A 72,089-nucleotide genomic window follows, 5' to 3' on the forward strand; every position below is an offset into this window, starting at 1 on the left:
TTTTGTGCTTCATTAAGTTCTCTCTCCAGGCTAGATAACTTCTTTAAACTCTGCTGGTACTGCAGAAGGACAGCTTCCTTTTCAGCTTGAATCTCGGCAAGAGTTTTTTGCAAGAATTGTACTTCAGTTTCAGCTTTACATGCAGGCTCAGACTCAGAAAGAATGCGGGTCTTCAGACTTTGGTTCTCATCTGATAACTGAGAAAACCCACCTTGCTCACTTTCCTCTGCTTCACCACCATTTCCCTTCTTCATCCTTCCTTCTGCAATGTTGGAATTTGGAGGCACTATTCCTAACCCAAACATCTCATTCGACTGCTTTAAACCCCTTTTGTTTATTCCAGAGTCTGATTCCTCGGAATTTCCAGCACTCTTTTTTATAGCATGAAAAGTTGAAGACAGTCCCACTGCACCCTTTTGCAAGTCATCTGGATCAAAGAATGCACAGATTGGGTGTGGCATTTCTGGTGTTTGAGGCTCAACCCCAGGGCCTGAAGAGCCCGCGGGTGATTCACCAGCCAGTACAAAAGGTACCTGGTTGGGAAAGGCTTCTGCCATGGTTCGATGGGCTTGGCGAAGCTCCACAGTTGCATGATCATACCTCTCTGCTAATGCACGGTAAGCTCTATAGAACTCCTCAACCAATTTCATGAGCTCCGGCCGTTTTTTATAGTACATTTCTGCTCTTCTTGCAAAAGAATCAGCATCTTCTTCAATCAGTTTGATCATTGCTTTAATTTTAGTATCCATATCTGTTGAAAAATAATAGTTCAAGTTGAGGAGATGCACCAAAATACAACAGTAAATTACAAAAAAAAAAAAAAAATTACGCCAACAGCTGCGAAGTCTGTTGGTAGATCGCTGGACTCTTAGTTCTAGTAATCAGGATTCACATCCTGGCAACCTCAAGAATAAAAGAAAGTAAAAAGAAAATGATGCATAGGTAAGCAAAGCAATCCTATTATGTCTTACAATAAGATTTAAGAGCAAAGACGTATGCAATTTAGATCATGCACAAAACAGTTGTGTTATTAATAGGATTATCCATTTTTTATGGTTCAGATTCAGAAATGTTCTGGCTGGGTTTTTCTGCATAGAAAATAAAACCAGTTATACCCCATAATTTCTGCAAAAATAGTACCAAATTGGGTTTTATCATGCATGAAGACTGCACAACAGTAATTCAAACAGGAAAAGCTTTTGTATTAATTAACAAAAACTAGTTTCTAATATTCCATACAGTGAACCAATTATAGATGCAAGTTACTTTTAACATTTCACTCAGTAAGTTCTCAACCATTTAGCAACTTCCCACTGGCATTCATACTGTATTACCTAAGTTTCATGCTAAACTTTTGATACATAACAACATGAAAATATATCATATCCTACTTATCCAAAAAAGTGTATCATATCTTTTCTATAATACAATGATGGAGCACTGAATTTAGAAAGAAAATTTATACCTGTAAGATTTTCCTGAAGCCATTTTGAATTCTTTGGGCTAATGTGGCTGTCCCACCACCAGGAATACAAGCGTCTAGACTCAGAATGTGACAAAGTTGCCATGATTCCAGCAAAGAACAATAGTGCAACCGGTTTGGACTTTGCAAAAGCCTGGTCCTTATATAACAGTGATAAAAACTCGGGCAACGGATCCAGGCCAGAATAAGAATTTAATCTATTCCTCTACTCTATATCTTTCCAAAATGAGCCCTTAGAGATCTATATGCCACACTCCTTGCACCTATACAACCGGATAATCAAGTCAAGCAACTTTAATTGAATTCAAAATTACAAAATTTGCACCAGCTTCTTTAATATGTTGGAAAGAAACACATCATGTATACAGTGCATATAACACGATCAGTCAAGATCACTGCAATGATTTGCAATAACGATTCTATTCCAGCTTTCAAAGTGAACAAGCACTAATCAGGTGAAAAGAAAAGCATGATGTCAAATCTTCAACTTTGTAAATAAAGGATCTAGGAAAAATATGGTCAGCACTCGGCAACCATAATTCTTCATGATTAATCAAAAAAAAAAAAAATAGAAATGCCAAGAATTTAGAACAATTCCCAAAAGGCAGGATAAGGCAGACGGCATTTGTACTTGCAATGAAAGTGATTCAACAAGAAAGAAACCATATTAGAAGGAAAAAAGTTAATTGGACCCAGTGGTCCAATTACAAAAGGAATTCATTATTCATCATCTAAATCTACTATTCAAAGAAGCACATGATCTTGATATATTTTTTTTGGAAGGAAGGATTTTGATCTTTAAGCAAACTGATCTTAAAAAAAGAAGAGAAACCAAAACATATGAACACGACTAGACAAAACTGAGAAACAATTAAATTCTTTATAAAAAGCAACATCAAAGACTTACAAAAGAAACAAAATCTGGTACTGAATTCTGATCACCAAGCAAAAGCTACTATTCAAGCATCAACTTTTGAGCAAATGGTCATCAACCAAAACTGCAAAAAAGAAAAAAAATTATCTTCACAACAAAAATTTTAACTTTAAGTAAATGGGTAATCAACAAAAACAGCAAAACTGGAGAAGAAGAAATATTTTTATAGAAAAAAACGTGAACTTTAAACAAATGGGAACTAAAAAAAACTGCAAAAAATGAAGTCTAAGGATAAAAAAAATACCAAAAACACCGAAACAAAACTAGGAAATGGGAATTTGATGATCAACAGCTGTGATAGCAAACCTCCAGCTGCATCTTCTCCAAAGTTACCCCATTGTTCTCTTTGTCTCTTACACACTCTCTCTGCACTTCACTTTCTCTCTCAACTAACTTCTTTGCATTACACACTTAGATTTGGCACACACACGCACACACACACACACAGAGTAAAAAAGATAATTTTGGGTTTAAGGAAATGGTCAATTTTTTTTTGCTGTCTTTTCTAAGTTTTTCCGTCAATTTTCACTGTGCCTTTAGGAGCTATATCTACTTGAAAATTGAAATGGAAATAGAAATGGAAACTAAATGACTACTCTACCCTTGCTTAGGATATCAATAATGTTCTTTTTTGGGTTTCCAAAACAACTTGGGTAGCGTTTGTGATTTGTTAAAATTTTTGCCTAAGAATTGATGTCCACAAATAAATAAGAATGTACTTCTTATGCTTCTTAATTGGTAAATTGAGATAAACAAGAATGTTCAATATGATAAATTTAAATATACCATTATTTATCACAATTGATATTTTTTAATTTTTTTTGTAATACGTAAAATCATAAATTTCATGATATAATTATAAATCTTTGAAGTGTAAATACGAGTTTTGATCCATAGACACAGTTTAGTAGGAGTTATCACTGTACCTTAATGTGATTTAATCACATTCATAAAATTTAAATTTGAAATAAAATTTATTAATAAAATATTAAATTTATCCTATTGAAATATTAAAAAAAATTTTATATTTATTATGAGTTAAAATTTTAAAATTATAGTTAAGCCACATCAAAATTTTGTGATAATATTTATGTAATCGGCTTCAAACTCATCATTTATATAAAATCTTACATATATATTCTTAGGAGAGTCCTACTGATATTTTCTTTTTTTTCCTTTTTTATATTTCATAAATATATTTTTAAATTATAAAAAAATATTTTTAAAGATTTTTTTTGCCAAATAAAAAGATTATAATTTTTTTGTGTTTAGGGCTTACTTATTAACTTTTTTTACCAATTATACTTTTTTATTTTTATCAAAATATTTAGTAAATATTTTTTAAAATTTTAAATTTTTTTGTGGGACTCCCTTTTTACCAATTGTTTGTTACAATTTTTTTCCTTTTTTAATTTTTTACATATTTAATAAATAATTTTTTAAATTTCGATTTTTTAGACTATTTTATATTAAGGGTATACCACTTGTCAAGTTGTTGGTTTTTTTTCACTTTTTTATTTTTTATTTACTTTTTTGTTTTTCATTTTTTATATTTAATAAATATTTTTAAATATTTTAAATTTTTTAATATAGGTTCATTTGATGTTATTAAAAATATTTTTTGGTTATTTTTTATTTGATAATTTTTAAAAATAGAATATTAGCGAAAGGGTTGACATCTCATTTTAATTTGATTTTTTTTATCTTTCTTTTTTATAATTTTTTGGTTTTTAAAAATTTATGATATAAAATTTTCAATTGATATAAGAATAACAAAATAAATCAAATCCCATGTGTTTCTATTCAGCTTGATCTAATATGTGCGTATTTTTTTAAAAATTCATATTAAATCAAAGGATTTTCTTTTCTAAAATCAAGGCTAGGTCAAAAAAGGGTTTAGGTTCTTCCATCTTACCTTAAGTATATATATAATTATATTTTAATTATTTATTTTATTTTATATTTATATACTATATTAATAAAATTATTATTTAATATTTAATTTAATAAAAATACTATATATATAATTAAGATTGAATCCATCTATGCATCCATTATATAAATTTTATTTATTTTGTCTTTTATTTTATATTTGTTTAGTATGTCGATGTGGCACTTTTTTTTTTTTTTTTACTTTTTCTTTCTTAATTTTTTGTTTTTAATTTAGATAAATTTATTAAAAAATCAATGGAAGTATCCATGAGGCAACCAAATTTATTTTGTTCCTTTTGATTTTTTATTATTTTAATTATATACATTTTGCAACAAAAGAAGCCTATGAATACGGATAACAAAATAATTTGTTTCTAATAAGCTTCAATCTCACTCAATCCAATATAGCAATTTTTTTTCTTTTTTTCTTTTATTTTCTTATTAGATAATCTTGTAAGAAAATAGGTCAATGGAGATATTAATGTGTTACCCTATTTGGCTCTTTTCTCTTTCACCTTTTTTAGTAATTTTTTAATTACATAAATTTTGCAATAAAAGGTGTCGATTGATAAAGATGCCTAAACAATCCATAGTTAACAGGTTTTGATTTATTCCGATTCGATAAAAAGTAATTTTTTAAAATCGGGATCAAATTGAAATTTATCGAGTTTTTTTTTTTTACAATAAAATATGAGTTTAGAGTGAAAGTGCATTTAAAGTGTTTTGTCTAATTTATTTCAAAGTATATATAAAAGTATATATTTTATTATTAATTTAATTTTATATTTATATATATGTAATATATTAATAAAATTATTTAATATTTTAATTTAAAAAATTAATATTTTAGACTCAATGAGATATCCATATTATACCCTTTATCTGTAATTTTTTTTTCATTTTTACTTTTTTTGTTTTTATTTTGTTTTTACTTTTTTGTCCTTCAATATTTTGTTTTAAATTTTTTTTATTAGATATATTTTGTAAGAATAAAAAGTCAATTTAAGTATCCATATGTCACCTTTATTTGTTTTTTTACATTTCGTCTTTTTTTTTTTTTAAACTTGAAAAATTCATTGCTCAAGCATAGTTACAATCCTTTTTGACAATTGGTGTAATAAATTTTAGGCATTCTTTCATTCAATATCTAGTCTTTTTACTTCTTATCGCAAGTTTTGCTAAGGGGTAAGCGGCTTGCTTCTCTTATTACATATGAGCATGTCGATCCATAAAATTCCCTTAGCATGAACTTTAACTCCTCAATCAAAAAACCAATAGAAGATATGTCTATTTCTATTTGTTATATCTTTCTAATGATCCATAAAGCATTTCCCTAAAGAATAATTTTATTAAAGCCCATGTCAGTTGCAAATTCAATCGTCTTTGCAGTAACCATCTCCTCAATAAGCATAGGATCCATAACATTTGACACTAGCATGGACATTGTATCAAGAACAACTTTTGCATTGTCTTTGATTAAAGCTCCAATACCTTCTTCCTATATGCATTTTTTATTACACCATCAAAATTTACTTTTACTATCTCACTTATGGGCGCATTTTATCTCTCAACCCTATTGACATATCTTTCTTGGTGCATTTCTTTTGCTAGATGATATTCTTTAAGGTATTATTTTACAAAAGTAGCTATATTTTGATGGATTCTATGAATATTATTTTTTATTACATCATTTTTACTATTTCATATAGCCTAGTGTCATGAGTTGAGACTCAAGTTTCAGACTCACACAGCTTCAGGACATGAGGATAAACTTTTTCATATCCCAGATTAGCCTAACAAAAGAAACGATGGCTCACATTAATTTGTGAGGTATTATTTACTTTATCCCATTAGATCTTACGGTTTTATCCCACAAAAGGCGCCTTATAAGTTGAAGGTGGTGTGAACACTTATATCCCAATATCAACTCTAGTACACAGTCAATGTGAGATTCATGGCTCTTCACAAAGACCATGATATCTTCTTCCACTCCAATAAAGGCTCACTGTCCTCAATGACACATTGCAAGTATCCCCAGAGCTAGCTTTGATATCATTTTTTATGGGGAGACTCAAGCTCTAGACACATACGGCTTCAAAACACAGGGATGGACTCTTTTGTGTCCCAGATTAGCCAAACACAAAAAATGGTGGTTCACATCAATTTGTGAGGTATTATCCGCTTCAACCTATTGGACCTCATGATTTTATCTCACAAAAGGTGCCTCAAAAGTTAAAGGTGATGTGAACACTTATATCTCAAGATCAATTTTAGTACACAATTAATGTGGGATTCATGACTCCTCATTAGGACCGTGACATTAGCACATTGTTAGCCTATGTTAAAAAATAATCCTTTCTATGTTACAAGCTATTAAGCTTATCTATGTCATTTTGTATTGAGGATTATCCTCTTGCTAGTCCCCAATTAGGTTTACACTTTTCCATACCTCTATTGCATATGAACAATATTTTATAACATGCAAAATAGTTTTCTTATGTTGTTTGCACTGTGGACAAATTAACTGCTCCATAATCTTACTTTTTCTCATATTTGTATAAACAAGTAACAATAAATGGCAAAGTCTTCATCTAAAAGCTTTTATTTTATTGAGGGTATTGGCCTACCATAATTTACTCAAAAAATTTATTTTGCTATAACTTTCATCTTTTTTATTCCTTATTGTTCATTTGCAAACATATGAATCCTACTATTAATAAATGATATCCACTTTTAACATTGTAACAATTATTTTTTTATGAAATGCCAAATCATTATGTCTGGAAAGCCATATCTATTTCTTTAGCTACTTCACTTGAGAATAACAATTTTACTTTTTCCACATCCCACTTTTGTGTTTACTTGTTAATTAACTTATGAACCAAAATATCTATTTCAGCAATATTATCTTGAAGGATAAGTACAAAGTTCTCTATGGTTGGGATCCATTTGTTTCTTCATACTTTGATATTTTACCCATTCCCTACTCGTCATCAAATCCCTCACTGTAATACCTCTTTGCTTATATATACTTTGCTAGGAATAAGATGGTAAAGGTCCTAATTTAGTTTTGAAAAAATAGGTCATTGGAAAGTATTTTTCTTTCAAAACTTTGTACATCAAAGATATATTATGCATTAACCTCCAGCCTTGTTTTGCAACCAAAGCTTTATTGAATAGCTTCATAATCCCACAGCTTGTTCATATATTTTTTTTCCCTTTCATGCCATACCTCATTTTATTTTCCAATCCCTTAATGAGATTATTTCTTCTACGTTGTGACGCTTATGAATGTAAGAATGTTATGTTCTTGTTTCTTTCTCTTAGCTAATTTATTCTTGATCACTACATGCAAAAAGTTTCTTCTTTTTCCAATAGGTCATTCATCTTCTACTTTAGTTTGTTTTCTTTGTAAATACCTTTATCATCCAAGCTTTTTGATCGAACTTCTTACAATTCCTTACTTAAAGCTTTATTTCTTTATGCAAACCTTGAAACTTTCTTTTGCTCTATATAATCAGCTTTCTTAACACTTTTTTTAATTTGGGTCTCACATTATTAGCCCCTTCTTCTTGCCATGACTCATCAACAAGTTGGATACATTCTGCTTCTTTAGTCCACATAGCCTCAAAAGAATTTTTAAAGTTTCAATATCTTTGGTTAGATAAACATTTTTAAAATTTTAAAGTTTCAAAGTATCTGTTTGGAAAAAGCATTTCAGTTTCAAAATTCTAGTCTAAAGTTTCTATTGAGAATGAAACTTTTAAATTTTTCTTGCTGATGTATCTTAACCCGAACAAAATGAATGTTTTATCTCTTTGTACAATTTTTGTTTCATAAAAAATGTGTAAAGATGTGTAATTATAGATATTCCATTTTATTCAAGAATTTTTTTCAATATTACTAGGCTTTGAATAGAGGTGATAAAGTTGATCCGAGCCAAAAAAATCCACATGAATTGATTTGTGATTGAAACCAAATCAATCTGAATTGATAGAAAAAGTCAAAGACTAAAACCCAGAGAAATTTGATTTAAAAAAATCCAAATCCGAAAAAGCTCGAAACTTATATAATATGAATCCATCATAACTCGAATTTACAATGATCTGAACTCAAGATCAATCAAATATAAAACCCGTAAAAAATCAAATTATAACCCGAGAAAATCGGTATTTGATTTTTTTAATAAATAAAAAATAAATATTTTTCTTGACTAAAAATTTTAAATTTAAAAAATGTTATTATTGATAATTATTAAATAATTATATCAATAATAATCAACAAAATTAATGTTAAAATTTGAATTTTGATTATAAAATAAATTTAATTTAAAATACACTAAATATTAATTTCTTATGATTTTTAATATTATCATCTCATTATATTTACAATAATTATCAATATAAAACAAAAAAATCATTAATTTAAATTTTAATTTCATTATAAAATAATAATTTACAATATATTATTGATTCATTATACTTATTACATATAATTAAATTTTAATTTTAATATATTGATAATTCAAATATAAAAAAATTATGTCATAATTTTAATATTTGATTTAATTTTATGTTTTGAGAAAAACATTAATACTATTATTAAGAAAAAATTATCTTTAAATTATAGTTTTTTAATATTTCAAATGTATTATATTAAAATATTAATTTTACTTGAAAATAAAAAAATTATCTTATAAATTAAAATATATTATGTTACAATTGAAATATAAAGACGAAAAAGGTTAAATAATTAAATTAAACAATGCAATATCCAAACAAATATATTAAAATAAAAGATGTTCTTCGATTTCTAAAATCAAATAACCAAAATTTTCAAATTCCTAAGAATAAAGCATCATCATCAAGATCAAGTCACCTGAATATTCAAAATTTGACCTTGCCAATTACAATAAAAGCAACACAATTATTCTTAATAAAAAGTTCTCAACTTTTTTGCCAACAAAAAAAAAATTATTACAAACTAAAATATCAACAGCATTGTAATCAGAAACTTTTAATCGTCTTCCACAAGATAACTAATTCAACAATGCTCAGTCCTCCCTAATTCCAATCTTTCATCTTCTTCTTTGTCTAACAACATATATAAAAATAATTATATAATCTTGAAAAAAAAAACCTTAATAAAAATATAGTCAACAAAAATAAAATCTTACCATCTTAATTTATTATCACATTGTATCCATACAACCAATTACAAGTGTTAATCAATACTTCTACATTATGGGGTTTAAGACAACTTTTCCATTTATTGATAACTCTATCACTCGTACTCAATGCTGATTTAGAAGCAACTGTGATAATTGGAATACTTAGTATATCCTTGATCATTAGTGAAAAGATAGGATATCAAAAATCATTTTTCTTCAAATAATCAAAAACATTAAGTTACTTCTTACAATCTTCTCTTACTTCATCCAAGTAGACATCCAACTTTGATCTATGTGAAATAGACTTAGTGTTATAACTTTTAAATTCATATAATAATAAAATAAAGTTAGTCCATATATCAAATTATAATAACAGATGTACAATTAAACTATAAGTAAAAAAAGAAAAAACTAAATTACTTATTATCTACTAAATAAGTAATAATCTTATAACTAAAGCAATTTATATTAAAATTTAATTTAATTGATTTATTAGTAACTATTAAAATTAAAATTAAAGTGAGAATAGAATTAATTATTACAAATAGTAATTTAAAGAATAACTTAAAAGTATACTATACTAGTAATAATTTTAATACAATTAATTTTTATACTTTATTGATATTAAGGTTAATTATATTTAAGTAATTATATTTGTTAACTTTAGGTTATTAGTATTATATTAATTAATTTAATAATATCTACTATTCAATATTCTAATTGAACATTTAGTCAATTGGTATATATCTAATATTATTATAATTATGTAAATGTTTGTCAAAATAATATTCTTTTTAATAATGTCTATTATTCAACTATGAGAAATTTGAATATTTTAGCTTTTATTTGAATGTGCACGATGGACTAAAAAATAATGGATAAAATTGAAAAAAATTAATAAAAAATATTTTTATATAAATATATTACTTTTAAAATTTTAACATTAACATTTTTGTAATATTTTTATTTAATTATATAAAAATGAAACTAATCTTTATGCATAATTACAAGAATATGTTTATAACTTATAAAATTTAGAAAAATTTTCAAACTTATCTAAACACTAAGCCTGCCTAACTCGAATCGAGTCAAATCTAAAATAATTCGATTTCAAAATAGCCCAAACTCAAAATTATTTAAATCCGAAATTATCCAAATTTAAAAAAACTTGAATATGTTGATATCCAAATCCAAAAAAATCTGAATATGAGACAATTCAAACCCAAAATGAACCCTAACCCCAAATATTCAAATCCAAAGAGAGCTCATTCCGAATATGTCTGAACCAGCCTGTTGCCACCTCTAGCCTCGAATTTTAATTTGTAATTAGGTTTAAATTTATATTTAGATTTTAAACCCAAAATTAAAAACCCAAAAGTATTTTTATTTATTTTATTTTCATTTCTATTCTTATTTTATTTTTCTTTTTTCTTTTTTTTTATTTGATCAAAAGTCGAAGAAAAAAGAGATAAACTGAAAATGAAGGGAAAACAGAATTGAAAAAATGTGGCAAAAAATGGAAAGTTTTGATTTGTAATTTTTTTTAAATTCAAGCTCTCTTGCAAAGATTGAAATTGGGAGCACTTGGGCATCAATCCATTGAAGAAAGTAAAAGATTTTTTTTAAGTGTTTCAAATTGAATCTTCATAGATTCGCTTGATTGAATTTTTTTTCTATTAAATTTAGGATTTGATTCCTATATAAACCAAACACAATTAGCACACAAAAAGGGGATTCACAATAATCATAAGCAATAGATAGCAATTTCCAAAAAAAAAAAACACAACAATTAGTAAAGCAATCTAAGCAAATGTAGAGCAACTAGGGAACGATTTTTGTTTTGAGATTGATTTGATATTATAGGTTTCTAGAAAGTAGGTTTCGAAATTTTGAGGCATAAAATTGTTTTGGGATTTGTTTTTTGAGTTTGAAATTTAAATCGTTTAAGGTGTTTTTTAAAAAATTAAATAGTATAGGAGAGGGTAGGTTTTTTATCTGAAAAGTAAGAGTTTATGGAAATTTTTGGTTGGTTATGGGATTTTTTTTGGAATTTTTGAGTTTTGGGTTTTTTATTGAATTTTACAATGAAAACACAATAGTCAGAGGAATTCATGGTAACTGAAATCTAGAATTTACGATGGTTTCTAGGGAAGTTTCAGTTTTTTGACGATTGGTTAAATTTCTCAATGTTAGAATCTAGAATTTTGGCCAACCTTTGGGATTTTTGAGATTTTCGGTTGAACTTTTAGAGAGCAGTAAGCAGAAAAGAGAGGAAGAAAGAAAGAGAAAAAATAATCTAAAAAGAGAAATTTTTTTTTTTTGTCTTTTGTAATATAAGCCGAATGATGCCATTTCTGGGATAAGAGCCTAGCATTTGATCCACCCAACCCAAAGATTTACACACTCGCTTCTGAGTTGACCCACGAGTTGACTCATTGTTTGATCGTAGGTTTGTTTTAATTTATTTTCTTTTTTTCTTTTTAATTTTTTTAAAATTATGTTTTTCTTTAATTTATTCTTATTCTTTCTTTTAATTTTAATTTTGGTTTAAATTGGAAAATGATAATGAAAAAGAAAAAGAAAATTTGAAGATGTGAAATTTAAAAATTATAAGCATTATGTATAATATGTTTGTGTAATCATGTTATATAATTATTTTGAAATTAATTTGTAAAGAAATAAAAAGTATGTACATTGATTGTTTTTTCATAAAATGTTTAATAAATTTGATGATAGAGTCTCTTTAAGTTAACGATATGTTTTTGTCACAGGTCGAGACTTAAGTTCCGAACCCGCGCAGCTCCGGGACCCGGGCATTCACCCCTCCGACGTCCCAGATTAGCCTTCCGTCACGGTTCACATCCTTGTGAGGTATTGTCCGGTCTGACCCCCCTGATCTCACAGTTTTGTCCTACAAAAGGCGTCTCACAAGGTGGAGATGGTGTGAATCCTTTTATACCCCAGTGACCCTCCTATTATGTTCGATGTGGGATTCAGGACTCCCCCTTAGGTCCGTGACATTCTCCCGCACCCAATCTCGTGATGTCCTCACGGAGGCCGGCCACCCTACCTACCTCCCTCGAGGTGCTCGGCGTGGATCGAACGGTTTAGGGCTGGCTCTGATACCATTTGTCACGGGTCGAGACTTAAGCTTTGAACCCGCGCGGCTCCGGGACCCGAGCATTCACCCCTCCGACGTCCCAGATCAACCTTCCACCACGGTTCACACCCTTGTGAGGTATTGTCCGCTCTGGCCCCCCTGACCTCACGGTTTTGTTCTACAAAAGGCGCCTCACAAGGCGGAGATGATGTGAACCCTTTTATACCCCAGTGACCCTCCTATTATGTTCGATGTGGGATTCAGGACTCTCCCTTAGGTCCGTGACACTTTTACTTAAATACATTATGTAAGGGAAATTTTTTTTTTTGTGAAAGTCTAAAGATTTTTTTTTAATATTTAAATATCAAAATAAGAATAAAAAGCAATTGGAGAAAGGCTTAGATAAGAAAGCATATAATTAACTTTATACTAATTTATGGATATTGTGAGGTACTAAAATTTTCTTTACATATAATTGACTTTCGAATCTAATTCTAAATATATAAATTAAAATTTATTTTTTTTAATGATTTTTAGTCAAATTTAAGATAATTTTAAAAAAATAAATTTATTTAGATAACCAATCTCGTCTAATTGAAAAATATTGGTGGCAATTTCATATTTTATGTATAATAATCAACTTCTCAAACTTAAATGATGTGACAAATAAAACTATTAATTCCACACACTTGAATCATTTTGCTTATAAGAAGACAGCCATATGAAAAGACTAGAAATTTCTTCAAGATTATTGATCCATCATAGATTAAAAGTCAAATTAAAAAACAAAAGCTCTAAACAATTATGACATTTTGATCATTTTCAAACTAGACAAAGGAAAGGATTATAAATCGTTCATCAGTCATAGCTGTTGATATTCTTTTGATTCAATGTATATTTTTTTTTTCCAAAATCATAATCTTTTTGCTTTTAAAAGTGGTTAAATAAGGTTCTTATTGGCCCATCAAACAAAGATAAAATTTGCAAGCAATTCTTTTATAGATCATAAAAATCATTTCATTGCAATAGTATGGACTACAAGCAAACAAAAAATTGGTACAATTGGAAGAAAATATTGTGGCATTTTTGTCATAGGAAACAATGTATAGCAAACGAATTGCCATTTTCTTCAAAATTGACACATTATCTGCGTTCGGATTTTGGATTACGTTTGTTTCTTTATTAAGGTAGGGTTTCCTTTTCAAAGGTGGGCCTTTAGGGGTAGTGCCACTTCTGTCATATTATAAAGAATCCATGGTTCAATCCACGACCAACTCCCTTTTTTTTTTTAAAAGAAATTCAATTTTTTTTTTTTTTTGCGAAAATCCAATTAATTCATAAGTTCACAACCATAATTCTAAAAGAATTGCTTAAAAATTGACTACAAAATAGGAGTCAATTTTCTCTTTGACCCTTCAAATCTCGAAAGTATGTTATGTTCTATGAATTCAAATTTAAAATCATTATTCTTTCACTCTTTTTTTTTTTTTTTTTAAATACGATCACTGGAGATATTTTCAATTTTACCTAAACCTAATTCTTTTGTCAGTGAAAATTATAATACTAATAATTTTAATTTGAGCTGTCAAGGTATTCAATTCTAAGTTATTATTATATTTTATAGTTACAATTAAGCCATTGATTATTTTTCTGGACAACCACATTTAAAGTGGCAAACTGTGCCCAACAAAATTGTAGCTTATCTATTAATCTTGGCCTAGCTTTTTCCTTTTAGTTGAGAAAAATTAAAATCCTATAGTTTGGGCTTATTGTAATTAATTGAATAAATTAAATCTTCTTTTGTTTTATTGCAATTAATTGAATTATCAAACATTTATTTTATTCTGTTGAGTTTTTATGTGATGAAAATTGGCTAACCACTAATACCAATTTCCATCTAAACAAGAGTTTAATTTAATTAAAATAAATATTTAAAAATTCAATTGAATTAAAATAAAATATTTGAATATTTAATTAATTACAATAAAATTAAATTCAAGGACCTTTTATATTTAAGTATATAATTTACAACTACGTGTTTATTCACATTTTTCATTTTTTTTTTGTCTTCTTTCAAAATGTTGGAAGACGAAGTAACAACTGTTCAATATTCAAAAGAAGAAAAGGTAATATATCATTGCATCATAAAAGAAAGAAAGGTGTTAAGATGATAGAAGATGCTTACCAACAGGGGAAAATGGAACATGATTACACAAAGGGAAAGGGAAGTTGAATACCATAATCATGATTCTTTGGTTAACCATTTGAATTTTTGGCTTTAATCATTAGGGTTTTATGCTGGGAACCAAGTTGAAAATAGGGTAGTTTGCCATTGTCTCTTCTTCTTTGTAGTTTTAGAAACAGCTGTTTGCAATGGAAATCTTTGGATGATCTAAACATCAATGCCGTAGAATTAATGATCTATCCTCCCTTCCCCCCACATTGATGATGCCTCTAAAACTACATGTGAAAGACGGATGTTTGTGGTTCCACAGCCCACATGGGCACAAACATTTTACTTCAACTTGTTCGAAGTATTAACTATTAACTTATCAAGCCATATAAGTTATTGTACAATTTTTTGTTTTTTACATAAGGGGCCACAGCTTGAAAATTAAATAAAAAATAACAAATACTAAGATTTAAATTTGAAATTTATTTAATGTCATCTCTTATGGATGATTGCATGAATCACCTAATTAAGCTTCAAAGTCATTTTGTACAAATCTTTGCAAATTAATAAAACTTATAATCTTATAGAGATGTATGACCTTAACAATTGGAATTTGATATTTTAGATTTGAACTTGAGATGAATGGGATGAAATTTTTATACTTATGTGAAGTGTCAAGTAAGGTTCATTCGTTGATAACAAATTCAATGAGGAAATGATAATTTTGGAGTGAAATTTTGTTTTTTTATACATATTTGAAGTTAAATATTGTTTCCTTATATATATATATATATATTTGAAATTATCAGAATTTAAAATTTGATATTTGAAATTAAAAGTTTAACATACTACCAACAATTCACAAAGCTATTGAATGTTGGCTATGGAATGTTGCTTTTGCTTAGCCTAAGTTGGGTCATTAGGCCCCCTAGGTATACATTAGTTATGAACATATTCACTTTTTTGTTATTGTGATGGACCAATCACTTATATCAAAGAAATAATTGAATAGTGCAAAAAAATTTGTTGAGTTTTCAAACTAATAACTTTTTTTTAGCACATAGAGTAATTGGTATCAACAATAAAGTTGAGAGTGAGAGGTGTTATTGTGTGGTATACTGACAATATAAGTACTTCAAATACAAACTCAAACTTATATATCGTAAAAAAAAAGAATGGTCATTTTTATACAAAAAAATTGTAGTTTAATGAGAAGAAAATAGAGTACAATTATTAAAATTTAAATCTATGTTACATATTAAAAATGATTGTATTAATTAATTGAATTAAACGTATATTCAATAAAGATCGGTTTTGATCCATTGAACCGTTGGGCCACAATCAGTTAACAGCATAAAGATGGACTCACTCTAATTCATTTCCCACCTGCCATCTAATTTTAAGGTCATTAAAAGCAAGATGGCCATGCAAGGATTGGCTCATCTCAAAAAATAGATGGTAGGCTTACTATAATGTAAAGTTGTGTCAAATTTTCAAAAAACTATAAAGATTTGAATTGAACTTAGGGGGTGTTCATTTAATCAGTTCGATTAATTTTGAATTAAATTATTTAAAATCGAATTAATTAAATTAAATTATTTTATTTTTATTAACCAAATTAAATTTATGAATTTTAAAAATTAACCAACCGAATTTAATTGGATCGATTCGATTAATTTTTTCAGTTAATCAAATAATAAAAAATATTTAAGTTAAATTATATTTTAAACTCTTAATTTCTCATATTTTAAATAAATTAAATAAAATTATCTAACAAAATATTCAAATATCAAAGTATTATGTTAAAAACTCTAACAAATTATAAAATTAAATTATCCATTTTATGTATTTCTTATTTTATATTTGGATTATGTTATATTTCGATTAAAATTTTGATTAATTCGATTTTCGAACAGAATTAATTGAAAATGAAAAATTTTTTAAAATCATTTTCATTAATCGATTGAAATTAATTCGATGGCTGATGGTTAATTGAATTAAATTGATTAAATTGATTAATTCAGTTAAAACTGAATTATGCACACCCCTAATTGAACCTATATTTTTTGTTTGTGCCAAAGGAGAAAATTACAACTAAAACTTCACTTGGACAAAGTTTGTATACTGCTCAACTTTAATGTCAATCCCGTCCTTGTCAAAGCACCATTGATGCCTACTCACTACCAAAGCTGCACGCTTTGAAGGCACTAAAGCTCAAAATCATCGACAGTTTGATCTTTATAACTCAGTCTTCTCTCCCCCATCAGCAAAAGAAACTGGGAAAACTTTATTTCCTCTCACTCTAAAATTATTGGACAAAAAAAGAGAGTAGATGAGAGGAAATATATGAATGAATGGATGGATGTTATGGGAGACTTTAGCCTTATACCTACCTCCCTTAATTCCCACTTTTAAAACGGACACGTATCTCCTACCAACCACAGTTACTACTTTGCGTACAAAATGTGGAAAGGCAAATGACGAGAAGAGATAAAGTCGCGTTAGATCTTTAAATTATAATTAAATATTGAATTTAATACATTAATTTTAAAAAATTTAATGTACTATTTAAATTATATAAATTTATTAATTATTATAATACTTATATTTATTTGATATGTATCATTATATGTTATTAATTACATTAAAATTAAATAATATATTAATTAATATATTTATAATTTAAATATCATAATTTTAAAAATTCAAATATTATATTAAATATTTCATCGTAATTAAATTTTGATTAGCAACAATCAGGTGAAGAAAGAGTAAAGAGGGAAAGACAACGTTTTTTTAGTGAAGTAGCCAGCCAGGCAACCTCTTGTCACTTGTTTCCCTCCCCACTTGAAGATTCTGAAAGTTCAATCAAAAGTGACAATAAGTTTTTTAGAGTTTTGTGCTACTTAAGTGATTAAGTGGGGAAAGGTAGTAAAATATAAAAAGGAACAAAATCTCCCACATATACTGCCATGATGAAAGGCAAAAGGCCATGACATTGCCACCTCAATTTCTCTTGCTCGTGTCCAAAACAACTCTAATGACATGAACTTGAATAATTTGAATGTTAAATTCTGAGATGATTCAAACTCAAAACAATCTAACCCAAATTCAAACTCATCCCTCCAATTGCAACCTATGCCTCATTTGAGATTTAACTATTTTCACATATCCGAAGGCTTTGAACTCTAATTTGAAGCCACAATGCATCCCACTTGTGAGACAATGCCCAATAGTTCATACACTTGGTTTCCCCTACTCATTGGAAAGAATTCTTTTTAGATATTTCAATATTTTTATGGACTAACGATTTGTCAATAGATTAATTTGTTTATGAATTATTTAGATATTTCAATGTTCAGCACCTGTCAAATTCCTCTCAATGGGATAGCCAATAGCCCTTTCATTTTTTGATGTCATGTTGTTCTTTTTCTCAATTGAATGCAACAAAAGAACAGAAAATCTGAAACTTGGAAATTTTATCCTGACTTTAATTCTATCTTGCTACTTGCACCAACCTCAAATCCTCAATGTATGAAAAGATTTGCAACAAAAGTCTTCAGCATGTGATATGATTCTGATTAGAGGTAATAAATGGGTTAGTTCGAATTAACTCGGATCAAGTTGTCTTTGAATTCAAATAATTTAAATTATGATTTTATTTTTTTGAATTCGAATAATCTCAGACTAAGATATTTTTAGATTCATATAATTTTGGATTCAGACCAGCTTTGCTAGTCTAATTGTGCTTCTGTCAAGTTTGCTTTTCCTACTAAAGAAGTCGCCCCTTTTTGAGCTACTAGAGCTCAGGGCCTTAGAGGCTTAGACCAAGTGATGGTCTGCATGAAACGGTCCAAAGTAAAATGCCCAGAAAAAAAGCATAATCACCAAACAATCTTGCAAAAGGCCCTCTAAACCCACGAGGCAGGAGCCCTGTTTTGCCTGTAAAGTGAAATCAGTACTCCATCAAATGCTTCCCCTTGGGATTCCTGGAGAATGATCCATTCACCATTCAAATTTCAGAGTTCAAGAAAATAACCAACGGATAATAATTGATTCAAGTGGTAAAATAAAAGGCATTTTTTTTTCTAAATTTAAATTTACTAAAAAGATATAAGAAGATAACTTTTTATAAATTTATTAAGCTTGGAATACGAAATTTTGTTTGAATCAAATGTATTAAATAAAATAAAAAATGGCTTACCACTTTAAAAAATTAGAAAATACATCAGAATTTAACTACAAAATTTTTTTTTTATGAAGATTAATAAGTCCTGCTAATTTATCTTCATATCAATTAGTATGATATTATAATTAATATTTAAAAGTTATGAATTCAAAAAATTTTGTATATGTAATTTTTTTAAGTAAATAAATATAAGAGTGAGGAGTTTTAAAAAAAAGATTGAGAATTTTAAAAAAAAAAATAATAGGACCTTTGTCAGTGCATATATTAAATATGCAGCGGGTTTAAAAATTAAAGCAAAAGCATCACTTTTAGGCTTTGTTGGTAAGAAAAACGAAAATACGTAAAGATGAAAATTTAATTAATTTAATAATTAAAATTTATAACTATTTTTAATTTTATAACTTAATTATTAAAATAATAAAAATTTTATCCTTCTCTCTTTTCATTTTCTCAAGCAAGCAAAACCAAACAAAGCCTTAAAAGACAAAAACTTCCGCCTGACTTGATCACTTAAAATTATTGACTATTGCTTTTCTTTATAGCCACTCAATTTTTAGTAATAACCTTTCTTTGCGTTGAATATTTGTTTCTGATTAACAATAATGCTAGAATTTTCCCAGCGTATTGTCGCGGAACAAAATATTTATTTGAATGATTTTTAAAAGTAATATACCCAAAAATCATTCACAATATTTATATATTAATAAAATATAAATTAAATATTGTTATTTTTTTATCCTTATTAATCATATTATTGCTTATATAATCAATTACGCCTCTAAGATCATACTTACGTATATAGTTAATAAAATGAAATATAAAGCAGGCGGCCAAAAAAAAATGAAATATAAAGTAGAATAATATAATTAGCATTAAGGTATTTTAACTCTTATCAAAGTATTGTTTTTGAATCTTCCTCCGTCAAAAATTATAATTAAGCACACATATGATTTCATGCATCATACCACTTATCTATAATAATATTAATGAGGGCATTTTAGGTCCAGATGACAAAATAATCTTTTCACTATTCAAAGTAAATTAGTTAGGTCGGAAGGATATTTTGAGCATTTTGATCGAGCTGACATGACATGCTAACATTATCCCAAGAGCTAACCTCAGTAATGCCAGTAATATCCCACCTAACAAGGGCTTGAGGGTGTCGATGTGTCTCTTGGATATTAGAAATAGATCCATTATGTTAGCAGATCCCCCAATTAAACTTTTCTAACCCGACCAGTTTCTTTTACAAGTATAAATATACTTATTTCATTCTAGGTAAAGAGATCGAATCTCAAAAAATTCTCATCAATTACCTTCTTTTCTCCTCTCTTTATCTTTCCCTTTATTTTCTAAATATTGACTTAAATGTCAGAGTACAAATGTTAGAGACACCTCCGACCTTGTGATTTCAGGTTTTCACTCTTTTTACCAAGCTTAGCACAAACATTTTGATGCACTAGGTAAGGGCTTTTTCCATTAAGCCAAGCTCACTATGCTACCTAGGAAAAGAGGCACAAAAGAGGGTGATAACCCTATTGCAATTGGGACTAACACCCAGCTCAATCACCCTAACCCAAATCGACCTATGCATAATACACCCACCATGAAGCAATTTAAAACTCTAACCTAACAACTCCAATATCTCAGGGAGCTAGTCCAAAACATGCTTCTCCTTAAACCTTTAAGGAATTGAAAACCATCACTCCTAGAAACCCACAAACTTAAGGACAACCAACCTAGAATGATAATGAGGCTAACTCATTAGCTTCAAAAGAAGAGATTGTAAAAATCTATTACTCAACCAATAACAAAACCCAAACTACTTTGAAATATAAGTAAGCCACATAGGAATAGCCACCTAATAGAGATCTGAAAGCTCAAATGGAAATGATGGAAAAGGAACTAAAAAACAAGGCTTTCACCATTACTAACGAGCTCAAGTTCCAGAAAATTTTTCTTTTTTACACCAAAATTGATTTCTCTACTCTTTATAAAAATGCTTAACAAACAGTTTAAAATTAACCAAAAAAATTACCTCACATAACTAAATCTCATGATCAAAGAAAATAAAATATTTAAAAAACATGACTTTCAAATCTCTTAAGATTTGGTGTTCACTATTATGGATGGAAAAAGTGACAATTTTCATTTTCAAACAGATTTACCATTTATCACATCAAGATTTTGGTTCATTAGGGAGTGTCTCACAACTTGGAATAAAATGAATAATCTTTCATCTAGGCTTATGAATGAAGCACAAATTTTCTAATCTATAAATTCCTTAAAAATCAAAATTTTTGAAATCATTTTGAAGTGCAATTAAACTTTAAGAGTCTTTTAATTTTCAAGTGTGACATTTTGATAAATGTCAAGACTAGTCATGATAGGTTCAAGGATTTAGAAGGTCATTTGGAATAGGATCTCACCATGCATGATTCTTAAATATGTCCTTTTTCTAATCCCCAATGTGGAAGGTAATATTTGGTCAAGATTTATCTTATTGGAAAATTTTTTTTATTTGTGAAAGGATAATGAAAGATGACTATTTGTCATCTCAAGCATGATCACTTAAGTTGAATAGCGATTTTTTTTAGGAAAATGGGTAAAAAGAAACGTTTTTCTCTCTTTTTTTTTGGAATTTTTGTGTTATTCCTGACTTTTATTCATTTTCTTATATTTAAGATTTTTCTTTCTTTCAAAAACTTTTAGATTTCTTTTTAGATTTTTCAAGTTTTTATTTGGGTTTATTCAAATTCTCAAGTGCATAATGTCATAATCGATTTTTTTTACCTCACAACATGTACATTGATCCATTATGCCAAAATGCAATTTGTGAAAAATACCCTCGTTTAACATGCTACTCTTAATGAAGGTCAATATGCTAGTGTAGACACCCCATTTTATTTGACATTTTATCAGGATCGAAAATGGATTTTTGACTATGAATTAGGCCCAATTGGAAAGTGTTGGGCCCAATAGAAAATTTTTAATTTTAATTTTAATTTGATTTATTTATTTATTTTACTTGTTTTTAAAAATAAAGTCAAAGTCTCATTTAAAAAAAAAAAAAAAGAAGAAGAGAATTCAGAAAAATGAGAAAAACAACAATTTTGTTAAAAAGGGAAAGCCATAGAATTTGATTTTGGAAATCATGCCAAAACCAAAACCCAAAATTAATTCACAATAAAATCAAACAAAATCAAATCACATTCAACACAGATTGAGTTGATTGATTTTCCAGATTTAAAAGGATTAAATCCCTATAAAGAATCAACCAAAAAACACATAAAGAATACACAAGACATAAATCATAAAATGAAAGGGCTGGATTTGTAGTAAAGGTTTCTAAGTATTCTTTTTTTGTTTAGGGTTTTAACATTCATAGGGGTTTGATTTTTATCTATTTATTTCTGGGTTTTGAAGGTTGGGTTTCAAGAAATTGGGCTTTTCTTTTATTTTATTTTGGTTTTCGATTCTAGAAGTCTAGGTATAAGTTTTATTTGATTTGAAATTGTGGAAATGAATCTGGGTTTCTAGGTAGAGTTGGGTAAATTTCTTGGAATTTTTTTTTGTTTGGGAAGATTCTAAAAAATTTTAGGTTTTTTTCTGTATTTTTTGGGTTTAGTTTAGTTTTTTCAGTGAAGCTTTGAAGATTTTGGTGATATTCACTGAGGCTGAAGAACCTTGAACTGCGATTTTTGGGTTTGTTTGAAACTCCCAATGGTTGGTTGAATTTTTTAGCACCAAAATTTGGAGTTTTTGGCCGATGTTCTTGGTTTTCTGGTGGAGTTAGGGAGATGCTAAAAAAAAATTTTTGTAAAGACAAAGGGAGTCCAGACTTTTTGAAGGAAAAGCTAAATTTTTTGTTTTTATACACAATAAAAAAAATGTCATTTTCAACTAAGCTAAGATCCGCGCATCCACCCAGCTTAAGATCTGTCCATTTCGTAGGTTTGTCTTTTTCTTTTTTTGTTTATTTTTTTGGTTTGATTTTTTATTTAATTTTCTATTTTAGTTTTTATATATTATTTTTATATGTTATTTTTATGTTTATATTTTAACATTTATTATTTGAAATAATTGTTTGAATTTAGTGAAAAAAGGAAAAAAAATGGTTTATTTTTGCATGATTTTTTTAATTTATTTATTTATTTTATTTTAGCATGAGTTTAATATATTTGCATGATTTTTTTTAATATCTAATTGCATGTTTTTATACTTATTGTGTGATTTGTTAAATATATTACATAATTGCATGACTATGTTTTATTGCATGATAATTTTTGTTCACTTAATTTCTTTTTTCTTTCAAATTTTAAAAAAAAAAGAGTTTTAAAAAAAATATTTTTCAATCCTACTAAACTGTTGGATGATTTAAATTTTGAATTAAATCTTACTAAACTATTGGAAGATTTAATGAATTTTTTTAAAAATTATTTTTTTAAAATCCTACTAAGAGATTTGAGGATAATTTTCAACAGAAAGTCCCAACAGATTAGAGAACATTTTTTTACTATAAAACTAGTTTACAGATATTTATTTCTAAAAGTAAAATTAAATAAATCTGACGATGAAACCTTTTCAGAATGGACACTAGTCTTCATGAATACTCCCAAGGTGAGAAAATTATCTTAAATTACTATCAAAACTATTGGAGTAATTTTAGAATCAATTTTTAATAATTAAATCATTTGGTATGACTATAAAGATATATTAAAAGCTTGGATAATTTGAAATCAAACTAATACCATCATTTGGTAGGCGTTGTGAGGGTGCTATAACTTTTATCATGCGTAACCACACCCCCGAACCTAAAATCTAGTTTTGTAGACTATAATATACTTTTTAAAGATACCCAAATCAAGTTTAAAATTTTTCTTTAAATAGGATATATTTAATTAGGTGACCAATCACATTTAAATAAAAAAAATATTGATAGCGACTCTTAAAATCTATGTCAACAGCAGGTCAATGGATTTATATGTTATTACAAAAAGAAAAAGCAATGGGGAATAAACTCATTCGATGTGTCAAATTGACCATGTTATTTCATAAAAAACATTAGTGATAACTCAAGTCACCTTAAGGGCAATGAATAATCTTGCTCTTTAGGTCGATATACCCCAAGGCATAAAGCAAAGGCAATTTTTGTTAAAGAATTTAAAGAATGATATGTTTGAGATCATTTGAAAAGATTTGTGTGGGTGATTTTTACACTTGAAGATCTTGCATAATCTTGATGCATATCAAATTACTAATGACTAGAACTCTAAAATTTCATGTTTGCTTAATTTTCAAGAAATCCATCAGAAAAAATTTTCAAATTTACCACTTCATGGCCTAGGCAAAGATTATTACCCTTTTTTGTCATAGTATAATCGAATAAAGGCACAATTTAGAGAATTCAAATGTATACCCCTTGAAATATTAAAGCTCTTAAATGATTTTTATTCAAATGGGCTTGGCCATAAAATACTTGAGAGGAAAAATGGGATTGGTCCATAATAATCACCAATTCTTTCAAAACTCTTTTCATTATTTAAGAAAAATCCCATTTTTTGCTTTTGTATTTTTTTTTTTTTTTGCAACTTTACTATTCTATGAGTTCATCATGTAAGGTTTTTATTTTGACCAATTGCATAAAAAAATTTCATAAAAACACTCTAAAGCATTAATATTTTTCCAAAATAAAATCTAACAATATTAATCTAGTTATCTCCTAGTAACACTATATGCATGGCATGCATAAAATAAAAGTTTAAAGGTTCAAAAAGAGAGAAAAATATCCCATCTTGATCATTCAAAACTTGAAACTCCCTCCCATGTCTTAACTCTTTAAACTTTACAATTAGACATAGTCAACTTCTATTGTTTCATAAGTTATAAAGTCAAAATATTGCTCTTAATGAGATCTTAGATCTTTTTTTTCAGTTGTTTGCATTTTTTGGTCAAATAAGCAATTGCCCCCATATGATAATGACACTTACTATTAAGATCATAATTCTTTAATGATGGATTTGGGGCTAGTTTCAAAGGCAAATAGGTGAGGTATTAGCCTTTTATTAGTAAAGGCAAAAAATGAAAAATAAGGATTGAGAGTTTCTCGTGGCTGTAGCTTAATCTTTTTTGACTTCTTGTTGGTTCGATGGTAGACCCAAATGCAAGGACAAGATCACAAGTGGTCATTTAAGGATTGAGGCTTGCTTGAAAACCTAATTATGATATCAGTTCACAAAGATATGGACTTTGGGAGATGTTGCCTGTGATCGAATGGTGGAGTTGATAAAGAGGATAAAGATTGCATGGGATAAATTCTTAGACATATACCCTTTAAGTGTAATTGCTTGCACCTCTTTTTCATTCTTTTTCGATACACTATCCCTTTTAACAACAGTTGTATCTTTCAACTCAATCCTGTCATTTTTTATTACATTTTTTATCATTTTCCTAGAAATCACCATGTCAACAACATTTTTTGTGACATTCCTTATTAATTTTTCATAATAAGAAGTGTTTAGAGTGCTCACAAACAGAACAATGATTTTTTTCTCTATAAAAAGAGATTGTACTTAAGCAATCATGTATCTCCATTATCTGGCATTTTCGTTAAAACTTTCATTGGCTTTTTTCCCTATGTTTTGTAAGGATAATCTGTTAGGAACCAAGTTAGCCACATGTTTATACTAAATAAAAAAGGCTTGCGTAAGATCCTTTCATGAATGCATTTGAATTCTAACCAATTAGGCATACCAGCTAGCTACTAACCTTGTTAGGCTGTCTTAAAAGCAATGAATCAAAAGCTTATCATTATAGGTTTGACCCATCATCTTTCAATAGAACATCATGAGATGAATGGATGGAGACTTAGTTCTATAATTTTTTTCAAAATTTGGGACCTTGAATCTAATAAGGAAGATCAGGTTAGGGATTAGACTGAGGTTATTCATGTCAACATTCCAATGACATCATTCTCTTCTACTACTCGAAGCCTTTAATGTAGCATGTCATATTTATTATGCATTTTAATGTTCCCACCCGGCTTTAACATACCTTTAAATTTTTTTTATTCTTTATGTTCGTTAAGGGTGTAATCGAGTCGAGTCGAGCTGATATAGTGAGAAGCTCGTGCTCAAGCTTGATTCCCAACTCAAGGCTCGATACCTGCCTTGAACTCGATTGAATTTCATTTTTTTAGCTCGAGCTCAATTCGTGATCAAAATCGAGCTACTTGAACTCGTTCGATTAAGCTCAATTAATATGTTAAAATAAGCTCGATTCTTATATTCGATAAGAGTTCGATTATTTGTGCTCGAGCTCGAACTCGAATTCAAGAATTTTATTAATTAAAATAATAAAAAAATTTAAATATAAAAGCTCGATTTGGCTCACAAGCTACTCGAGTAGGGTATAAGAATACTCAAACTCGGCTCAATTGATAAGTCGAGCTACTCGAGCTCGAGCTTGACTTGATAATAATCGAACCGAATTCGAATTTTATTCGAATTGAACCCGAGTAACTTACGAGTACTAATGTATTATTTACACCCCTAGTTTCGTTTGGGTTTAAGGCTAGAATGGGAAGAATAGGATTAAATCCTAGGGTGACATATATTGTAATAAAAGTTGTTGGCTTACGAATAAAGGCTTATATTCACATAAGCATTAGGTTGTTTGCTCATTGGTAGAGGATGCGCATCTTGAGATATTTAGGGATGCAGCATTGTATGCCTTAATAGGCACAATAGTTCATTTCTAGTATGCTTTACCCATCTTTTGGATCAGAAGTGTTTGTAACTCCTTTGTCCTTTGATAAACCTACTAATATTTTCTTAATTCTGCCATTTACTGATCTATGGTTTCTTGAATTTCTCATACTCTTTCCCTCGCCTTTTCTAAATCTTTTTTATTCTAATCCAATGATCTTTCATGTTGTGAACAAAACTAATCTCAAAAGATTTAGCAAGGAATCAGCACTATTGAACCCTTATTCATTAAAAAAAATGAGATCAAATCTACTTTACATGATGATGAATGTGCATGACATCATCATAGATGCATGAGCGGTGAAAAATGTTGTTGAGATGATACCTAAATGGCAAGAACTATATCACCCATAATCATGTATTAAAGAAATGCAATGTCATGTTACAATGGCAGTGAGGTATGTTCACACGAAATGCAATTTGTACAATGTAACTTTTATCATAATCATTTATTTGTAAATCCATATGCATGAAACATAATGACATATTATATGAGTAATGAAATGTTATGACTAATTAAACATATTTATATGAGATGTAATGACAAATTATATGCTTGATGAGGTATGTTTACATGAAGTTGAATGCATGTACTATGCAAATTTAATAAAATTGACACTTCCATTCAAATGTGCATGAAATAAAGTGTATGCACAACCTTATTATTTCCATGTACAAGACATGATGAAAATAGAGTCAAAAAGATCGAATGAAATGCAAAGGTAAAATAACAATCAAAATAAAATTTTTTTTTCTTTCCTTTTGTCTTTTCTTCTTTAGTAGAAAGAAACAAAAATTCAAGAAAATACTTTCTTATGAAAAAAAAATGCATATAAAATGAATAGGATTCAAGGATTTTTTTTGTTTCATTTCTACTTTTATTATTTAGCCAACAAAAAAGAATTTAAGTTTTTTGAATTTTTTGGAAAATTTTTGTTGTTTATTCCATTTTTTTCATTTTATTTGCTGGAAAATACAAAAAAAATCTTTTTTAAAAAAAATTTCTTAAAAATACAAATCTTAGGCAAACAACAAATGAATAAAATAGTATGTCAAAAGAAAATTTATTAGAAAGATCTTTTTGTTTTATTTTTTTATTTTTTATTTTATTTTTTCAAAATTTTAGTTTTATTTGCATTATTATTACCCTCTAAATACATATTGTACTAAATGTTTCTCCCGTGTTCTAATTCAAGTAATTTCTATAAAAAAAGGTCAACATAGCCCTACCTAAAGCTGATTCTCTAAAGTTCACTATATGCTGGTTAGGATTTATACATGTGAAGGTTCCCAAATTGTTCCTTACATCATCATCCGTTATGAATTAGTAAAGCACTCCAATCCTCACTCGTGATAGATTACAAATAAAAAGAGTTCAATATGAATAGAAATGTTTCACTAAAAATTATAAAGGTATTCACCTCACGAAAGCGTAGGTATTTCACTCCCTCCTAAAAGGGTAAAAACCCAAGTATAAAGCTTATGCATGCAATACAAACATGATCGTGTACAAAGGAACATGTCAACACTTTATAACATTACAAAATCTATCCTAAATGCCCCAACATTTATTAAGAACAATATATACAAAACATAATAAAAAAATAGAATAAATGCCACAATCAAAACATGGATGCAATGATGAATATTTTTTTAAGGAAATCAAAATTAAAAAAAATAATTTTAAATATTAATTAAGGCCATTAATCAAAACTTAGGATAACATATAATCAATCTTGGTCTGACTCTAAAAAATGTCCTCATTGGAATCGCCAAGTTGTTATAACCATTTTAGGGATCGCTAGACGAAAATTTTAAAACTTTGAAAAATTAAAAAAATCACCATCATTCTTTTTTATTAGATGCGATTGGTCACCTAAAATATATTTTTTAAATAAAATTTTAAAATTAATTAAAACCTATTAAAAAGATAATTTTTTTCTCTATGAAAGTAAAGTCGAGTTCAAGAATACAGTTACATTTCCACAATGCTTGTTATACTATGAAAGTAAAGTCGAGTTCAAGAATACAGTTACATTTCCACAATGCTTGTTATAAGAAACAGTACAAATTGATCACATGTTATCCTTTTTGATAAAAATGGCCTTAATTCTAATATTTAAAACAATCCCCTCAATTTTTTATTTTTTGTAAAAAATTTCTTTGAAACCTTCTATTTAAAAATAAAATAAAAATCTTTAGTTTAGAATTTTTTTTTCTAAATTCCCCAATATTTGAAGGAATATCGAAAAATATTTTTTCATTTGAGATTCCCATAATAATCTTTAAAACATGTCATCATAAAGAATAATTATTGAGAATCCATCCAATATCTAGGCATGGTTCCAAACATTATTTTTACTTAAGATTATTAGCTTTTATTTTCAAAAAATAATTTTCCAAAATCTCCATTTATTCATCTATCTTTTGGACGGCAATAAAATGCAAGTAATATCATATAAAGCAAATAGATGATGTAAATGTAAATTAAAATATGCAAACAATCAATTTAATTCACCTTATAAATCCTTTATTTAATCTCTTTTTATTATTTTTATCATTTATTTTAAAAAAAAATATTTAATGACAAAAGAATATTTATTTATTTATTTATTTGTTTATTATTATTATTATTATTCTTTTTGCGAAAAAAATTTCTTTAATTCCTTGATACCTAGGTGAAATTTAAGAAAATTAATCCTTCATTTAAGAAATTCTCATAATTATTTTTGACAAAAATAAAAATGATATCCCTTAATAAAATATAATTTGAATTCCCTCCAATGCCTAAGTAAGGTCTCCAAAATCATTTTAGAAATATTATTCTCTTTTTTTTCTAAAAAGAATTTTTTGAAATTGTTACCTCACTATTTCACATGTATTATTAATATATGAAATGCATATGTGACAATATGAACATAAATTAAATATCACATGTTAATATATTCCTTTTCTAACTAGATTTTATTTAGGATGAAAAAGACATTTTTTTAATAAAAAATAGCATTTTTTTAACTCCCCAATATTTAGGTGAAATTAAAAAAAATTGATTTTGTTTAAAAAACTTATACTAATTATTTCAAACAAAAATAATATTTCTTAGTAAAATAATTACTTGAATTCTCTTAAATATTTAGGTAGGGCTTGAAAACAATTTTTTACTTAAAAATACTATCTTACTTTTTTTCCCGAACAATAAAAATAATTATTCCATTAACAAAATTATGTATATAAAAATATAATATTAACAAAAGCATTCATAATTTTTAAATTTTACAAAATTTGTTTTATTTTTTAAAACATGCATTTTTCTTATATTTGGACATGTATATATATGTTCATAAAAAATACATGTGTTAATGAAATTTGATAGGAAGAAATTATACCCAATAAAGTTTTGGGCTTGCAATCAAATCCACCAAAGAATGATGGTCCAAATCTGATGGGCCCAAGTTTAGCTTAAATTGAATCGAGTTGGTCAGGTTGGCTCAACAATCGGGTTAGATTGACCTGATTCTTCTTTCCTTTTTTATTTTAGCTATAAAATTTTATGTTTTTTTTTTTTTCTAATTCATTTCCTATACATTTCTTTGAAAAAAAATCCTTTATTCTCCTTTAGCAAACCAAACCTTCCCTTTAAAAAACACCAAGCATAGATTCTAGTGATCGATAGCCAACCGAATGCCACTGACAACTGTTGGCCTCCACTAGTTAGGGCTAAAGAATCCCCAAAAACTTCTCCTAACTCTTTTTGTCCTCCTTTTTCTCATTTTCGATCAATTTTGCTAGATTTTCTTAGATTTGAATTCCAAGTCTGCGACTTCAACCACAAAAACCTCCACTTTTCGCTGCTCCAAATTACAACCAGAAATAAGTTTATCACTGACATAATTTTTTCATCAATAATTACCTACAAATTACTAACGAAATATCAATAGAATTTAATTATAAAAAAATTTGACCATCACCGATGTAATATCGATGGGATTACTGATGAAATTTATTAATAGATTTAATTCCATCGGTAATCCGTAGGTAAAAATATGGTGCAACTTATTGCAAAAATTACTAATGAAGAATTTTGTCGATAAAAAAAATTTACAAAAAAAAACTTCATGGTTGCCAATTATTGATGGAATTTTCATTGGTAATTTGTTGAAAAATCACAAAAAAAAAAAAAAATTTAAATCCCATTCCCAGAATTGAGAAACCTAATTTCACCTAAACCCCAAATTCCTAAAATCAAACCCCCTCATTCACTGATTCCCCCCTCCCGACAACCCATCTTATCTCGTCGACTTTCCGATCATCCCTTTCTATCATTAGCAATTTCCTTATTCATTTTTTAAGTTTTTTATTATTTATTTGTTGAGTTTATTGTTAAACATTTTGGTATAGATTTGGTGGGTTTTGTTGTTATATATTTGTTGCATTTTTATTGGGTTCAACTTTTTGTTAATTGTTGTTAGTTTTTTTATTGAGTATTGTTAATTTTTGTTGAGTTTTTTTTTTCTTAGTATTGTTGAGTATTTTTTTTTTATTTGTTAAGTATTGTTAAAATTTGTTGGGTTTTTTTAATATATTTACTAATTTTTAAATGTGTAAGATTTATGTTGATTTTATGGTAAATTTAGGTTTAATATGTATTAAATTTTATATTTGTTTAGAAAATTTTTTATATTTAATATTCTTTAAAATCTAATAATAATTATACAAAACTAAAAATTTTATGTTATTTTATGTTAAATTTGGTTTAATGTGTATTAAGATATATATTTGTTTTAAAAAACTTTTATATTTGATTTTTTAAATTTAATAATAATAATTATTGAAATATTGTGGTATTACTGTATTGATAAAATGTTAGTAAAATTTACAATATTAAATAGTATTATAAGTTGATGCACCTGGATTTTTTTTTTTTTAATTTTAGGGTGCTGAATCAAAAAATATTATGAAGGTTAAATAGTAGAAAAAAATTAAATTAAACATAGTTATGAATTATATAAGTTAGTGTATAATAATTGTTGGGTTTAAGTTTTTTTTCATAACTCTCAATATAAATAATTGATCAAACTTAATTTAAATAAATTAAATTTTTCTACATTTTTTTCCTTTTCGTAATCTATCTGTAAACGTATGTTTTGAAAATGGGTTTTGGGTGGATGTAATGAATATGATTTTTTATTCATTTTCAAGATACTAATTTTTTTTTGTTTTCCATTCCATTGACTTTGAAAATAAAACAAAGCACCAAACTCATCATAATCCTCAGTTCATGACCTTTCATGTAATAGAGAATAGATGTGCCCCTTATCGTAAGTCTTAGCTAAAGGAAATTCATACTAGTGATAGTAAATTACTTCACCAAATGGGTTGAAGTAGAAGCATTGGCAAGCACCAAGGAAACCTAGATCAAGAAATTCTTTAGAAAAACATTGTTTACATATATGGCTTACCTTGGGCCATCATCACAAATAACGATAGGAAGTTTGATAACTCGAGGTTTAAAGAATGGTGTGGAGACCTCAATATAAACTTGCGATTCACACTAGTAACTCATCCCTAAGCAAATGAGCAAGCAAAAACAATAACAAGAATATCTAAGAAGTTTTGAAAAAGAGGTTGGACGAGACTAAAAGCAAGTGGGTTAAGGAATTGCTTGAAGTACTATGGGCATTAAGGATGACCACTATAATGCCAATAAGAGAGACTCTTTTTAATCTAGTATTTGGAACTGAGGTGGTTATGTTAGTTAAGATCAACTTACCAAGCCTCAAGGTGGACGATTAACAATTACCTTATTAAGAGGGCCAACCTAGATCTAGTTAAGGAATTAAAGGATAATTCCCTAGTCAAAACACCCACGTATCAGAAAAAAATATTGGGTTAATACAACAAAAAAGATAAGAAAAATTACATTAAAAAGGGTAACCTAATTCTTAAAAAGGTAAACTAAAAAGGCCTTTACATTGTAAAAAAGGTCATTCAAGTAGGAGCATTTAAACTACAAAATCTCAACAAAGACCTCATTCCTCAAACTTGAAACATTGACAACTTAAAAGTGTACTACCAATGAATAACAACCAATCACTGTAATGACCTATGTTTTATCTATTAGTGTCAACATGTATCAAATGATATTCAACAATCTTTGTTGACCTCAGACTTGATAATCTCTAAAACTAAAAGTTAAACTTAGCTTTTATTCTCATTTTGATTTTGATCTCATTTTTACTTAATTGAGCTAAGAGTACAATTGTTGTACTCGATCTAAAAGGTTGACTTTAAATCCAACATATAATGAAAAGCACTTTAAAAAAATAAAGCATAATGAAAAATCAAAAGCTGAGCTGAAAGTTCAATTAATTCCATTAATAAAACTTAGTTGTTACAAATAACTAAAAATAAAAATACAAAAATTCGTAAATACTAAGAATTAACATTATTCTCTCTAGTTTCTTTGACAACATTATCTTTAGCAATAATATCCCATTCTTCTTAAGCTAACTCATCTTTAACAATTGGTGTTGTTTTTAGGTTCTACAAAGTGACGTCAGAAAAGTTCAAGTAAAGAAACCTTAACTTAGCCTCATTCACCACTAACTCAAAAGCATCGAACACCTAATCAAGGTAATCCTCAACCATAATCTACTTGAACTTTGGATTGTCAAAAAACTTGTTTAAAGCCACATTGATAGTAATCTTGATTGCTTTCTTCTTTATGAGCTCAACCAATTTAACATCTTTCTTTAAATCCTTGATTTCAAACAAAGTAAAAGTCAGAAGAAAGTTAAGATCACAAACTTGAGCAAACACATTAAACTTTGTAACAGCTTATTCTTGTTGAAAGTCATGTCTTTCAATTGTTTCTTGAAGGATGTCAAACTCATTTTACATCATATTTTCTAAATCAAGAACCTTGATATCCTGATCTAACTTGACCAAGTGGATTAAAGAGTAGTAGGCAGCCAAGATAATTTCACTAGTATTTATAAAAAAAGACCTCAGTAAGCTATCATAGTATGCAACAAGAAAGCAAAGTTTGCACATGAAATCAAACCCAAAGATAAAATAAAAATCGAGCTCAAACTTACCCTCTTGTATTATCATATTTTTGGTAATTTTTGTTGCTACCTTAAGATTCTTTAAAACCCAATTAGATTTATTCAAGTCAATCCCAAATGAATATTGCTCTTCATCTAGGGACTCGTTAGGTATGGTCATGGGCATGACAGCCACTATACCATGGGCCTCAAATGATTGAGGCTTTTTTGATAACCTATACATAAGGTCTTTGAAGACAACTAGTTTCTCTTTATGATAAGCCAAGATAGTAGGAGATTTACAACCTGTTGTTGGACATTGCTCCCTCATCAATTGGGATGGTAGAGCAAGAAGCTCGGTAGCCTTACCATTGCCTTTATTGGTTCGCTTGGCTAATAGTTGGATGTCGAAAGGCTTTTTGCCTTTACCTTTAAAAGGATTGGAGCTCGAGCCAATTTAATTGCCTTAGCTAGTTATAACTAACAAAATGAGAGTCGAGCTAAAAATTAGTTTTAAAACAAGAAATCTTTAAGGCTAAATCAAAAGTTGAGGTGATTGTTAAGACGTTACCCCTAAACCTTAGATCGGCTAAGATTTCTTTACAAGTTAGTCTAACGGCATTTATAAGTATCTCCTTTTTTTCCCACAATCTATTAATAGCATTAAAGTGATTAAATTCTACCTCGAAGAGAGAGCCAAACACATTAGCCATTTTATTCATAAAAACTCGAGCAATATCAATTTCTCACCTCTTCTTATTGACAAAAGAACAAAATAGCACGTTCCACCCCTTTATTAATGACAAAACAATATTAAATAGCTTTATGCTAAAACAAGCTATTTTTTAGTATCGCTTCGATCACTAAGGTGAAACTTTCTTATGAGAAATTGGTTGAATAAGTTTAGGGTCTGTGTAAACCATAAGCTCTCACAAACTAGTACAAAGCTGATGATGTAACACCAAGCATTAGAAATGAGCTGAGAGATGGTTATTCCATAAACATTTAGTAATTGGACAATAAAACAATGAAAAGGAAACCTAAAACTGACAAACATAGACTCCCTACATACCTATAATTTGGTATATTCTCATAATTATGTAACCTTATTATTCAAACTGAAGTCTTCAAAAGAAAGATGCTTCAGTATGCCAAATGAAAGCTTGAACTCAATTAAATGATAAGATGTGCAAAGATTAGGACAGTCCTTATGAGCTACCCATCTTTTTAAGGATCTCATAACTTCGGTAGGTGAGAGCTAAAAATAGTTGAAGCAAAGATAGGCCCATGAAAAAATATAAAGTTTGCAAGTTTGAAAGGATTTTGAAAAATAAAGATGGTAGAGTTATCAAGATCCTCAAGTTTTCTGTCTTCATTTTCATTACGAAGGGAACAATCAACCTTCAAATCAAACTTGAAGCTAACCAAGTAGGTAGGGCCTGTAAAAATATTAGAAGGGATTGTAAATAAAAAAAGAGAGCCATATTCGATATCTTTGACAACTAAGGTAACAAAAAAGAAAGTCCCAAGATTAGCCTGAAAAACACTAATATAATCACTATTATCCCCTAAGCTCTCATACTAGCATCTAATTCTCTAATAGCTTCGTTGTTCATACTACTAAAGCTATTTTAGAATAGTCCCAATCATTTATTATGAAAAAAGTAATATCATCATTGGGTATTCCTACCCAAACTGGTCAATTTCATCCTTAAAGTTAACAAAAAAAAGGGAAGAGGATATAAAACTACTCGGTGAGTTAGACTTTTTTTAAAAAAATTATTAGATAAATTAAAATGTATCGCAAAGATTAACGAAAAGAAAATGTTGTTAAACAAGAGCTCAGAGCTGAAGGAAAAAATGCATAATGCTAAAGAACCTTTGAAAGCTAAAAAAAGCAAAGTATGAGACATGAGAAGCGACCAAATCTTTGTAGACAAAGGCCAAAATCTATGAACAACTAAGATAAAGCCATGTCACTATTGCGAGGATGAGGATAACTTTTCGGCAAAAGGAAATATAAATGAATATAATATATATAATAAAATCTAACATTTCTCTCCTCCCATGTAGTTTCCCTACTTAGCTTAAGTCTCACCTCAAATCATGGGAGATTATTTGATCTTGACAAAAAATAAATGAAAGAAACATCACAAACTCAAACCAAAAAAGCGAGATCAACCTCAGAAGAATGAAATGAGCTTGTTGATCTTAAAACATTGATCCATATTTGAGGATATGACATGTTGATTCAAGCAAGTAAAGTCAACTTGATAAAACACCCCGGATCCCGGATCCTTTATACAAGTTATGCCCAAGTTTAGCATGGGGTAGTTTAATTACAGATGTTCCTAGCATGATCGACCTTGAAGAATAATGAAACAAGCCTGCTTACCTAACTAGAATAGTTTGAACCTTATTGCACAAGCACTTGTTTCATTCTAGTTTCACTCATCCAACAAGTCGACAAAACAAACCCTTATGCCACCTCAAGTAGATCGGCTTAACATATCAAACTAACTATTATGAGACAGAATGATAAGGGCATTTTTTATGTCTAAAAGGCAAGATAGTCTTTCCACTATTCAAAGTAAGTCAACTAGGCCAAAAAGACATCTTGGGCATTTCAATCAAGCCAACATGGCATGCTAACCTTCCCCCACTGAGTAGACTTCTGTAGCACCAACAATATCCACCTAATAAAGACATGACCATATTAATGTGTCTCTTAGATATTGGAAATAAACCTGCCATGTCAACCTGGATCACCCACGTCAGATCGATCATTAGATCCCCTAACAGGGCTTTTCTTACCTGATCACTCACCTCTACAGGTATAAGTACCATTTTTTCCATTCTAGATAAAAGGATCGAATCCTAATAAATTCTCATTTATTACTTCTTTTTTTTTCTTTATCTTTCATTTTCTTTTTCAAATACTGACTTGAACGTTGGAACACAAATGTCGAAGACACCTTCGATCTTTGCTTTTAACTGACTTCTGACCTTGTGATTTTAGATAAGGATGTTAATTTTACCCACACTCAATAAGGAATCTGACTTTTTAACTGAATGAAAATAGGGATGTGTATTACATTATGGTGATAGGGATAGGTATAATTTTAAATTTTTATAGAGTATAGGAAAGGAATGAATAATATAACACTAACCTCGTACTCATACCCTACATATATATATATATATATTATACCTATTTAGTAAATCGATTTTTATTAAATAATGTATATTATTATTTTAGATTAATTAAAATTAATATATTTTTATTTAAAAAACATACATTAATATATATTTAAAAAAAATTACACAAATAGACAAGATAAAATTTTTTTAAAAAGAGCTAAAAAATAAATTTTTATTTTTATTTTTTAAAAAAGTTATAAGTATGAAGATTATCCTTACGTATTAAACACCTGCGAGGATGGGGATAGAAATAGATTTGAAATACCATTGGATATTGGCATCGGGTTAAGTATAATATAAAAATTTAAAAATGAGAATAAGGATGAGGAATGCTTTTTTTTTTTTAGTTATATCAAGATGGCAAAACCCTAATACAAGTAAGAGGAAAGGAAGATACCTGATTCAAATCAGACCCTTGATGTTCCCTTAAACGCCTTTAGCCACTAGGCCAAACAAAGGATGATGAATGCTTTACTTACCCTATATGTTACTCCTTGATATCCCTAATTTCAGGTTTTCACCCTTTGTATCAAGCTCAGCACAAACAAATATATTATATATAAAGCTAACTATAAATTATAGAAAAAATAAGTAAATTATTCAAATGTATTATTTGATCATATTTATTTTATTTATTTAAGTATATTATTTTTATGTGACACATTTTTCAATTTTTTTCTTTTTCAAAATCATAAAAATAATAGTATCAACTGAAATATTTTTTATAAAATATATATGATTTTATCAAGTATATAACAATTAAGCATTGTAAATATATTATTTAATTATGTATTTATTTTACTTAATTAAATACATAATCCTGGGTCATTGTTATTTTATTTTATGTTTTTTTTCTTCTTATTCTTTACTTTTCCTTTTTTTTTGACTTGAAGGAAGGTAATAATAATATATATATGATTTTATCAAGTATTTGTTAAGCATTATATATATATATATTATTTAATCATGGATGTATTTTTTTTTTATCAGAATCATGTATGTATTTTACTTAGTTAAGTAACAATATCAACCCTTTAGGCCTGGCGATTCTCAGTTACTGCATTCCTTGAGCTGCTCGATGGCTTCACTAACAAAGTTACTCTGTTTTGTGTACTTCTAAATTTCAAAAGTTGAAGATTTTACTCATCTCATCTCTGTCAATCGAGTATGGCGCTTACATTATTTGCATTTCTGGTCAACAGCTGAACATAAATTCTTTTTGGCCGGTAAGACATTGAGATTTAAAATCGATTCATTTAAATTAAAAATTCAACGTTTTACTAATAGATCATTTAAATTAAAAATTCAACATTTTACTAAAAGATCATATGATCGTTAATATCAAAAAACTATAAGGATTTGAGATCTGATAATTGAAATTAAAAATCTAATAGTCGAGCAGTTGTTGGTAGGTAAAAACAGTACAGTGTTAGTTAAAGCTTCAATCTTCAACAAAAAATTGAACAGGGTAACCTGAACGAAATTTAGAAAATTAGGCTGATGTTCCAACAGCAAATTTTATATGAATTTGATATAGGAGAAAGAAACAATTGAACTGTTTGAACCGCCCGGCCACCGATCCCATCCCTTTGAAAGATGCTTAGATAGAGATGTCTATGAAGAGATGTTTAGAACCATAATGAAATTTACAAAATTGAGTTTGGAAAATATAGATACAAGATACCATATTATACAGGAGTAGTTGAACCTTATGGAAGCAAGATGTAATTTTATGATTTTATTATACAGACACGGCCTAAATGCAAACTCAGTACTCTCTAAAACAACAAAGATTTAAAAAATTTCATCTGAACTTCATGAAAACTGGAAAGTTTCCATTTTAATGCTGAGTAAGAGAAGGAAATGATGGTATTGAGTGCAATATCAACTTCCGGCCACTCCTCCGACCAGGGGTTGACCCTAACTCACATTGAGGAGGAGAGATCCTCTTACTGTTGGGAGAAGAAGTCTTGATGGCAGTTACGGGTGAAGAATTGCCTCGTAGAATCTCAGGCATTTCATCTCCTGCGACAGTTTGGAAATGCTTTTCAATGATGTTTTGAGGCCGAATAATATTAGGCTTTCCATATCTTTGCCCATTATACAGTGTGGAAGACGATCCAATGGCGGTAAAGGACTGTGGTGGTTTGCTCTTCGACGAAAATGGCAGTTGAACCAAAGGTCTGTGAAGAAAATATTATTGAAGTTATGGTAACAATAAATATTAATTTTATCACTGAAACAAGCAGTTCACGGAAGAAACCTGCAAAGCTGTAGCGGAGTTGTTGGGAGAGCAGAAACTGGAGTTTGCTTTTCAGTATTCAAGATGTCAGCTTTCTCTAAATTTTTGTCCACCCCATTCTTGTCAGAAGGATCTGTTTCTTCCTCTTCTGGTCCTTCTGTTTCCTCTATAGCCGATCCTGTATTTCGAAGTAATCAAGTGAATTAGAATTTGAAAATAATGTCAAATAGTCAAAAACAAAACATCAAGTAGATTCAACAAGAGGCATGTATTGAAATAATCATGCAAGCCAACAGCGCACTTACCTTCCTTCCTACCAAATGCATTCTTACACCCTTCGCATCTGCAGTTGATGGAGCATCCAACACCACCCTTTAAGAGAAACAAATGACTTCTGAATCAGTTTATTTAGAACAACATAAGCAGAGAGGTTTCGCAGAAGAAAAAAAACCTGATAGCATTCACAATATTTCTTCAGGCAACTTGATTTCTTGCAGTTGCATCCTCTTTTATGTCGAGCTGAAGCTGGAGTTTTGCTAGAGTCATCCTGCAAGAAGAAATGCAAATTAGGCTATATAGCAACTCATGATTGACCAACTAGATCGAGAAACATTTGAGTTATTCCTTACCCCAACTTCAGGTATTGGATCAGAGGTCCTGATGACTTTGGGAGCAAATGCAAGTGGGTTACGAGACTCAATCTGCTTACGAGTTGCAAGTACTGTATCCTCATGGATAGGCTTATTAAAGCAGTCTTGACATGAACATGGCTCTATGCAGTATACACCAGCAGCAAAACATTCACAGTAGCTGAAAAGAAGGTTCATAAAGCAAATGAGCACATCTAATGAAAAATGCAAAATGTAACTGTTTCCTTTCACATATTATTTAACATTTATTCTTGCACAAGATATAGGAGAAAAACAGGAAATATGAACCAGCATCTCTCAAAGAATAAGAAAGAGAAAAGAAATGTAGGCAAGATATTGCTAACTAACACAAAATGTTGAAAAGGGGATGGCATTTGACTCAAACTTATCCTATTAGATCACAGCAGTAACCATGAATATGAAGCATGTTCTAAAATTTAAAACAAAATTAAAACTGACAGTTTCAAACACTTTGACTTCTTGCAGTTGCAACGCTTACAGGCCTCATTCTCTCCTGCTTGTTCCAATCTCCGTCTGAAAATTCATAAAATGATGATATACAAAACAAACATTAGATATGTAATAGTAGATAGTAATAATCCAATAAACTGTCACATCCTCATACCTCTTCTTTTTGGGACTATTTTGATTGAACTCTTCATTAGCTAAATAGGCAGATGCCTGAGAAGCATCTTCTGCAAGTTGAACCCCATTTTCAGCAGGATCTATTTCTCTTTCAGTAGAGGCCGAAGTCAAAGATTCATGAACAGCTTCTTGACCTGCTGTGGGGGGTAAAATGGATGTAGTGGAGCTAGGGAAACTTATCTTTTGTGTCCCAGAAGATAAAGTTTCATGTTTGATATTCTTGTTATCCCTTGAAGTTATTGCAAGAGCATTTAAGTGCAGACCAATTCCTGGTAAAATGCACCTTGAGGAATCATTGCCAGACTTAGTAGGCACCAATTGGTTATCTACATAAGAGCTGGTATTTGAACCATCGTCTAAGTTGTTCCTCCGAGCTGCCAGCATCTCAAAGTCTAAACAGCGCCTTCTTAATCCACGATGCAAATTAGAACCAGGCTATGCGTAAACATATAAAAGCACTGTCAGTGATAGCAGATCAAGAGAGAATGATTTTCATATAAATAATGGGGAGAATTAAAATAACAAATTGTTGCATAGACAACTAAATAAAGAAATCCCTGCAATAATGGAATCACCAAAATATATGGGAGAGTGCAGGCAACCTTGAACTAAGACAGTGGATATATCCTTAGCAGTTAAGAGTAGGATCATAAATATAATTTTGTGAACTGAAGGCAATAATAAGTAACACTGTCTAGATTGCTATTCCTACAACATGATATGAAGAAAAGACTCAGATCATGCTGCAATTAGTAAAAGAACAAACATGTTGAACGTTTTCTACTTCTCTGCAACTCATGCAGCAAAAATTACTCTATATCACTTCAAATTAACACTGACTGAATATTGTTAATAACACAGCTACGCAGCATCTCTTACCTTAAAAGAAAATAAGTCACACATCCCAGTTTCCACATTGTCAGTCAGACTGCCAGACATGCAGTTAGTCACACTAGTAACCTCAAAATTTCCATGTGCATGGTTTATTTCCTCCAGCTCACCAGCTTCTCCGGTTTGCAGACAAGGGTCTTTACGTTCATAGGAATGAACAGTGGTTTGGGACACTTCAAGGATATCATTTTGTGGGAACTGAGAAATAAGAGTAGGACAAAATCTTGTAACTGGGTCCAATGATTTCTGAAATGCACCCCTAAAAGCCACCGAATCATTAGGCGAATTAAAAATCAATAGGTCAGCCCCATCAGAGATCAAATTCTCCCAGTTACATTCTATGTTTTGCTTTTCTTGCTCAATCTGACAAATGCCTACTGCTTCTACTCCATCAGATAAACCTTTTTCAGAGGCCTCTTGATCAAACGGAACAATTGAGAGAGATGTGCAAGTGGATTCTGACACACAATTTGTCTCAATAACACAAGGTGCTGGATCGCTGTTGGGGCTGCCACAATCATAATTTAAGGTTCGTGGCAGCTCAATTGCAAACCTTGAAGTTCCAGTAGGCAGCTCAAGAGAAGCTTCACCCAGGGAAACTCCAGGATTAAAATTCTCTTGTATCTCAGCAGTGCTATCACACAGCTGACCTGCTACCATACCAGCCTCTTGATTTGTACTAACTTTATGCCCCTCACCAGAAGACAACTCAGGTTTTGATGAATCGGTATAGCTATGCCTGTAAAGAAAGAATAATTAGCATTAACAAGACAAATGAAAGTGAGGTAATAAGCCATGAAATTAAAGAATCTGGACACCAACAATCAAGAATAAGCAAGTCTGTTACCTTTTCAGGAATCTAGATTCCTTGTGAGAGCCGACATGGGGTGAAGTGAAAATAGATGGAAGTGATGCAAAGCTAAGTGGGTTGAATGTCTGCGTAGGGTGTATGGATTTCACTGGTTTGATGGGGGAAAGGCTATTGATATAGTTAAAGACTGGGGAATCCTGTACACAATGGAAAAAAACCCTTCTTAGATAATTTTACAAAGTTAATATCAGATGCTTAAGTTAATCAAGTTCTAGTATGGAATTAGATGTTCTTGAGCATTAAAATATGTTTGCTGCAAAACATCTTTCGATTCAAATCAAATGCTTCTCTAACATCTAAAATTTTGCAACAAAGATGAAAACAAGAGCAAGAGGAAATGACACATGTATGCTGTTGCAACAGCAAATCATTTGAAATATCTTGAAAAAAATATTGAACTAATAATTGGCTCATTGAAAGAGATCTACTGTGTCAAATGACTATCAACAAAATCAGGGTCAAAATGATGATTTTTAAGGAAAAAAAAGGTAAAACTTTCAATGCAAACGGAAGACAAGAAATTCACATGTCTAACAGACTAACACTGAGCAGGAAGACAATTCTGCCATGGTCAATTGTTGAAGAAAACTTCTGTAAGAAAACAAAAAGAAAAAGAAAGAAAAGAAAAGGCAAAGGGCTAGATATCTGCCAGTATAAATAAAATGCAAATAATTAATATACCAAGGCCTGAGCCTGAGAGAGAATAATAATCAAAAGCAGTGACTGAAAATTTTAAGTGAATTCAGTACAATGTCTGTGAGCGAAGGGAAAATAATTTAAAAGAAATGAGGAATAAAAAAAAATCTCAGAAACATGAGTTATACAAGTAAATCATAACATAAAGAAAAAGCTCAATTGTAAGCCCTACCAAAATAAACACAAAAAGGCAGAAGAACCCAGAAGGAAAATATTTGTCAAAAAATTAAACTCTAACCAGAGATCCAATTCACATGAAACTAGAAAATTCACACCCCCAAAAATAAAAGGGAAAAAACAAAACTTTCCAACACTATGAACAAAAAGCACACAGTTTTAGCAAACAAAGTCCAGAAAGATGAAGGTCAACAGTCACACAGAAACCAAATCCAAGCGCATGAAGTGAAGCAGAAAGCAAACAAAACCAAAAGAAAAAAGGTTACCCCCGGGAAGATTAAGTAGAAGAAAACTATTACCTCAAACTTTGAGAGTGAAGAGCTGATCTGGGTTTTCTCTGGGGTATCCATCATCTACAGAGAAGAAACTCCACCACATAACCCAGTCCCCCTCCCCCTCACTCACTATCTCTACTGTTGATATTTTCCTCTGTCTCTCTCTTTCCTCTTCATTTAGTTTATTTTTCTCTATCTTTATCCATGACTATATCCACATCTATCTACTTTATCTTTCTACTCCTTTGTATTGTATAAACTATACAGTAGTATAAGATTCAAGAAGAAGCGGAAGGCGGGAGGGCTTGGGATTTTCTCGTGTAATGAAAGAAAGACCCTACTTTACAAAGCAAAAGAGAAGGCCCACTTTGTCTACAGCTGTCCTAATAGTCGCCATGTTGTTGCTGCTTTCATTGTATGTGGACTGTGGACAAAAGAAACTCGCAATTTCACTTTTAACATCATAAAGCAACGTACCTATGGATGTGATCTTCCACTCTTTACTCTTTTACTGGTTTTCCTATTAATCTTTCTTCTCTTTTCTCTTTCTTTCTTTTTTTTTTTTTTTTAAATACTAATATAGTATCTTTATGGGGTTTTGGAGGGAAAACCAATGGAACAATTTACTAAACAAATAAAAGGCTAAAGGGTGTACCTTGACGGTGTTTTGAGTGTTGGTAAGGTGGATGGTGGCTTGGTCATGTGAAGGATGATCCGTATCCGAGATTGATAACATCGTATTGAATAATGTTTTTATTTTGTTTAATTATATATATGCAGGCACTGGTTATTTAAATATATTATTTTAAATTTTTTATTTAATACAAATATATTTATAAATATACATAAATTTGTACAGAATAATATTATTAATAATTTATAAAATAAATATATAATATCTTAAAAAATAAAACAAATAAGTTTAAAAATATAAAAAATAATATCATTAATTTATTGATATTTTTAAACATTTAATCTGATTATATAATATTTAAATAAATAATTTTTTATATAAATATTAAGATAAAAATAAAGAGATGAAAAACTAACCTTCACTTTATAATTGTTAAACTTTAAAGAGGTGCACAATTGCTTTCTTAAAAAAGATTGAAATATTTATGAATTTTAATATAAAAAATAAAGTATAAAAAAGTTAAATAAAAAAATAAAGAAACTCAACTTTCAATGGTTATTATATCAATTAATTTTATTTTTATTAAATTAAAAATAATTAAATAACAAAAAATAAATTATAAATTATAAAACATGTTTCACATTCATCATAACGAATTCAAGATTTCAAGTTAGGGGGCAAACTAAATAACAATGGTAATTTAAATTTTTTCACTTAATAAATAATAGGTTATTATTTTATCGAAAGGTATAAAAATTTTAAGTGAAATTTGATATTCCATAATACAACCATAAATAAGGTATATAAAAAATTCAAGTATTGAAATAAAAAATTATAACTATTTAAAATAGAGAAAACTCAAATAATTTTCTTTAAAATTGTACACAACAATCTTTTATAAAAAGAATATGGTTAGACTAAAAATTTTAAGTTAAATTTCTTTTAATGTAGTTAACAAAATTAAGATTTTCTTTCAATAAATATTGATAATTTTCTCATATTTAAAATTAAAAAGAATTTATAATTTACTATTAATAGTTTCCAAATCAAAAGAAAAAGATGCAATGATCTTATCATGGAAGAAGTTATAATCACCTTTTTGTATCGTCATTGTAATTGGCTCTCTAAAAAAATAAGAATACACCTTCTTTTGTAATAACTATAGCGACTTGGTGTCAGATTCAAGCTTTTAAGGAATAAGACTTAGTGTTGGGTTCAGATTTTTAGGGAATAAGATTTATGTCTCTTTTTGTTATATTAATCTCACTTTTTTTTTAATTTTTTTCTTAAGTTTCTTGGAATAGTTTTGGCCTTTTAATGTGGGTCATATTTAACAAATACATTTATTTTTTTATTTTTTAATGAAAACTAAACTAAAATTTTAATACTTTTTACAAATTAATTGGAATTTGATAATTGAATTTTTTGTCTTAAATTTTTTTTTTGAAATCACAAGTACAAATTACAATTATAATTAAGTATTACATAACATAATAGTCAAACAAATAAACTAATTAACACATTAGAGCACAACTAAACAAATCCAACATAAAATTGAAATAAATCCACATACAATGAAATTTGAACCTAAAATTTAAAGATTTTAAACATTTATAATAACAAATAACAACTTTTTAATTTTTTAAAGGGGCAATTTCCAGTTTTTTTAAAAGAATACTTATAAATTATATACATTATATCGATATGTATTAGAGAACTTGAAAAATCTTGGAAAGGGGTCATGCCCCTTTTGGTGTTAATGAGGTTCTGCTACTTACATTTATGTACCGGTTGAAATAAGTTAATTCATTAAAATTCATCGAAACTAGCTAAAACCAACAAAAACAATCAGCATTACCTAGCACCAAATTTGATAAAAAAATCACCTCTAAATGTACCGTGTTTTGATATAACTAAAGGGTATTAACCAATACAACCGATACCAAAATAAAATTAACAACATTGCATATCCCTGCAACAAGAAAGCATGATTAGGGGATGTCAGAGTTGGTTTTCCATGATGCACTTTGACGCTCGGGTCAATCAAGTATTTAGGATGTTTGGAAGGAAAAATGTAAATTGTAAAAAGTGCTAAATAAGCTTAAGAAAGAAAATTTCAAATTTCATCTTGTACTTGGATCTCTTTTTTTTCTTATATATAAGAGAAAAGACAATGACATGATTGAAATTGTTGGTAGTTGATAGTATGAAGCTCAAGGAAATGTTAAATAGATGAGTGTGGGCTGCATTTAATGATCCCATACTAGCGTGGTTGCATTTAATTATCTCAGACAAATTAAAAATCAACTGGTTTTGTTGTAAAGTAGTGCCTTGATAGGATATTAATGTACGTAGTTAAGTGAGTCCTTTGCTAGGCGTGGGTGAGCTCGCTTTATGATTAGGAGTTTAGATGTCAACCTTCTTTTGTGACAATATGGTAGTTGGGCATGTACTAACTTGGTGAGCATGGGGATTGACATTGTTGACTAAATAAATAGGTACAACAATATAAAAAGCCCTTGCATTATAATTAAAAATCATTCAAGTTTTTTTCTTTTCATTACAATCAATCAACCCTTTCCAACATTTATCTGCATTCAATTAAACTTTTATTAGGATGAAAAAGTTAATACTGTTAAATTTTTTTACCAACTAAAATAAATTTTCATGTGACATCCATAAAATAAATAAAAGTTTGCCATATAACGAAAATGAATATATGTGAAAATTAATTAAAATAATTTGTTTCTTTTTTTTTTGTACTCTATTTTTATGTTATTCTCTCTAAGATCCCTCTAAGAATTTAATTTACTTTAGTTCAAGGATTGGTTGATTAAATTTAATTATATGACTAGATTTTATCCATTTAAGGTTTAATTGAGTCGAAATAGAAGATTAAAGATTTTATTTATTGCAATAAAATATTAAAAGTTTAAATGATTATTGAATTATGATTTAAGAGTATTTTTGTTTATTTCATCAAAATAAAAAGAAGTGTTTACTACAAAGTCTGTTAATAGGTTTTTCTATTTTATTATTTGTAGTTCAAAATTTTAATAAAAATTATATATTAATTTAATAAAAATAAAAATATATTTTATATTCTTCGGCACAAATTATAATATAATAATATTTATGTTTTATTTATGTTTAATATGAAATAAATATAATATAAAACACAAATTCTCAAATTAATCTATTTCTTCGATAGTAAAGTTTTTTCATTTCTTTCTTCTTTTTTTTTTCCCCTTAAAGATCTTAACTATATTTATCATCAAATGGTGTAAGAACCTGAAATTTATTAAAAAAAAATTTAAAAATTCGGTTTTAGCACACATTTTCTCCCTTTAGAAGCAATCTTTAAAATTTGAAACTTAATTAGAATGGTATTTACTTTTTTTTGTTACTTGAGACGTTTAATTTTGATCATGATTATTGTAATTAAAATTAAAAAATTTTTTTTTTATTATATTCTTTAAAAAATTAACTTTTAACTGTTTTGTTTTAGGCCATATTAGTATTGAATCTTTAAAAAAGAGAAAAACAAAATCCTCAAAAAATTTTTTGGCCCTTTGCTTATCATTAATTGAGCTTGAACCAGTTATGTATCTTGACAGTACTGTTGATAAATAGTTGAAGATAGCAAATGTTTAACTGGATTGCTAACTTTGATGGTACTTTTTTTTGGTCAAATTCATGTACGTTGAAATTTATTTACCTTAAAACAGTTTTTTCCTTTTGGTTTCTAGGTTCTAATTTAAAGGGCAATAAGATATGAACAGTAAATAAGTTACAAGATTTAAAATTTAAATTTATCATATGAATTAATTGTATGAATTAATTAAGTTATATAAACGTTCATTCGATTAGTTTCAAATTAAATTACTTAAAATCGAATTATTTTAATTTTATTTTGTTAATCAATTTGAGTTTATTAATTTATAAAATCAACCAACTAAATTTATTTTTTGATTAATCAAAATATAAAATATATTTAAATTAAATTAAATTTTAAATTGTTAATTTCTTATATTTAAAATATTCAAGAACAAAACTATTAAATTAAAAATTCTAACAATTTATAAAATAAAATGGTTTATTTCATTTCATATATTTTTAATTTTGTATTTAAATTTTATTATATTTTGATTAATTTAATTTTTAAATTAAATTAACTGAAAAACTTAAATTATTAAAAAATTATTTTTGATAAATTATTATAATTAATTTAATAATTAATCGATTAATCAAATTAAATGAATTTGATCGAATTACTATGGTTAAACGAAATTTTGGACTAAATTAAACTCTAAGCTACATTAAGATTTACTAAGTCAGTGCCAAGTGTAATTCACCTAGGCCACTTACAAACCAATCTAGAGTTCTTATACTGCTTAGTTGGGATTTTTCTTTAATTTAATTTGTAATCTGATCTTGCTATTAACGTTCCTTATTAAATTATTGTTATCAATCCAAAAATAAGAAGAAGACAATATGGTTTTAATTACTCATTATTTTCTAGTTATAATAAAACTAAAAAACAACTCAATAAATTTTGTAACTCTCCATATAAATAATAATAATTTTGCAATTTTTTTCGTGGGGGTTATAAATTATTGTAATCTATAAATTTGGTTGAAATAAATTTATTTCATGCCACACATTTAACGACAGGGGGCCATTACATTTATTGTCCTATAATGTCGACATGAGTAAATCAGCCTAAAAATTTTTTTTTAAAAAATAAAAAATACTTAGAAATATATATATATATATTTATTTACAATTTTGTAATTAATTCTCAGATTTTAACTGACTTATCTGTTATATATACTTTCTTTTATAATAAAAAAAATGTACCCATTATTTTTTTCATTGTCTTCATCATATTATTCTTGTTTTTCTTTAAAAAAAATGAGCGATTTTACATACAGTTATAGAAGAATGTTGAAATTTTGTTGATGAGACAAATATCTTCAAAAAAATGGAATGAGGCAAAGAAATCGAACTCCCAAAATCAATGAATTCTAAATTTCTGATCACCTATTAATTGAATTAAGGATCTAATCCAACCAAAAATTATGTAAGGCTTTTAAAGAAATAATAATTAGTATGAAATTAATGTTAATTGTTTATTATAATTTCATCCGTAACATATATTATACTCCCTTCGTCCCAAACTATTTTTCATGTATTAATTTTTATGGAGTTTAAGAAAAAATTTTAACTTTAATATATTTAATATTAAAATTTAAATTTTTTTAATAAAATTAAAGTTTCATAATTTTTAATGTCAAAAAGTAAAAAAAAAAAAAATTATAAAAATAATTTTAAACTATAAAAAGTAAGAGTTTTAAATGTTTTTTAAAAAATAGAACATTTCTATTTTTCTGTTGGCATTAATAACTTTGATAATTAAAATGAAAAAGAAAACAAGTGTTTATAGTAAATTAGAAATTGTTATAGTATTGCAACCAAAAGTTAAATAGTGAATTAATGAATATTAATTGGCAATCCCGAGATTAATGTGAGAGAAAATAATTGATTATCACTATTCACCTGATATAAAATTTACATTTCATATTAAATTTTTACTAATGAATAATAATGATATATAATTTTTTTTTGCACTAATGAGAACTTAATTTAGTGATTAGGAAAAAATTTTGATATTTTATATTCAAGTTTCATATAAGTTTGATTAATTTTATGTTAGATTTATTGAGTTATATGTTTTGTTGATTTATTTTATTGATAAATTCATTAATAATTCCACTAAAAAATAAATAAATAAGTTTTTGGCAAAAAAATTATAAAAAATCCTTAAAAAAAAAAAAACACCATATTAAAGTTGAACTGTAGACTCCACGCAATTACATTCTCAACAATAAGCAGATTTCTGGTTTTTTTTTATTTTTTATTTTATTAAACAACAATATTAATGCAAGAGTGAAAGTTTTGTTGGGATGGCAGGTTCTTGGCCTGAGAAATTGATAATGGTAGCTAGGTTTAATTATGGTTTGTCACAAAGTGTAAGGAAATAGGTAGTTATGTGGTATTAAATTGGCTATTTATATTTAGCAAGAAGAGAACATGGCTTCCCCGTGAATCATAAAGAATAAAATTTTCGTTGTTACTAATTTTTATTTTAAAAGAATTTTAACGTGAATGGAGATTTCTTCATTTCAAAACTAGGGCAGATTGCATGTTTCAAAATATATTTATATTGGATCTATAAATCGTACATTAAAAAAGTAACGAAATTCGAATTTAAACTTTATAAATGAAGTATTTAAATTTTATCAACTCAATCAAACCTCATTGATTGTTACTTAATTATTTTTATTACTAAAGATTTTTCCTTTACAACCTTTTCTTTTTGGGACCAAATGGAATTTTCCACTACTATATGCAACGGCAGATCAAAGATTTTTATGGGATGTCAACTTATAATATTTATAAAAGTTCTCGATAAATTTATAAATTTTATCGATCAAAATATATCAATGGCAAACAATTTTTAATTTTTCGATCTTTGATGGTGTCCAAAAATTTTATTAATTTTCAATTTTTGGAGGTTGTCTATAAACATCCTTCTACAAATGGTGGATCTGCCAATGACTATATGTTAATGTTATTGTTGAGAATGACTCATTCTGTCCAAAGAGGCAAAGACAATCGCGAAAACAAATACAAACATCAATTGGCGCCCAAAATTTTGAAAAGCGTTGGTACTTGGTTTTGGACTTTGGTAGGTTTCATCTCCACCACATGCAATGGACCCTTGCATGCAAACGACTTGCATCATCATTCATCATTCATATCAATTGTAGTAATGTTGGATAGATATGTTGTTTTAATAAAAGTGATAATGGGGAGAGATCGGATCAATCTTTTTTTTTTTATAATTATTTTGGATTCAGATTTATTCTAATATCGAATTATATCGGAATTATACATTTTTAAGTTCAAACTATTTTGAATTCGAGCTATTACAAATTAAGATTTTATGAATTTGAATTTTTTTGGATTTAAATTATTTTAAATTTTAATTGTTTTAAGTTTAGACCATCATAATTTGAGTTTTTACGAATTTTGAATTAAATTGATCTCGAGTCTAAATTAATCATTATAGGTTTAAATAATTTTGGATCTAAATCACTTAACGTTGGGCTTGTTTTGAATAATTTTGGATTCACATTTCTTTTAATTCATATTGTTGCAAGTTCAATTTTTTTTTGCCAAGTTCTTTTGATATTTTCAATCAATTTGAATCAAATTGGATTTGATAATGAACAGATTATCTAAATATTTTTCGAGTTCATTCAAATATTACCTGTATCTCCTAAATTAAGAGGAAATATGTTGTACTTATATCTTGTAAAATTTATACATTCAAAATTATCAACGAAAATCATTAATAAAACATGAACCCAATATCATTCATTATCGAGGTGGACAGACTTTTTAATCAAATCAATTTTCTTGTTAATGAATATCAATCATTTTGGATTATATAATTTTTAAATTTGAATATTAACACCGTACTTGATGTGTGATTTCCAACCATATTCTATGTTGTTAGAAAAAGATTTGTGCATGTATGAAGCGAAAAAAAAAAAAAAGGGAATTTGAAGCATTTTTCATGAAAGAAGCCACATGTTGAATAGATCAATGCATTAATATGAATATTAATTACATAATCAGTTGACTTATAACAAGGAGCTCCATTATCAAGAATTAACCTCAATTCCATGTCTTGTGTTTCCATTGCACAAAGTATAAATATTCTATTCTTTGGATATTAGGAAACATCAACTAAACGACATCATATAAGGTTTGTTGAGCATTCACATCTAAGTATCAAAATCCCACCCTTTATGTACACGTGTACGGTCTTGATCGATCCATTGCCAAGTTTATTCACATTTACACCCCAATTACAAAAATGATAGAAGTAAAAAAAAAAAAAACAAACTAAAAGTTCGGTTTTTTTATTCATCCAACTGTACTTTTCAATACTTTTCCAAAGCTTTTGTAGAAACACTATTTAGATTGGAATGGCCATTGGGAATTGGAGAGGGGAGGGGGGGTGCGACCTGCATTAGGGCAAGTACTGATGGTTCATCCACAGATAAAGGCCATAGATGTGTCACGTGAGACCCTACCCTTCCCCCATGCTGCTACTATACAGTTGTCCTTTCCCAACTCCCCACGTTCCCTGCAATCTAACTTCTTGCCAAAATCATTGTGTCGACTCTTCCATGCATGCATGCCTGCTTTAGCACGTGCCAACATCACATGACAAAATGATAATCTTTTCAAAATACAAATGTAATTAGTACTAATTATATTGATTAAATGATGAAACTGATATATATATATATATATATATATATATATGGAAATAAGCAAAAGTGGTCTTTTTCTGAAGGTCAGAATAGAATAATTAATAACTTTAGTTGACTAAATACTTGGGATCTCATTTCTTAAGATCTCTTGATGCTTTTGCTGATGGCAAGTAAACAGAAGAAAAGTCATACCCGGTTAAAAAGTAATGTTATGAGGAGCTGTCTGTTAATGCTTTATGAAATGATCCATGGCATGTGTAGACAATTTTTCTTGCAGATAACTAGATCCTGTTAAGTAGGCCAATGTTTAGAAAACTTTATCTGGGTTTTCGGAAATTTTTTGTGCTTTAATGTTTTAGTTTTATTAGATTGTTAGGGTGGGTTTTTTTGGATTTCTTCATGTTGTTTTGTTTGCAGAATTTTCCCATTTGACAAGCACATTAGGCCATTGCAAGCTCATTTCCCTTGGACTATTATATATATATATATATTGTTGATGGTGTTTTGGGGTATTTTAGTTGGATGGGAGTTGAAGGAGAGGAAATCTCAACTTGTAGCCAGAAAGCACAATCAATGAGTGTTAGAGTTGGTTATCCAAGATGCATTTCAATGCTTGAGATACTTCTAAAGTTTAGTGAGGAATAAAGTGAAATATATTGAAAAAGCTTTTAATAGGGATGAATGCTTAAATCTTATGTATCTAGGCTTTTTTGTTATCTTATATATAAGACAAAGAGTGATGACTTGACCAAGATAATTTACAGTTGATAATGAGTCTACATGGAACTCGAATAGGTCCACGTGGGTGACTGTGAAGTGCATTTAATGGTCCTATACAAGTTGGAGGCTAAGGATTCAGTTTTGAAGTAATGCCTTGATAGGATGTTAGTGAAGGTATTGGGTGAGGCATGCATTGGAGAAAGGCAAGCTAGCTCTAAAAAGAGGGTTTTGGGTATTGACCTTTACTGGTGATTATGTGGTAGCTGGGCATGTGTTAGTTAGGTGACCAACAGAGTTGACCTTGTTGACCAAGTATAACAATTGCCCATAGGTTTGAGCCAGGTTATAAAGTGACTATCCTTAAACCATCGACTAAAGTATGTAAAGTATGGTTGGCGGGGAGGCAATGTTATTTTGGTGAGTTAAGTTGATGATGTGTCCCTAAAAGGTGAGGGGGCTTTCTTGGTAAGATGTGTTAATGACATGTCCTTACAAGTTAAAGAGTGCTTTTTTGGTTAGCTATATGATTTGTTAAAGTACAAAAGATAATAGGTAAGGACTTAGGAAAATTTTGATTTGAAATACTGACTTATTGTGTTGAGTGCATGTGGGTGTAACGTGTTTATTAAGGTGGTGTAAGGCATATTCTAGTATTTCTAAATGGTGCTACAGTTCAAAACATGTAGAGTAATGGGGTTCGAGTGTCATCGAGTGTAATTAATGGGTTTAAATTTTAAATTAAACTAGTTTTGTGAGAGAAAATGAATATGTCTATTTTGAAAAAAATGTGTAATCGAAAAGTTGAGTTTAAATGGGATTAATTTGGATTGTTTTGGAATCGATTGAAATGGTTTGAATTGATGTCATTTCATTGGTGCCATTTAATGTTGAAATGGTTTAAATTGGTACCATTTCACTCATGTTGTTTGGCTAGGTATAAATAGGAAAGTTAGAAAATTTTTAGACTCACTTTTACCATTAGCTGTCAAGAGAACTTTGCTGTGTGTCTGGTTATGTTGTCTATTATTTTTTTGTGTTATTGCAAAATCTTTTATGGGTAAGCAATCTTTCATTTGCTTATTTGTTGTTTTTTGCTAATATTCTAAAAAAGAGAGATGGCACTAAAGAAAATGATGATAATTTAGAGTTTTGATGATGATGAAAGAACTAACGCATTGGCCACCAACACTAGTGGTCAAGGTAGGGGTGGAAGAGGTATGTGGGCCCAAGGTAGAGGTTGTAAAAGCCAGACATGGTAAGGCAATAGAGGCCAGAGGCTTGGAATAATGATAAAGAAATGAGGGCTTTTTTAACTTATGTGAATGCCTTAGTTACCAGTAAGGGGTAAGAGAAAGAAAAAGAAAATAAAGGAGGTAATGGTGGAGGAGCCTAAAGAATTAACTCTAGGGATGTGGTCACCAGACATCCACTTTCCCAACATGATGTTTGTTGTGGCCAAGCCAATGTTGGAACGTGTGGTTTTAGATGCTTCAACACCATTTATGATATATTCGTGCCATCGACGGGTTTTTCCATAAGCTAGATTTGGGACAACAAGGGGATGGTAGGGTTCTACCTATACAACTTCAAACATGGGTTTCATCTATCCCTGCATCCTTTCTTTTATTTGGTGCTAGCCATCTTCAACCTTACAGTGTCCCAAATAACACCAAATGCTTGATGATCCTAATAACCTATTTTATTTACCATAAGCTGATGAAATAGGTTTCCTCGATGAATGTGATCCTTGTGCTTTACATGTTTAGAAAGATCAATGGGTGGCTCTACTAGCTTTAGACGCGTGGTGGACTTGCCTTTCAATAGCCATACGTGGTGGTGAGAACTAAGTAGCCTAGTGTGTAATTTTTCTTCAAATTAAATGGTCTCACGCTAGTGCATTGACAAATGGGAGTTCTTAAGCATAGAGATGATAAGGCCAAGTAAGTAAACACTTTGAAAGATGGTAAAATATCCAATCATGACTTGGCCACTAGCAAGAACATTCACGACTACTACCTCATTCTAGGCAAAACCTAAAATTTAGTTATTGTTATCTAAGAGGTGCTAGTTAAAGAGCATGGTGGAAGGGAAAGAGTAATCAAAGATAGAAAAAGGGCTCTTCAGGGTAAAAAAAATAAGTCCATGGTTGATTGGTTTATATGCTATACTATTGTACTTACTCATTTATGTTGTTGACTGATGTTTGTAAAATTGTTCAATTGTGCTAGTGTTTGATGTGAATTTGTTTCATTGTTGCAATAAAAAAGGGTAATTGTGAAGCTCAAAAGACTTCTCGTCAAGAAGATCCCCTTGCTAGTGGCATGTAATAGGTGCCTAAGGATAGATCAACTAAGATAGACACTGCTGGGGTGTAAGGTGTTGAGAGGTTAGAGTGTGGGCATAGGGAGGCTAGTGTTGTGGTGTCCTAGAATGAAAAAGTAAGGTTGGACTCTGGTATGCCATGTGCTAGAGCCCCTTCTAAGGGCAATTATTGTTCATGTTACTAACTTTGCTTGCACTTGACTGATTCTAATTGTTGTGTGTTTATTTTGTAAAGATGGATTGTGCTTCTAAAATGTAAAAGTGCTCCAACAAAAAAAAAATAAAGAGGGAAGAGATCTTTGTATGCTCGTCTTTTTTTTATGAAAAAATAAGTAGTTGAGAGCTTCAACATACCCAATAGTGTATTGCATAGGCCAAGTAAGAAAACCTTCAACAATAGGTCTAACTCTTACTGCCCCATTATTGCCTAAGCTTTAAATAAAGGTGTCTAAACCTTTGGTGGTTGTTGTTACTACCAGTATTGCCATTGTTTCTGCTATTATGCTACCTTTTCCACCAACTATTAATACTCCCTTAATGATGGTTAGTATTGATGCCAGCTGAATCATAAATGAGTAGATGAAGGCCAATCTAAGAGTTATTGTGCTGGCCATGGGGTATACTGGCAAGCAATTGGATAGATATCCTCCGTTGATTTTATTATAATAAACCAAAAGCCCACCACTTTTTTTCTAGCTAAGGATTCTTATTTGTAGGCCATAACGGGTTTGCCACGCTTAGCTAAAAAAAGGGAGCAATAGTTCCCCATACTAAAAAATCTACAAGCTGAGTTATGTTTGACTGTTGAGGTAAGTAATGAATGATGGTAGTGTGTTGTGTTTGTGCTATTATTGTGTAAGATTGGTTGATTAATGTGATTATGTTTTTTATATTCTTTAGCTAATGAGGTAGGCCTTCACAAGTAAGTGAGGCTATTGGTTGGTGAGTTAAGTGTTAAAAGGGATGACCTACAAAAAAATGCTAAAATAAAGTTTGAAAAAAATGTTCTAATAAAAGAGAAAAATGCCTTCATTGAGGGACTAGAGACCCTAAACGCCTTATTTTTAAGGAATATTAAAAAATTAGAGGGCCATGTGAGAGAGACTATTGGCAAAAACCTTACTTTACAGTAGCTATTAGATAAGACCAATGATCGCTTGAAGAAGATGGAGGGCAAGAGAAATAAGCTATAGAGTGAATAAGTGGTGGCCACTACATGCGCTAACTAGATACAATTAAAAATGGACTAGGCATTGGCGTAAACTTTTCAACTAAAAGAGAAGCTAGCAAAACTAAAGGCATAATTGAAAGGGGAACATGCAAAGTCCTCTAAGAGGCTAGTTAAGCAAGAATACAAGTGGATTAAGGTGTACTTGGCCACTGACGAGTAGTACTATTTGTTAACCTTGTACCAGATCAATTGTATTTGAGGTCACTAGATTTTAAAAAATGTAGACTTTTTAAAGATGAAGATGCCACCAAAAAGTTTCATCATGAAATACCCTAAGGACTTGGCCTAATTGGAAAAGGTAAAAGCTTCTAAGGGCATAAGCAAAATCTTGGTAAGCCCTGATTTGAATCTTTTGCTAGCTTTAGTTAGGGACCTCAAGCTAATAGTTCTAGTGCTAAGCTTGCCCTTATAGATCACGAGATTGATATGGTTACTCCTTCTTCTAGTGACCCTATCATCATACTAACTGAAGATGCTCTAACTTCTAGTGTTAATTTTAGTTCTTCTCTTGTCATTGTTCTTTAAGATTTTTGTTTTTATTTTTTAGTTTTATTTTTGTAGTCATTTTTAGTTTATATGTACACAGTTATTATTAATAAAGAGAAATAATTTGTCATCAAATTTTGTCTATACTTGAATTTTTTTGCTTAACTGTTTCATGATATTCATCAAGATTGAGCCTTATGCTTGTTTATGTAAAAAAGATCTCCAATAACTCAACTTTGTCTTTTTGCATGGATGTCTTAACTTACTTATAGTAATTGCAAATTTAGCACTATGACAACATGTTTAGCTTTTGCCAATGCTTGTGCCTTGAACTTAATTATTTTCCAAATACCAAGTATTTGAAGAAGTTGGTTTTTTGTAAGTGTGGAAGTCTACATAGTTTAGACTAAGTACAATAAAAAAACTAAGTGATTTGGGTAATTATCACAAGACAATGTGTTGTGAAAGTTTACATACTTTGAACTAACTTGTTAGCAAGTTTCTCAAAAATCTAAATGAACTTAGTCTACTTGATGTGTTGGGTGTTTAGTATGCTAGAGAGTTCATGTTTCTAGTCATTCTTTAATTTATGCCATGATTTGTTTACTTACTTTATATAGTAATATTAAGATGTTTAAGAAGTTAAAAAGAGCTTTTTAAAGAAATAATATAGCTAAAAAATACTTAAGTATATTTACTTTATGCAAAAATAAATTAGTTAATTAGGAAAAATAAATGTGTACCTCATTGTAAGGTGGTTCTTTTGTTATGATCTTGTTGTGGCATATGAGCCTTTTTTAGCCATATTGGCATTGGAGTTGTAATGCTAAACACATTGGGTGTGGTGGTGTGGGAGCCTTAATAAAATAAAATGATGGCATATAAGGCGCATGGAACGTATTAACATGAAAGCCTTAACGCAATGAAACGATGGCTTATAAGACACATTAAGCGTGTTGGCATGGAATTCTTAAAGTAATAAAATGGTGATGTCTGGGGTATGTTGAGCATGTTGTATGAAAATCTTAACATAATAAAACGATGGCACTGAGGGCATGTTGAGCGTGTTGGCATAAAAGTCTTAATGCAATAAAATAATAGCACGCGGGGCGTATTGAGTGTGTTGGCATAGAGGCCTTAATGTGATATAAAATAAATTACACAACATGATTGAAGTAAAGTGATAAGATACCATCTTTCTTTATTAAAAATTTCCTATACATGAACTCTTACAAAAAAGAGGGCTAATGAAACCTAAATACACAAATTAAAAGAAACATTAATGAAAATGAGAGTACTTTTGAAAAATAATAAAGTTAAAAAACTTGGTGTCCTGGTGGTGGATGCTTATCATATATAGTACTTCTTTGGGTGGATGGCATTCTACGTCATTGGTATAAGTTTGCTCCTTATGTTTTTAGCCCGTATGCCTCAAATCCAATAACAACAAAGATTTTATAGTCCTTTCTAGTTTGGTGATAATTTTTTTTCTTCAGTTGGCTTAATGGCTTCACAATTCTTAAGTACCAAGTCGCCTGTTTAAAAATGTTTATACTTGACTCAAGAGTTATAGTATCTAATAACCTATTAGGCTCGAGCCTTCATCTTGACTTCAACTAGGTTTCTAGTTTCTTGTAACAAATCTAGGTTGGCTTTCAAAACTTTTTTATTCCATTTGAGGTCAAAGTATGTTGTTCGAAGTGTATTTATGCCTATCTTGGTGGGTATCATCGCTTCTATCTTGTATGTTAAAGTGAATGAGATTTCTGTTGTTGTCGAGTGGTTTATAGTTTTAATAGCCTAAAGTATACTAGAGGTTTTTTCCACCCAAGCCTTTTGTGTTTCGTCAAGTTTTTTCTTTAAAATAGTGAAGATCTTTTAGTTCATAGATTCTACTTAATTGTTAGTCTAGGAATGGGCTATTGAGCTGTGTATGAGAGCTATCTTAAAGTTTTGGTAGAACTATTTTATTTTGTTAGCCTGGAATTATGTCATGTTATCCGCCACAATGGTGTAAAGAAAACCAAATCTGCACATTATGTATTTTCACACAAAATCTTCCACTATCTTAAAAGTAATGGTGGTTATAAGTTTTGTCTTAACCCATTTGATGAAGTAGTCACAAACTACGATGATGAATTTATTTTGGGTGATTATAACAAAGAAGGTACCTAGGATGTTAATGCCCTATTATACAAATGGCTACGTGCTGAAAATTTGGTTAAACGCTTTTACTAGTTGTCACAGGACTTTGGCGAACATCTTACATTTGTCACACTTCTAAACCAACTCTACTGCATCCATCTTCATGGCAAATTAGTAATAACCCTATCATGGTACTATCTATGCAAGTGTTCACTAATTTTTATGATTATCGCACACCTTTTCGTGAATTTTTTTAAGACATGTTCTGTCTTGAAGTGTTATAAATACCTAATGAAAGGGGTTGAAAAAACTTTCCTGTAAAAAGTATCTTTCAATACTATAAATTAGGCTACTCTCTTTTAAACTTTCTTACTTGTTATCAAGTTAGAAAGGTGCTATACTTTGAAATAGAACTTAATAGGGGTCATATAAATGTATTTTTCTTTTATACAAAGGACAAAGGTGGCTTATAAGTATCGGGGCATCAATTCATACTCTAACAAGATTTTTTCATGCTTTTTTATCTTAATAGAGAATACTAGCTTAGACAATAAGTTAGCCTTAGTGTTGTTGGCATGAAGGACTTATTTGAGGGACAATGTTGCAAAAAGCTAGTTGACTTGTTGGATGATGGTATGGTACTTGGTAAGTGTAGGATCTCTAACTTCGTATTCACCATTCATTTAGCAGATGACCAATTATGAATTCATATACATGATTAGGTCCTTCATATTTAGGTTAGTTACCAACTCTAACCCCACAGCTAGTGCCTTATATTCAACTACATTATTAAAGATAAAAAAGCTAAAAGATAAGCCACACTACTATTTTTATTGGCAAAGGCTTAATAGCAGAATTTCTACACCAAAGCCATTATTCTCTAAAGAACCATCGACATATAGCATCTAAATTTACTCTAGTAAGGGGCTTGATGTTGAAAGGTGTTGGATAAGTTAGGTGTAGGGTGAGAATGCCAGTAGGCTTTTCTATCTTTTTTGTTTTCTTTTGTTTTAGTGGTTAAGGTTAGAGCTTTTCATCATGTTTTGGTAGGACTTCGACTTTAGGTGTGAAACAGCACTCACCGAGAAAATTTATAAGAGTTTTAGCTTTAATAGCCTTTTTAGGCTTGTACTCAATATGAAATACGGTGAGTTCAACACTTTATTTCATCATTCTGTCAGAAATGTCTATTTTATGTACTACTACTTTAAAGGGCTAGTCAATCAGCATGATTATGATGTGTGTTTAGAAATATTGCATTAGTAAGTGGACCACTATTACCAGAGTAAAAGCAATTTTTTCCAACTACGTGTAGTTAACTTTTCCATTTTGCAATGCCTTGCTAGCATAATACATGTGGATCTAGCTTTTAGTTTCTTCCTAAACCAACATTGTAACTATTGTTTCATTTATTGTCGCTAAGTAGACATACATTGCTAGAGATAGAACTAACGAGCAAAGAAGATGAGTGAAAATATTGCTTTAATTTTTTTAAGGCCTTTTGAGACTGATTATCCCATTTGAATTTGGTGGTGCTTCGAAGGACATTGAAAAATAATAAACACTTGTCAACTAACTTAGATATGAATTTATTAAGGGCTGCCACTCACCTTGTTAATCACTATATCTCTTATATTGTTTAAGGGGGTTCATATCTAATATTGTTGTGACCTTTTTAGGGTTTGCTTTAATGCTCCTATTAGAGGACATAAACCTTAGTAACTTGCTTGCCTTCACACTAAAGGTAAACTTGGCATGGTTCATTTCATGTTATGCCAATGTTGGATGAAAAAAACTTCTACCAAGTTCTATTTAGGATGGGACACTTTACTAGCATGTCATCTATATATAGTTCCAAGAATCACCCAATTTGTTCTTTGAAATTTTATTAATCAACTTTTAGTAATGGCTCTTACATTCTTAAGTCTAAAAGACATGACTGTTTAACAAAATAGACCATCTTTAGTTATGAAAGACATCTTCTCCTAGTTAGGCCTGGCCAACTTGATTTGGTTGTATGTTGAAAATGCATTCATGAAACTCAAGTACTTATGACTCACAGAGAAATAGACCAACCGATCAACAAAAAGTAGAGGAAAACTATCTTTAGGGTAAGCTTTATTCAAATCCATTTTAGGTACTTTACTTTCTTGATGTAACCAACTACAACAACTTGTCTACTACTTCTTTTATTGCATGTATCCATTCAAAAGTGAAATGCCTTTTTTTTTTTTATCCTATTGCTTGGTAGTTGGGTTCACATGTAAGTGGTAAACGATAACACGCTAATCTCTTCCTATAATGTCTATGATGAACTAAGTAAACACATTTGCATTGAGTTACAAAAACCAAATAGTGCACCTTTTACTTTTGGATCCAATAAAGAACCTGTTTGGATAACTAGTTTTAGGTTAAGAGGATACATCTATACTGGCATAGTCTGCTTGACAAGGTAAGCCTTATATTATTTCATATCATCATGGATGCCTAAACTATTAATATCAAGGGTTTGGGTTAGGATGAGTTTGATGAAGTGTATTAAAGGTAAGAGTGGTTTGTGTTTCAAGTTGTTCTGTTGGTAGATGTGTTGTTTTAGTTGCTATATCTTCATTTTGTATTAGTTGCAAGCTTAACAAATGGCATTGGTGGGCCATCTCTTGATTGGTTCTCATGAACTCAACCTTTATAGGCATGGATAACTTAACTTGCAAGCAGTAAATAACGGTGACCATTTTTGCTTTCTTTATTAGTGGCCTACTAAAGATAGCATTATATGTTGAGGGTTGATCCATGAACAAAAAATTTATAATAGTAGTAAGTGTATGCTTACCATCATTCAAAGTAACTGGTAGAGTAATGAATTTTTTTAGAGCAATTGGCTAGTCAGTTAAACCAAATATTGGTCTTGATGACCTTAGATCTTTATTTAAAAATCTCGTTTGTCTATATGCCTGGTATTGTATAAAATCCATTACTTTTACTATCCATCAGGATACTTTGCACTTGAAAGTTGGTGATGCTTGCTGAGGTCATTACAAGGTCATTACCATTATCAACCAAGATGTCTGTGTCATCTCTGAGAATTTTTACCCACCATTCTTCCATTTTTTACTTATTAGGTGCCACATCAATAACCATGATATTACGTACGTGAAATTTACATTTTACTATTCATCTAACCTTTTGTTGCTCTTACGATGATGTGTATTATTCTTTAGACAGATCGTTTGCTCGTTGCCTTCACTTAGTGAGCCTTATTTTCTTATTAAGAAAAACTTTCATCTTGTTAAAAGTGGTAAATTATTTTGACGCTTATCATGGTAAGCGAGCTAGCTATTAATTAGACCCTTCAATTTTTCAATCTCTTTTTGAAAGGTAATGCACTCGTTAATAGAGGGCCCCTTGTTAAGTGGTAATTGTAGTGTCTCTTTAATGAAGGTTGATTATTTGGTCTTCTATGTGTTGGTCTTGTTTGGCTAGGTCTTTGGTTGGTTTTTTGGACGGGTTGTTAGGTAATGACGTTGAAGGTGTTTAGTAGTGGTTGGGTTATGGCTGGGAGTTTTGACTAGTGTTACGTTGCCAGTTTTTTTTCTTGGAATGATTATGAGATTGGTAGTTGTCATGAAATCGTTGGTTGGCACTTTTTGTCCACCTGCTATCACCTCGAATACACTTAAAATGTTGTTCATGCCTTTCAACTCTATTTGCAACTCTAAGTTCCTTAACTTTAGTAAATTTTTTAACTCTATTATAGAGTTAGTACAATTGTTTATTCTCTATCAAGGAATATCTGAGGTGGTCATGTCTTACCGATAAGTAAAAACCTAGATGGCCCACTTTATACTAACATCCTTATTCTCTAAGGTGGTCGTGTTAAACTTTTTTAGGTACTCTTATAAAATCTTATCAACTTTCTATTTTACAACTAACAAGCTTACAAAAAAGCATACCATGGCCTTGTTGTTGAAGATGTGGGCCAGAAAATTTATACTCAGTGTGTCAAAACTGTCAACAATTGCTAGGGCAATTGAGTAAAACCATGTAAAGTCTCGACCAAAAAAAATTGGGAAAACTTTACATTTGACTACATTTGAGGCATATAAAAGTCCATAAAAGTCTTGAAATGATCAATGTGGTCTTTTGGATCAGTGACTCAATTATAGATTTCTTTAAGATTATAGATTTCTTTAAGGAGTTAAAGGGAAGTAAAGATTTCAACTTGTCTAATGGGGTGGGTTAAAAGGATGTAGTCACCTTCTAACCACTATAGGTCTTTTTTTTTTTTTTTTTGAGGTCTGCTAGTTCTTTTTGTAGGGTAACTACCTATGTTGCCAACTCATTCTTTAGGTTGAGGTTGGTGGGAGTATGGTTTTGTGTTGTTGCTTTTTTAGGGTATGTATTGTCTTGGATGGATTGAAGGTAACTTTTTTTAGGCTGGATGGGGATTTGAGGCGGTTCTTAAAAGAAAGAGGCAAAACTTTCTCTTAAGTGAAATCTTTCTAGTAAGGGTTGTTAGGTAACTTGCTGGTATTGTTGAAGTAACCTTTACTGGGTGGCTACCTAGGCATTTGATAGTTGTATCTAGTTTATCAATGCATGGTAAAACTCAGGTAAGGATTGTTACTATTGGTTTGGTATATGGGGATTCATGGAGCTGGAAATGTAACATGTATTGTAGTTGTGATAGGTAAAATGTTTTGCCAATGAATGGAATTAATAAGCTATGAAGACTGAACTTGCAAATGATGTGGTCAAGAGGTTAGGTTTGAGGGTTCAGAAACTATGGTCTAGACTAGTGAGGTCTTGGAAATAAAACTCCTATTTGGTTTTGATAATACCCTATCGGTTATGCAATTCATGTATTTAATGATATCGGATTACTGGGAATGGAGAAATAGGGTCATATTATAGGTTTAATAAAGGAAGGTTTGGTGATAGGGTTTGTGGGTGGCTGGTAGAATGGCTGTTGCATCAAAGATAATTGTAAGTTGGGTGGTTGCATTCATGATTGGTGTTGATGTTTTAACAGAGTATGCGTAAGACATGCCTATCATTTCTTACAAATGGTATTAATTGTTAATGGTGTTTTTGGGTGTCTTAATTGGATGAGAGTTGTTTAAAGGTTAAAAATGAAGGAACCTGGATCTATAGCTAAAAAGAATGTTTAAAAGGCGCTAGAGTTGGTTCTCCGAGATGTACTCCAATACTTAAGTTAGTGAAGTGTCAAGGTTTAGTGAAGAAAAAGGTGAAATGTATTGAAAAGCTTCAATGGGGAGGAATGTTTAAGTCTTACGTACTTAGGTCTCTTTTTTACCTTATATATAAGACGAAGGGCAGTAACTTGATTAAGACTGTTGATAATTGATTGTAAGTCTATGTAAAGTGCGATGAAGGTCTATATGAATGCCTATGAACTGCATTTAATAATCCCAGATAAGTGTGAGTGGCATTTAATGGTCCCAGGTAAGTTGGAAGCTAAATGTTTGGTTTTGAAGTGATGCCTTATGGGACGCCAATAAGGGTGTCGGGCAAGGCCTTCTTTGATGAGGGGTGAGCCAGCTCTAAGGTGAAGATTTTGGATGCCGACCCTTGCTAGTGGTGACATAAAAGCTAAGTGTGTGTTAGCTAGATAACCCAAGAATTGACTTTATTGATCAAGTAATAAGTATAACATATTTATAAACCAATCCCCAACCTTTTAAAACAGATGATGAAATCCCATGGTAGAAGCTTTCAGGATATAATTCAAATATTCACCAAATTGAAGACTTTTGAAAAATTGAAGAAGATCAGGTCATCCTAACAATTGAATGTATGTAGGTCAAAGAGGTAAAAGAAGGCCAATTTATTTGTGCAAACCAACTACTTAACCATTCTACTAAAGAAATAGGAACCATGTTGCATTTTATTAACTTTTTACATATAGCATTATCAAAACAAACTTAATGTTACATCTATCCTTGACTTACATTCATGACTAAGGTTTCTCAAATTAAAAGAAATAATTATATGCATCGATAAAGTTAATTCAGCTTGTTTTAAACTCTAAGTGGGGTTAAAGATGGAAGTTTACTTTCTTATGTAAAGTTTATGAAATTTATTATTAAAAATAATTTAATAAGAATTTTAATAAAAAATATAAACCAATAGATTTATTGAGTTCAATGATAAGAACAATAATATGTAAAAATTTTGTAAATGTTATTTATAATTAAAATTTGATTAATACGTATTTAGTGCATAAAAATTATATCAAAATTTTTAATAAAAATATTTATATGAAAAATATATTAAAATTTATTAAATATTTTTAAAGATTTTATACACTTAATCTATATAGCAAGACCTTTCAATCTATTGATTTGAAAACTTCACTAATTTCACCTAAGTAATTTTATCCAAATCTTTCCCTTGTATACAAGCTTTAAAAGTTAAAATACATGAGTGTACTCATGGTAATTCTTGTTTCTTCTTCATCATTAGTAATTACAAAACTTTTTAGAAAAATTTTCAACGATTAAACTTTAAAATTTATCATGGAAATCTTATACGTGGGAATATTAAAAATAGAGGTTGAGATCAATGGGAAAAGAGTGGGTTACTTCTCTTTTGCTTATCTAAAGTCTAATAACCCTACTACATGCATGTACCAAAAGCATGATTTACCACAAAATCATATGAGATATACATTTCTTATTAGTAGCACTCGAGACTCCTAAGATTAAATGAGTTGTATCTGGGTTGAGTTTCAATTATTATTACGAAATATGAGATTTAATATATCTCTTACATATAAAAATAAATAAAAAATAAATTTAACTCAATTGATTTATATGATCATTATTAAAAAAATAATTTTTAATAAAAACTCATTATTAAACAAAATTTAGGTTTGCCTCAATTACAAAAATTAATAGTTTAACACTTGTAACCTGTTTCTCTTATTCTTATTTTCATATTACTATCTCCTTTATATAAAAAAATAATACTAAACCTTTTGATGTAAGGTACAATTATCACAAATTAGGCTTGTTGATCATCCAAGAGTTGCCGAATGACAAGTTTGAGGTTTTAAGTAATGTGGAGTGCATGATTATTGATTTCTAACAGGGAAAAGTACGAGTATTGTCACACTAGAATAATTTTTTTCGGGTGAATCCATGTACTTAAAAAGCTTAGGCCTGCCATTGTGTCCTATGTTCTATATTAAGAAATGTAAGCAACCTTGAAAGTAGAGTTAATGGGCCACAATGGATGAGGTGCCTAATTCAATAATCAAGTGTGATAACATATTGGACCACAAAATGATCAGTCTACAAGACTAAAAGCTTGGTCGGACTATTATACATCCTAGTCCAAATTGTCAGCAACGAAATTTGATTGAACTCCTTCGATATAGTCATAAAATTAAATATGATAATATAAAATATAATAAAAATAATATTAAAATATTAAAATAATATAATTTAAAATTTTAATAAAAATTATATATAAATTTAATAAATTATAACATGCAAAATTTTTTTATATTTTTATATTAATATAAATTATAATATATAATTTTTAAATAAAGTATAATATAAATATACAAATTAGCCTGTCTCCATCAAACATACGTGTTTGTGCCAGGCGATTGACCGTAGGCTACATCACTCCATTATCTTGGATGGCTGGTGAAAGGATGGAAAGACGCCAAGTTGGTCCTTCCTAGACAGTAACAGTAAGCTATCGGTCAATAATGTTATCAGTGCAAAGATGATGTTGGCACAAATTTGAAAGATTACAACTGAGAATATAAATATAATATTAAAATATAATTTTGTAATTAAAAGTATTTTTTATTTATAAAACAATATCATAACCAGTTCTAGGTGTCAGATCCTGTCCATGACCTTATCCGAGTTTGGTTCAACAGATTGCTCAATCAATGACAGGACTAATTAAAACAGAACTTGAATTAAATGGGAAAACATATGAGATTTTGACTTTTTTGTACTAAAAAAAATTCCCCTTCTTTTCCGACTAATAATTCTATGTATTATATTCTAAAAATCATTTTCTCCATCTAAATAATCTTACAATCGAATTGTACCCATTTGCATTGCTTTTAAACCTCGTCAAAAAAACTATGGTTAAAATTGAAAACAGTAGTTAAACTACTGCTCTATCGATAAAATAATAAAATTTTAATTTTAATAATTAAGATTTAAATATTAATAATTTTAAATATTCAAAAAAATTAAAAACAATAAATCAAAGCTGAAAACTTTAAAATCTAATCATTTTACATTATTCGATGGTCCACTCCTCACTTAATTAACAGTTTTGCTTGTTATCTATTTGTGAGATATCAATAGATATGATATAAATAAAATAAAATATTTTTTATTTTTATATTATATTTATTTTCGTGTTTATATTTAACGAGTATATTAAATTTATTTGTATTTCAATCCTTATCCCTAATAGGTACTGAGTATTTTTCATATTTATAATTTAAAAAAACTAAAAATTAAATTTTTTTAACTTTTTTATTTTTATTTTATATATTTAAGTAATATTTTATAAATATATATTAATATATATTTTTCAATAAAAATATATTTATTTTAATTAATCTAAAATAATAATTTATATTATTTAATAAAAATTTTATATACTAAATATATATAAATATATATAAGATACAGGTACGAGTATGTGACGGATGCGATATTACCTATTCCCATTTTCATACCTAATAAAAATTTAAAATCATATCTATTCTTATATTCATACCCATAATGTAGTATCTATCTTCATTTGGATAAAAAATCAAATTTTTCATTAGATAAGGGTAAAGTTGGCATCATTATCTAGTTGTTGAATCCAATTATACTTTTCTTGTTTTCCATCCATTCATAATAAGAATGTATGCCAGCGTAATAGTAGTACCTTTTTTTCTAAAATTATTCTTGATTTAAAATGCGCATCGATTTTATTGCAATATTATTACATCTATAAGAACAATTAAAACTATTTCCATCTTATAATGAGTGGCTAAATCATTTTTTACTAAAAAATGATTTAAACAAATATGATTTGGGGGATAATTTAAGAATAAATGCTTATATGTGAGAAAAAAAATTATAAGTAAAAAAATCTCAAGCAATTGAAATGCTTATTTTTCTTAATTAAAATAATATTACACCAAGGATAAGATAGGAAAGCTTTTGAAGGGAAGTTTATGGAATGGGAGAGGAAAGCTTCTAAAGGCTTGAGAGTGGTGGAAAAAGAGAGAAAAAGAAATGAAGAGAAAGATAAAAAAAATAAACATTTTTTTTTCTCTTTCACCCATTCCCAGAGGGTTACAATCATTCCTTTTTCTCCTCCACCCATCTGCAAAGGGTTTTGGTATCTATCTCCTTTGATATTTTTAGATTGCGAATACAGCTTTTTGCCTCATCTTCAGAAGTGACATCCTTTTGGTGACTTTATGAGCTAAAACGAATGAATGAAACCAAAGAGTCAGATTTAGGAAATCGGTAAACTAACTTATGGAAGTTTTAAAATCCTGTGGAATCAAAAGAATGCGAAAAAGGCTTAGGAAACTTAAAGAATCAAGGACCATAAGCTTGAAAAAGATTGACCCCATCCCCTGAAGCTTCTAGGTCCATAAGCTTCACATGCTGAAAGAAATTTTCTTGTATTTTTTTTTAAAATGTTTTTTTTTTTTTTGGCATTTGCATTGCTGCTTAACTCTTTTATGATTTTTGGTGATAAAAGGTTTTAGAGATTGAAAGCTCATTGATGAGGATAATTTTGATCTGTTTGTTGGGATATCTGCTTTAAAAGGTATTGCAACATCTTAATTCTTGAGTTTCATTTGAATTTATCAATTAATCTTTATATATGTGTTGGAGTTCTATAACAGATCTTATTTGTTCATTTTAGATGATATTATCTATTAAACTTTTTTTTGTTTTGAGGTTTTTTGGATTGATGGTTTAAAGGTTAGTTTTTTGTTTTGTAGTTTTTGTTTGTTCAAGTAGATTAAAGTTAAATAGCTTAAGAAAGTATAATTAACTTGTAGTTTTTTGCCTCTGAATGAGTCAAAATTAAATAGGTTTAGGAGATATAATATTCTTAAATCAAATAGATAAAGGCAATGGAAAAAGTTTACGGATTTTGAGACTTTTGATGGTATTAAAGATTGTAAAAAAGATCAAAATATGGGATGTAAGTATGAATCAAGAAGTATGGGTGGTTATGTTGATGATATTTCTATGTATGAAGTTGGGAATTTGATAATGTGAATCCAATCAACTTATTTGGTAAATCATGTTTAACCAAACTATCATGATATTTTGAAAGTTTAACCAAACTATCAACATAAAAACTGAAAATATGTTTAAAGAATTTGTGAAATCAGTCGAAACCACATCGATGCCTTGGTTTAAGAATCTCACCCTTTGAGGAGCTAGAAAGGTAAAAAAATTTAAACAGATAGCCAAAAAGGTCCTTTTACCTTCATGTTAACAAGGAAAAGCTCCAATGCACTACAAGGGGTGATAATTGTCAGTAATCCATCCAATTTTTCAGGTAAAGAACCCACTTGTTATTACATTGTCTAATACTTGAAAAAAATTATGATTAAATAAAAACTCATCAAGAATAAGTTTTATGGAAGATAATTAAGTCAAATTGATTTAAATTTCAAACTAGCTTTAAAACATTATCATTGCATGTCATAGATAAAAATATTTAGATTATCACTAGCCAATCAATCAATTTCATATCAAGTAATTGAGTTAGTCACCAAAAGCATGTTGACTCAATATTTTCACAATAAGGTAGGTGAGAAAGGGCTTTGCAAACCCAAGCTGCTAGAATAACACTACAACAATTGGAAAATTTTCACAAAAGGCTGAAAACAACTCATATTACCACATTAGGAGGTTTAGAATGAAACTATTCTTCAAATGGAACCTTTACCAAATAGAAACATTTATTTTTGTAAGTAGCCCATTATATAGAACTTTAAAAATCTTGGTCCATCCAATTTACTCAACATGGTACAAAAATACATTGGTTGATGATTATGTTGCAAATCCCATCACTGTTTAATTAAGAAGTACACCTCCTGAATTTAAAAGAACTAAAGTGCACTAAGCAGCCTAGCATGATTTACCAAACATGCGAGACAACAAAATCATATAAGGTTGCATTTTACTGTGGGTGATGATAGTGAGTTAGGTAATGTCTTTGTTGAACATCTCAATGCATATATTCTTGAAAGATCAGCAAGATGTAGATAGTTTCACTTTGATCTGTTTGTAGTTAATAACAATGCTGCTAATTAATGAACTTATGTGCACTTGACAACTAATTTCTTCTCAAAATGTTTTTTTTTTTAATTTTTATTTCCAAAGTTTAGCTAGATGCCTTTCTATCTATTGAGTATGATAGAAGTTCATTGTTATATTTTTATTTGTTTGTAAAAGATTGAAAAGTGGCAATTTACATAATATGCCTTTTCTTTGAAATTCACATTGATAGATACATCTCATCTATAACGTTACAACTAGAATTCTCATTGTCTCATCTATAATGGTACAATTGTTCTTTCATTTTTTGAGGTAAAAAATAATGAAAAAAAGAATCAATCCCTCATCTGTGATGAATTTAGTTATACTTCTCCTCAGTCCTTAACCAAATGAAAATTATCTTAATGTAGCAAAGCATGAAAATAAATATGCATTTTGATTTTCTTAATCAAAATATTAAAAAAAACAATTTTAATCTTATTGAAAATTGTTTCTTTGGGATGATTAGCCAGGCAAAGTATTGTGATTTTAATTACTACAAATAATCAAAAATGCATATAAGTTAAGTATATTATAACTTACCTCTTATCAAAATTTTCTAAGCTTAGAATTTTCTTAAATTGCTTTTCTTTTCTTCAAGTTTTTAAGTATTCACTATAATTTATGAGTCTTCAAGCCAAATTAATGATTTAGGGCAGCCTACATGTATTATAGGCAAAAGAATGGAGATGTGTCTAATAAGTTCATTGTTATTCGCAGCCTCTATCACACCTTTATAGAAACATCTAGCTTGAGAAATTTTGTCACTTGCAATTCTACAACCTTAGTTTCACTTGTAGGACAATAAAATTTATATCCCTTGGAATGGTTTAAAAACCCTAAGAAAAAGTAACAAGTACTCCTAAGTTCAGTCTTTCTTTCAAAAGGGTTATAGATTCTAATTTCTACAAGACATCCCCAAATTTGAAAATGGTTCAAGCTAGATTTCCTACTAATCCACAATTTAAAAGGTGTTTTAAGAACAAATTTACTAGGTATTCTATTGAATATATATAATGTAATTTTAATAGCTTCACCCTAAAGAGATTCATGAATATTGGTCCTACTCATCATGTTCCTCATCATATCTTCAAGGGTGTGATTCTTTCTTTTGCCACATCATTTTTGTTCAAGATTACTAAGCATAGTATATAATGCTTACCACCTCGGTTAAAGCTAACGATTTTGATGACTTTCCCTAATTGTTTCTCTACTTCAATTTTAAAATATTTAAAATTTTCAAATGCATTAGTTTTTCATCAATCAGATGAAGATGCTTATAACGAGAATTGTCATAAATAAAAGTAACAAAAAATTTGTTACCACACAAGGTATATGTAAGATGTCTACTAATATTAGTGTGCATAATTTTCAAAAAGTTAGCTATGAGTTGCTCTTTTTTTTAGGACTCATT

At 29.2% G+C, this 72,089-nt stretch overlaps 2 protein-coding genes across 2 annotated transcripts in view; both read right to left on the reverse strand.

Moving 5' to 3' along the window:
* LOC111279874 (protein NETWORKED 1A-like) overlaps nt 1-2,841 on the reverse strand; it is a 7,947-nt gene extending 5,106 nt beyond the window's left edge. Inside the window, exons 1-4 of the mRNA XM_022866937.2 lie at nt 2,662-2,841; nt 2,391-2,481; nt 1,466-1,746; nt 1-751 (exon numbers count right to left, since the gene is read on the reverse strand). The exon at nt 1-751 is cut by the window's left edge and continues 3,505 nt beyond it. Of these exons, the coding sequence (XP_022722672.2) occupies nt 1-751; nt 1,466-1,568 (854 nt within the window). The 5' untranslated portion in view covers nt 1,569-1,746; nt 2,391-2,481; nt 2,662-2,841. The remainder of the gene's footprint in view (nt 752-1,465; nt 1,747-2,390; nt 2,482-2,661) is intronic.
* Nucleotides 2,842-38,607: 35,766 nt separating this feature from the next.
* Nucleotides 38,608-43,659, reverse strand: LOC111279288 (protein tesmin/TSO1-like CXC 2). The gene is made up of 10 exons (XM_022866296.2): nt 43,466-43,659; nt 42,270-42,430; nt 41,411-42,161; nt 40,512-40,966; nt 40,346-40,420; nt 39,866-40,046; nt 39,688-39,783; nt 39,542-39,608; nt 39,258-39,414; nt 38,608-39,177 (listed from the first exon to the last, which is right to left on the reverse strand). Exons 1-10 carry the CDS (start codon nt 43,517-43,519, stop codon nt 38,835-38,837), a joined length of 2,340 nt encoding a protein of 779 aa, XP_022722031.2. The 5' UTR covers nt 43,520-43,659; the 3' UTR covers nt 38,608-38,834.
* Between the last annotated feature and the right edge of the window lie 28,430 nt (nt 43,660-72,089).

The sequence above is a fragment of the Durio zibethinus genome, chromosome 27 (assembly GCF_047325235.1).
Source record: "Durio zibethinus cultivar Kanyao isolate XHJ-2024 chromosome 27, ASM4732523v1, whole genome shotgun sequence".
NCBI lineage: Eukaryota > Viridiplantae > Streptophyta > Magnoliopsida > Malvales > Malvaceae > Durio > Durio zibethinus.

Bases quoted from the DNA above. Each gene is read 5' to 3' on its own strand.
- LOC111279288 (XM_022866296.2), bottom strand. From the start codon at position 43,519: ATGATGGATACCCCAGAGAAAACCCAGATCAGCTCTTCACTCTCAAAG. The intron at 42,431-43,465 runs GTAATAGTTTTC...CATTGTGTACAG, and splicing joins CTTCACTCTCAAAGTTTGAG to GATTCCCCAGTCTTTAACTA. The intron at 40,421-40,511 runs GTATGAGGATGT...ATGAATTTTCAG, and splicing joins AATAGTCCCAAAAAGAAGAG to ACGGAGATTGGAACAAGCAG.